Source organism: Eretmochelys imbricata, chromosome 17 (genome assembly GCF_965152235.1).
Source record: "Eretmochelys imbricata isolate rEreImb1 chromosome 17, rEreImb1.hap1, whole genome shotgun sequence".
In the NCBI taxonomy this organism is placed as follows: Eukaryota; Metazoa; Chordata; order Testudines; family Cheloniidae; genus Eretmochelys; species Eretmochelys imbricata.
In genome coordinates this window covers 12,099,599-12,161,155 of record NC_135588.1, presented here as the reverse complement: position 1 = coordinate 12,161,155, position 61,557 = coordinate 12,099,599, and the positions used below count along the sequence as shown (strand labels likewise).

General features: G+C 40.8%; 3 protein-coding genes across 9 annotated transcripts; 2 read left to right on the top strand and 1 right to left on the bottom strand.

Moving 5' to 3' along the window:
- Positions 1–3,182: 3,182 nt before the first annotated feature.
- On the top strand, positions 3,183–9,029 carry MED31 (mediator complex subunit 31). The gene is made up of 4 exons (XM_077836467.1): positions 3,183–3,275; positions 5,392–5,469; positions 6,223–6,319; positions 7,575–9,029. Exons 1-4 carry the CDS (start codon positions 3,266–3,268, stop codon positions 7,765–7,767), a joined length of 378 nt encoding a protein of 125 aa, XP_077692593.1. The 5' UTR covers positions 3,183–3,265; the 3' UTR covers positions 7,768–9,029.
- A 1,672-nt stretch (positions 9,030–10,701) lies between these two features.
- On the bottom strand, positions 10,702–14,138 carry TXNDC17 (thioredoxin domain containing 17). Its single transcript, XM_077836468.1, has 4 exons — positions 13,946–14,138; positions 12,847–12,928; positions 12,143–12,218; positions 10,702–11,611 (listed from the first exon to the last, which is right to left on the bottom strand). The coding sequence occupies exons 1-4, from the start codon at positions 14,085–14,087 to the stop codon at positions 11,543–11,545; spliced, it is 369 nt and encodes a 122-aa protein (XP_077692594.1). The 5' UTR covers positions 14,088–14,138; the 3' UTR covers positions 10,702–11,542.
- A 66-nt stretch (positions 14,139–14,204) lies between these two features.
- KIAA0753 (KIAA0753 ortholog) lies at positions 14,205–51,011 on the top strand. 7 transcript variants are annotated; one of them, XM_077836458.1, is made up of 19 exons: positions 14,205–14,332; positions 15,711–15,859; positions 15,966–16,111; positions 16,737–17,334; positions 18,184–18,290; positions 18,578–18,640; positions 20,504–20,719; positions 22,969–23,179; positions 24,568–24,794; positions 26,571–26,740; positions 29,504–29,620; positions 34,321–34,410; positions 34,564–34,651; positions 35,074–35,157; positions 36,191–36,361; positions 37,456–37,537; positions 41,770–41,890; positions 42,077–42,304; positions 49,525–51,011. In XM_077836458.1, the coding sequence occupies exons 3-19, from the start codon at positions 16,022–16,024 to the stop codon at positions 49,640–49,642; spliced, it is 2,781 nt and encodes a 926-aa protein (XP_077692584.1). In that variant the 5' UTR covers positions 14,205–14,332; positions 15,711–15,859; positions 15,966–16,021; the 3' UTR covers positions 49,643–51,011. The 7 variants fall into 7 exon arrangements, with proteins under 7 accessions (XP_077692584.1, XP_077692586.1, XP_077692580.1 ...); XM_077836460.1 differs by having other exon boundaries at positions 15,963–16,111; positions 23,038–23,179; XM_077836454.1 differs by having other exon boundaries at positions 15,963–16,111.
- Positions 51,012–61,557: the final 10,546 nt, after the last annotated feature.

The window sequence follows — 61,557 nt, the reverse complement described above, 5'->3', positions numbered from 1 at the left end:
ATGGGACAGGAGATTTTGTTTATTTCTTTTCTTGAAGAATCCCATGTGCAAGGCTGTGGTTTTCAACTTTCCTCCAGATCCTCAGTTGGTGTACATCCGCCACTGACTTCAACAGTGCTACCTCACTTTACTGCAGTTGACGAGCTAACCCTATGAGTAAGCTTGATTATAACTTTCTTTTTATTTAATTTGTCACAGTCATGCACGCATCACAATCAGGTCAAGAAAGAATGATAAAAAGCAACTACATAGAGGACTGAGCCAGGCATGCTTTGAGATCCTTGGGTACGCCAGACTATAAAGAGGCAAAGTGTTATTAGTGTCCGATACTGCACCCTGGCTCTAAGAGGCCCTACTTGTGCAATGTGGAAAGGATGAGACATGAAGGGAGAAGAGAAAAAAGAGAGGTCTGACATAAGATCATAAGTTAAAAAAAAATTCTACCTGAACAGCCAGGTTACACAAAATACTTGTTGAACACAGAAAAATTTTACCCTCTTAAATTGGGTAGTCAGGAGACCAAGACTGATTTTAATTACAGAGTACTTGCTTTAATTCATAGGTAATAAATCACTTACAAGAATGATTAATTCCTCTGGCTTCTCTTCCATCCAGCATTGCAATGTCTCTGTGGTAACCGATTCCACATTTGGAAATGTCTCCTGTACCCACTTTATGGCTAAACTCATCATTTCTTTGGGGTCACTTATATTTAAATTGTCCATCTTCTGCAGAAATTGTGTTGCCATTATCTTGGCGGTTGCAAAGAACTGTGAAGAATATGGTCTCTAAAGACTTCCTACTTCCTTATCTAGGTAGCAGGTCACATGGTTAGTATTCATTTGGTAAATTAACAGAATTTTAACTCTTATAGTCAATTACATTAGTGGCAAAAAAAGGAAAAACTTATAATTTCTTAGGGAACACACTTCAAAAATGTAGACATAAAAAATTCTTATTTGTCCTTATAATTAAGCACTACAAAACAAATGTCTTATATAGCACTGTTTTTCAAAAAGCAAAAGCTCACAGTTTTTTGGCAAGCACCACCTGAAAACGAGTGCAAGTAAATGTCATCAATTGGAAAGGGAGCTTACTGATACAAAACTGAACTTTGAGTCCTTTGATTCTAGAGTTTGTGCTTTAGTTTTAGCAGCCCAGTGCAAACTTTAAAATTATAGGCAGCTATGAGTGAGCAAGGGATATGAGACTAGGTACAAACGGTAGGAAACATTTAACTGCTGTTTTGATTTTTGATTTATTTTTATGTATACAGCTGAATTTGTTATTAAAATACATTAGTATATCTATTCTTCCCCATAACCAATATTGTGGACTATGGACCCAATCCTGCTCCCTGCTGTTGATTTCATTGGGAGCAGTATGAAGCCTTTTATCTCCAAAATTTGGGTTTTTAAAATTTTTTTCTGTGTTATTTTTCCCGTGTCATGTTCTACCTTTATTTTCTGTGCTGTTTCTGAAGAGAGATCATTTTCCCTTCTGGGTGCTGTAGTTTTGCCTACTTATTGGAAACTTGTTATTGCCGGCACCCAGTGCCGAGAGGCAAAACAACAGCAAGGTTCGTTGCCCGGTGTGAGTCACCCAATAATCACAACAGGGTGGAAAAGCAGGAAAGTTTATTTGCAGCTGCAAAAAGGTACAGGGAGAATAGAATCTCAAATCCTGCACACAGAGCAGGAAGTTACACAGGCTTTCATACATCCTTTCTTCAGCACACTTATCCAATAGCAAGCTGCCCTAAGTATCCATATAGCCAGCCAATCCAGTTACCAGCTAGTTCCCTTGTTTTTTGTATCATTTGTTAAACTATACATAAAGCTGCTTTATTCAGCATTGTTCTTCCATATCTGCCCTGTTTGGCCTTGTTTAGTTTCAGGCAGTCTGACTCTGGAACATATTGTTGCAGATCCTCAGCATAACTGCTGCGAGTGCCTCCAGGCGGGGGGGCCAAGGACACTTGGGCCTAGTGCGAGGGGGCTTCATCGACACTCGTGGTCTTCCATCCCCTCGAGTTACCTAGTGGCCATGCCCCAGTGTCCCCAACATCATGAATAAAAATTATCAACATTTTTTACAAAGGGTTTGTAATTTGAGGTTTTAAAACTAATATTAAGGAGTCCAGTGGAACCTTAAAGAGTACCAGATTTATTTGGGCATAAGCTTTCACGGGTAAAAAAACCCACTTGTTAACCATATACACAATTTGCTTTGAGATCTATGGATGAAAATCACTGTATATGAGATTGATTATTATCATCATCATCATAGTATTATATTAGAGAAGAGAAAGAATTGTTAGGGCATCTGATCTCACTCTTTCGCTGATACTGTAGCACATGTTCATATGATCCAATTTTAAAAGTCCAGAGCAATGAGGCTTTCACCACTTCCTCTGGGAGACTATTCCACAACCCAGTACATCTCACTGTCAGGAAGTGTTTCCTGATATTCAGTCTAAGTTATCCCTCTTAATTTCACCTAATCACTTTCAGTTGTTTCTCTGTGTACCACACTAAATAATTCTTCCTCTTGCTTGGTGTTTGCAAAGGTTAGTCTCTAAGGTGCCACAAGTACTCCTTTTCTTTTTGCGAATACAGACTAACACGGCTGTTACTCTGAAAGCTGTAGACAGTTATCATGTCCCATCTTAGTGTCTCATGCTGCAATGAGTTCCATCCCGGCTGTTCCTAACACATCCTGCATTGTGATGTCACAATGCGGTGTCCTTGATTGTGATGTCAGACACAATGCGGCACCTACACAACGTGGTATCATGTACAGCATGGCACCGTGGTGTCATGCACACCACAGCACTGCCATGGTGCAGGGTCATGCTCAGTGCAGCATTTCCCCAGTGTGAGGTCATGAACAGGGGGGCACCGTACCCCCCCATTCTGTGATGTCATTCACTTGGTGCACTGTGATGTCATCATCGACGCAGCATTCCTTGGCTTTTAGGTCATGAGCAGCCCAGCACGCCCCCCGGGTTGTGACGTCATCCACTTGGCGCACTGTGATGTCGTGATACCGCAGCCCTGCTCGGGAGCTGAGTTCTCCCGCACTCAGGACACAAAGGGCCAATCACTGCTCCCTTTCTTGGGCTAACTGGCGTATTCGTTACCCTAGCAACACCCCCACGCTCTGCCGGGCTTCCCAGAATGCACCAGTGCTGCCTTCCGTCCGGCAGGGGGCCGCCGCCATCTTGTGTTCGGGGTGTCTCGGCGCGTGAGCGGGGCCGCCAGCCATGGAGACAGGTGAGAGCCGGGGGCGGCTTCCTCCACTCCCGTGCCCTAGTCACCCCACCCCCAGCTAGGGGAGCCTCCCCTCGGCTCCTGGCCACCGAGCCTCCGGCTGGCGACCCTGCTCCTCTCCGCTTCGCTGGGAAGGAAGGGCTCGGAGCTGTGGCGGGGGGGGAGTGAACGCCCCCTTCTCACCAGCGCCTGCCCAGGAGCATCCGCGTCTCAATCCCACCCTCCCCCTGCTCTTTCCGCGAAGGGGAGCGCTCCTCGCCCCTCCGCATAGCACCCAGCAGGGCCTGGGTGTTATGAGCCCCCCTCTGTGCCCGCTCCTCTGCGGTGTTCCCCACCAAGGCCCCTCAGGGCTGCTGGGGAGGGACCCCTGGGCCTGGCCTTAGGAAGGAGTGCTCTCCAGCGAGGGGAGCAGGGAACAGAGTCCAGACACTGCGGGGAAGGGATGGGTATCTGCGGATTAGAGCTGGCATCTGTTCCCATCTCTTACTCAAGTCTGGGATCCTGTTCACCTGGGTTTTCTGCTGCTACTGCTTGTCTGACATTGGATTAGCATGGCTGAGTGGTTAAGGCGCTCGACTACAATCCTGAAACGGGGGGAGATCCGAGCTGTGCTGCCTTTCACACTGAAAGGCCACCAAGCTGTAAACAGGGTGTCTGATCCATTGGGTTGGGGCACTTAGAGGTGGTCGGACCTGATGCGGATCACATCACTCGCTTGCATACCATTGGCTGTGAAACTGATTGACGTGCCTTAACTGTGTCAGCCCCATGAGCCATTGGCTCAGGAGAACTTTGACACTTCTTTACCCTGGTTCCCCATTTTATGGGATACCCATCACCCAAAATCATGGAAAGGCTGATATGGGATACGGTCAGTAAAAAAGGATAGTCACATAACTCATGACTGTCAATATGGCTTAATTAAGTTTGTTAAACTTTTGGCAAATTTTATATCATGTTTTGATATGATCATAAATTTGATTGATAGAGAGAACTAATACATGTAGACTTCTGTAGGGCATTTGATTTAATCCTCATCTAACATGTAACCCTCCCCCCCCAAAATATACAAAGTGCATGCACCCATATTAATAATGGATTAAAAGCTTTTTAACTGATAAATCACAAAAAAAAAAAATTGTAAATGGGGAATTGTTTGGGGGGTGGGGGAATGAGTGGTTAGTGACGTCCTGCTGGGATATGTTCCTTGCAAATACTATTCAATTTCTTTGTGATCTGAGAGAAAATATAAAATTATTGCAGGTAAAATTTGCAGATGACAGATTGCTGGGGTAGTAAATAAAGACTGTGTTCAGTTTGGTGTTGGTACCTCAAAAAGGATGTTAAAAAATTGGAAAGGGTTCAGAAAAGGGCAATAAGAGTGATTCAAGACCTGAAAGACAAGTGAGCTGTAGCTCACAAAAGCTCATGCTCAAATAAATTGGTTAGTCTCTGAGGTGCCACTAGTACTCCTTTTCTTTTTGTGAATACAGACTAACACGCCTGCTACTCTGAAACACTTTATAGTGACAGACTAGGGAAGCTCAATCTATTTAATTTATGTAAGAGAAGATTAAGAGGTGATTTGATTGCAGTCTTTAAGTATCTACAGGGGGAAGATATTCCTGATAGTAATGACGTTTTGATGTAGCAGGAAAAGGGATAATGAGATCCAGTGATTGAAACTAGGGAAATCCAAACTAGAAATAAGATACACATTTTTAACAGTGAAGGTAATTGATTGTTGGTATAACTGACATAGGCATGTGGTAGATTTCCCAAGGCTGGATCTTTCTAAAAGGTAGCCTATTGAAGTTATGGGTTTGGTGCTATAATATTTACTGATGTGCCAAATATTGATTAATTTGACAAAGTATCTCAGGTTTGGAAAGAACTATCTTGCAAAATGAATCAATATTACGATTTGATTGGATGGATATATTGCTTTATCTCCTACTAACTCCAGATGGAGTGCTTCTGCCTATATGGCTCGGATTGAGAAACAAACCTTCCGTATTCTGTGTATAGCTCAGATCCTTATTAATGTTTTCCTCGCTTTCATTTGCATAGAATGCATGGGGTTTTTTTGTACTGACCTACTTTTCCCCCCCAACATCAGATGATACTGGAAATCGACTTCGGTTCCAACTGGAGTTGGAATTTGTTCAGTGTCTGGCAAACCCCAATTACCTAAACTGTAAGTATTTGAAGTGAAACATCAGGGACCTGAGTAACGAATATTAGTTACCAATATTTACTGTTTCTGGATTGCTAAATATTGAAAAAGGGTCTAATACAATAAGGGGGTTGGATCATTTAAGTTATTGATATATAAAAATTGCTCAGTCTGTAACACTTCTTGTTCGGACAAGCTTTATAGCAGGAATAGCTTTTTTTTTTTTAAGTAATAAGTTCTGTTTTGTGTAATTGTTTTCATTGATGAAACTCCTTGGATGCCAATATAAATTCCTAAATAAATAGCAGAAGCAGCTAAAGGGCATATTAAAATATTTTTAAGTTATTTAAAGGGACACCATCAATTTGAAGATTAGGCAATTAAAAACAAAAGAGAATTCAAGTAATTTTAAGGTGCTACCCCTATCCTTGCCCCTCAACCTTTTTGACAATTTTTATGATGTTACAAACACAATATCCTATTTTTAAAAGTCTGTTCTCTGTCTTGTTGCTCTGTGATAGACCTATACAAAAGGGGAAAGGTGACTAAGTTGCTATAAACATACTGAAAAAGGGAGGATTTTTCATCTCTCAATTATAGGACTCTTGAGAGTGATTTGTAACAGCAGTTGGTTTAAAACATTTTAAAAATAGAAGTGCTCTTTAATAATATAAACTAAGCCACAAAGAAAGAAGCTTTTGTATGTGCTTTTCTAAAGTTTTAAATATCATTTGCTTTCTTGCAAGTGCAGTTGATACTCTTGTTTTGTTTCAGTTCTTGCACAGAGAGGGTACTTCAAAGACAAATCTTTTGTAAATTATCTTAAATATTTACTTTACTGGAAAGAACCTGAATATGCCAAATACCTAAAGTAAGTGTTAAATTATTTTGTGTTCTGCATTGTAATAATGTAATACGGACCTTATATTGTGTGTTATATAACTGTGTACCAGTACTTGATTTGTTTCCAGTCTGCTGATTTGTATTACAAAGTTTGATACTTACACAGTCCAGGCCTCATGAGAAGACCTTGTATTTAATTACCTAGATAAGAGGGTGGCACTTAACCTTCCCTCAATTATGCAAGTAAATCGTGATTTGGCAGCCTGCACAGAAGCTTCACTGTTTGCTGATAGTAAATATTCTTGAACGCTCTGGTACTACAAAGCCTGAGTCAGGCACAGAAAGAACACTCAGAGTTATTTTGCAACACAGAAAAGAAATGTTATAAAGTACAGCATGGTTTTGAACACTTCTTAATTTTGCAGACTTGTTTCACATTTTGTGTAAGGAGTTTCTTTCTTTCTTCTGTTTTTCCACATGAGGTTCTGAAACTGATAACTATTACAGCTGATACACAGAAGCTTTAATGGAAATCTGTGACTGACCTCAGAAAAGTCACTCCAAGAGAAGGGTGAGGGGGGTATGGGTGTGTGTTTCTCAGATTGAAATTATCAGCAACATGATTGAGATCATCTGAGTACATTACTGTATATAAGAACATTTAAATAAGTGGATAATCTAGAGCAATGGTTCCCAGGCATGTTCCACCGCTTGTGCAGGAAAAGCCCCTGGCAGGCTGGCTGGTTTGTTTACCTGCCGTGTCCGCAGGTTCAGCCAATTGCGGCTCCCAGTGGCTGCGGTTCGCTGCTCCGGGCCAGTGGGAGCTGCTGGAAGCAATGGCCAGTACGTCCCTCGGCCCATGCTGCTTACAGCAGCTCCCACTGGCCTGGAGCAGCGAACCATGGCCACTGGGAGCCGCGATCATCCAAACCTGCGGATGTGTCAGGTAAACAAACCAGCCCGGCCCGCCAGGGGCTTTCCCTGCACAAGCGGCGGAACAAGATTGGGAACCACTGATCTAGAGAGCCTCACTTAGATTTTGGGGCTGCTTTCCTTCTCTAATATTGTCCAGGTTATCTTAAAGAATGCATTACCATAATTAATTATTTGAATTACAAGTAGCAGAGCTTCTCAAAACATGAATATCTTGCATATAAATATTGTAAAATAATAAACTGTAAGAATATGGGATTTTTAATACAGAAAGTGGCAGTATATTAAATCTAATCTGGGTAAACCCTGTAAAAGTTTGTATTAAAATATATTGTTTGTTTTTAATCTAGGTATCCTCAGTGTTTGCACATGTTAGAGCTGCTCCAATATGAACACTTCCGTAAAGAACTGGTAAATGCTCAGTGTGCTAAATTTATTGATGAGCAACAGATCCTTCACTGGCAGCATTATTCACGGAAAAGAATGCGTCTCCAGCAAACACTGGCAGAGCAGCAGCAACAGAACAATACTTCTGTAAAATGAGAGCGTTTGACACGGTGGCAACATTTACTTCATGTCAATACATGTATTTTTGCAAGGGAAAATTTGACTTATTTTTGTAGCTTTGGCATTAGTGATATACATAACCTCATGTGCTAATGTAGACAGAGAACGTTTTTGGTTTATCAAGTGACTGTTTTCCTATCAACAGGTAGTATCCACATTAACGTGATGTAGCTGATGTATACTTTGTTGAACCTTCAGTGATGGTTTTGTTTTTTTCCGAAGAAAGAGTACAGTCTTAAGATCACTTTTGGCCTTCATGCATGTATCTATTTTGAAAACTAAATGTGGTTATCTAAGGTCCCTGTTACCTTGGTATCTAACCATGGAGTTACTGAAAGAATTTGTAGTTGAAAAGCCTGTGTTTGAAGGCATATTCTCTGAACTGCAGCGCGTGGAGGACAGTGGCATGGTACAAGGTGACTCTACAAGCAGGGCTAAGAGTCCCCATATGATGCGGAGAGGTATTTCTGTCACAAGGGCAAGGTATGCACAATTGAAATGAGATCTGTTACAGAAAACCTTAATTGTGCACATAACCATATTGAAGCAGAGCTGTCCTATGGCTGATGCTGCACTTCTGTTTGTCTGTTAACAATTTGTTGTTTACTGCCCTTGCTGTAAATTTAATGCAGATTTGCTGATACCAAAATTTGAGGCATAAACCAAAGTGGTGAGAATAATAGAGGTTGCAGCTGATGAGGGGAGATTAGTACTAACAACTGAGAAGCCCTTCAGTGGGAAATAACCAGTGCAGACACAAAACAGGAGAGATAAACTGTGACAGTGGTACCCATTCAGTTATCTTGTCTCTTTAGCGTCAGCAAGCTTGACCAGTTGCTGCTAGGAAAGTTTAAAGAGAGTAAGTATATTTCAGGTAGTTGTAAATGTTTTTAAGGCTTGTATATGAAAGGTCATAGGTAGAGAAGTATTTATCTTTAATATGACTGTTTTTATTACAAGAAGGTGACAACCCTACAGACACCAATTAAAGCCTTAATAAAAAAGAAATAGGTTATTACACAGTTGTTTTAAGTTATCCCTAACTGTAGAAGAAAGGCAGGGATTATACTTTTTCTTCCTGGCCATTAATTGAAGTGAATGTCAGTTATAAAGAGTAAAGTTCTGACACTAGAAGTAGAAAGTGAAGTGGTTTTTATTTTTCATGGACTTTGATGTTACTTTTCAGCAAGACTGTGGCTGTTGTTGAAACTATATTTAATAAAAAATAACAAAGCTTTGTCCTGCCTGAAGTTTTAATGGGCTTATGCCCTGTAGAACTAATGTAGCTGTCTTCTAAAAGGGTTAAACTGAGATTGCCTTCTACAGTGGAAAATAGCCAATTTGTAAGCAGTTGGCCAGACTAATACTTATGCTTTTAGATAGAAAAAAGTAACTTGGATGTAACAAGCGCCTATAAGAGCACAGCAAATATTGCCAACCAGCTTTTGAATTAGGTATGTAAGCAGAAAGACAGTTGGAAATGTTTCTACAGTATGTGTGCAATATTGCATGTTCCTTCTGTTAAGGACTTCTAGAATAACTTAAGTTGACTTATGAAAAATCAAAACTGATACATCTGAATTTCATCCTCACATCTACAGTGCTTAATTCTACTTCATGTAGATCTCCCTTTATTCCACATAAGGGAGTATATTCTCCCTATTTAATCTTTCAAAAGATTGGTAAGGTTTAGAGACTGCTGTTGAAGTAGTGACCATACCCTCTAAAAACTGTTGGCCTTTAAGTTAATGTTTAAAATCTGTATACAGTCTGTATATCAGTCCTTCTCTGTGCACACCCTTGAGGAGTGAATGAGAAAGACAAACTTTTTAAAAGATGAGTCAACAGCTGTTAGTAGGCCATGCATCTGCAAAGCACACTATAGAGAGGTGACTGCATTACAGCAGTGAAATGTGAGACAAGAAGAGTAGAGAGAGATTACCATCTTGGCAATTGGTACTGAGTTAAGCATATCCCATTTAATTCTCTACCACATTTTACTTCTGGGGGAATTCTGCACCACTGCACAATTTTGCAAAAATTAATGGGTTTTGTACAGACTTTCCTTTTCCCACTCCACCGAAATGGGCTGCAATGTTGCTGGCTGCTACAAGGGGCCACTGAACCCAGAGCCCAGCTTGCACCTACTGAAGACACAGCCAGGGGGAGGGTTCCTAGCAGCTGCAGTTCCCCACATGCCATGAAGGAAAGAAGCAGTGGCACATAGGAAAATCCACCCAAGCCTGGGACTAAGCATCAGGCTGTGGATCCCTGGGCTCTGAGGGGTAGGCATTTGGGCAAAGGGGGGGCGGGGGGCATGTGGATGAGCTCTGAGTGCAGGTATCCAGGCTGGGTGGCCCCAGAGCTGGGCTCTTTAGGAGAGGGGATACAACTATCTCAGGTGGAGGGCCAAGGGCTAGGTTCTTGAGGATAGGGAATTCAGGTGTATTGTCCGGAGAGGCCCATGGCTGGGCTCTGGAAGGGAGGAGTTGTGGATGTCTGGCCCCTGAGCTAGGCTGGGCAGAGGGGGAAAGAGAAACAGGAACTGGGCTCTCACAGGAGTTTAACTCTCTGTTACTGGGGGGATTGTCTGTCTGTCTATTGTTAGACATACTTGCTGACAGGTGTTTTGAAATAAATTACCAGAATAATTGAAACTGGCATGATTATGTAGTGTTGTTTTTGACATAAAATTTTAAAATATTGTGTGCAGCTGTTTTTGGCACAGAATTACCCCAGGTGTAACATTTAGAGAATTTTAGTCAAAATTTACTTATTTTAGTACTGAACCTGTACCTAAATGAAACAGCTATGGCTAAGCTTCAAGTAAAATCTACTAAAGCGTGGAACTAGGACTATAACAGTTTTATATTGTGCCTCTTGCACATAAGTCAATAAATGGACAGTCTCTGGTGGTTCTTCCACTTTTAATTAAAATTTTCAGGTGGGGTAAGTGTTTTAAGTAACAGGACAGTTGAGGGAGGCTGGTACAGTGTCATTCTTGCTAGAGTAAAAAGACTTTCCAAAGGCTGGGTTTGCACTATTTCCCCCTGAGTAGCCTGCTATACATTCTGACTACATGCCTTTATAGAGAGAGAATAAGTCATTCCTATAAGTAGAGAATCAAAAGAGGACATTGTAATGTGGTATATAAGGTAAGTAGTAAAATAATATAGAATTTAACAAACAATCACATAGTGGGTTTTATAAAAAAACACACACGGAAAGTAGAAATAAGGGCAGACTAAGAAGAGGCCTTTTTACACCACAGTAGTGGATAGTGTTGAGCTACAACTATGGACCTTTACTTCTACAGGGTAGTTTAGTAAGCTAGTATTTTCTTGCAAGTAGCCTTCAATAAGTTAGATAGCCTTGCCCATCCTGTGGTTGAGTGAGCAACTACATCTTACAGACTCTGCTTGTTTCTTAAACACTTCAGTTCCTCTATTGATCAATATAGAGAACGTTCAGCCTGTTGAAAAGATTGCTAAAACACAATTTGTTGCAAGCAGGAGTTTAATTCAGCACAAGGGTCAATTGTTTTCTAGTGTTGCAAGATCCCTTCCCATGCTCTGTACCAGCAGTTTCATGGCATTTATTTTGGCCACTCAGCCAATGCACTTGACAGTTTAAAAAGTCTGAATGGAGATAAGGCAATACATGATGGCTTCTTTAAATGAAAATGACCAGCAGCTTGAAGATATGGGTATCTACTTTCTAGCTAAATGATTGACTAAAGAAGAGAGAAAACTTAATCTTCAGTAAACAACATGTGCACAAGCTCTCTGTTAAGACATTCTTCTTCTACCAATTTCTGAGGCTGAAAGAAAAAAAAGTGGTTTCAAGAAGAGAGTTCAAAGTGTCAAGTCTTTTACAGAGTTCCTTGCTCAGCATAATGGTATTTAACTCTATAAACTAGAGACTAATAAACTAGTTTTCTTTAATTTGTAGGGTTTTTTCCAGATGTCATACACAAATGAAAATGGTGTTCGAAACTGCTGCAGAAATTTATGATGTCCAGTTAAGATTAATTTATTCTACCCTCCCGCACCACCCCCCCAGCTTTCTTGCTCACCTTTTCCCAAATAGTAGTAAAACAACGTAAAGTACAAAGGTTAAGAATGCCAAATACTATGCTTTTGTGGTGGTTCCATTTTCGACACACAGCCTCCAATGGTTTGTGTCTTTAGAGTTTCCAGAATGCAATTGCCAGGCTATTGTAGGTTAGGAATAAATTTTCCTGAATACTTCAGTAGAGTAGTGGAGTGCAGGGCACCTGGTTCACTCTGCCAGGCTCAAGCTTGTTTTTCCATCTCACTTTAGCGTATACAAATTCAAATAAAATACTTACTGTTCCATATTTAAGTAGCGTTGGCACTCCAGTTAGTTTCAGATTCTTTCTAAACTCATTGTTGGGGTCTTTCCAGCTGTTTTGAAAGAGTTAGTTATGTTTATGCAAAAGTTCTACATTCTGTTTGGACGGTAAGATAGCTTTTACTATTTCATGCATAATCAGTACTATTGAAAGCCCAAGGGAAATCTGATTCTGTATTCTTAATGCATACAGCTACCACCAAAATAAGTAGAAATATAAATTGCAAGGAATTCTGGATCAAATCAGTATTAACTGCTGCAACATTAGCAGTGAGGTATTCTGCAACTTTCAGGTGGCTAATTCTCTGCATTCTAAATACCACTTGAAGTCCAAACTTTGGATTTAAAGTATTTTGTTTAACAAGCACAAAATGGCTGCATTTAGATTAGGAGGCTTAAATGTTCAGTTCAACTGTTACATTACTGTGATGAGGGATGACCCTAGGCATAAAGGTAACAAGCTTTTATAAGTCCTCTGGATGAGCATAAGGGTAGAGCATAAGAGACTAGACATTTGAGATGGATATGGCTTCCCACTGCCTGGACCAGCTCACAGAACAATTTGAACATATGACTTAAGATTTGTTTTATGGGTCAGTATGTACATATATTAGAACTAAAAAATTATTTCAACATAAATAGCACAAGAAGCCATTAAAACGTAACTTTTTTAGCACTTACTAGGCTCGGTCTCCTACTTGGCAGTAGATGAATACAGATCCATCAGGCAGGCTATTTAATTCACTCCGCACAACTGGTTCAGCTAAAGAATAGAGTTTTCTAGTTAAGTTTACATAACAGTATTAATATTTTACAGTTGTGGCATCTTATGCTGTCATCTCTGCTGCTCATTCTTCCAGATATTCCTGCTCATTTGTCTGCTTCATGCACTAGTCACTATGCTTTCCTCTACTCAGCCTCCTGCGTATGGTACAACTTACGTGGACTCACTCAGCACCTATTTAAGTTGCTTCTGAAGTCCTACTACTGCAGTATCACTCAGTGACCAGAGATGACTGAGGTATAAAATTGGCTAGTGTTTTCCCCAAGTCTTTGTCTCCTTGTCTGTATGACCTGGGAATATAAACTCCTCCAAGCAGCAACATACTTAGCTTAGTGAGTACTACCACACATACATACATCACCTGTACATGAATTCATGGGGATGTACGAGTCCATAATTGCCACCGAGCCAGGTCGGTTTTCTACTGCTAAGGACTCCTACTGGAAGTCACTATGTTGCAATGCCTTGGTATATTAGGGCTCAACTAACTGCTCATAAACTGGCATCTGGCCAGTTCAAGTGCCAAGGTAGGCGGCCTGAAGTAGCTCACGCTGCAGGGCAAGTTTGCTAACTAAACTCCCATTCACGGGTATGATGTAATGTCAGCGGCAGAGATTCACCATTCAAGTCGAAGATTTGACAAGGGTGTGTGTAACACTGCTGGTAGTAATAACTGGTGGCTGGGGACCAGAGTTGGGGCACTGATCGGAGGCAGGCACAGGAGAGAAAGAGAGAAGCAGTGTTTTGAATCCCCCCTCCCCAAGGCAACAACTACAGATCGCCTTAGGAGACCACATCGAGTGAGAAACAGAAAAAGAGGGTCAGCCACCCCCAGGCAGAGTTATTCCATACAGCTGCCAGATACCCGTGGGGGGCGAGGGCGCGGAGCAGGTGCCCCCTCCTCTACACCGGCTCGCTGTAGAGGAGGGGGCAGGACAGCGGGAGCCCCGCCCAGGCCCTAGAAAGCGGGGGGGGGGGGGTCCCCTCTGGGCTCACCAGTGACGCAGTCCGGGCACCAGCTCCTGCCCTGGGCATCCTTGTCGCCGCAGAACAAGGCGAAGACGGGCCGGCCGCGGCTCTGCTGCGCCGCCTGTACGAACCCGCCATAGCCCCGCGCCGCCTTCTCCTCCCAGCCCATGGCCCCGCCGCAGCCCCAACGTCTGCTTCCGGCGCAGCAGCACGAAGCGCCAGCTCCCCGGGCGGGGCTTGAAGGGGACACGCCCCGCCTACGGCGGCCGTGAAAGGACACGCGCGGCTAGGATTGGCCACCCCGGCACCCGTACCTTTGCTTCCATTCCCGGCAGCCCCCGCGATAGCGGCGGCGGTTGTCATGGGGCGGGTTTGAACCGCAGCGCTTCGCCAAGTCCCCCGCCCCCCTCTGCGGTGGGTGTCCCCCCGCCCCACTGTGAGAAGCCTGGTCTGGTGCGCCCCGGGCCATCCCGCGCCTGGGCTCGGAGCGGGGCGGCAGGGAGCAAGGGGAGCCCCTGGGTGGCCTCGCTGGCCAACGCCCCGGGACGTCCGCTCCCGCCCTCCCCGCTTTCCTTTCAGGGCTGCGGGTCCCCGGACTCTGTTTCCCCCCTGGCTCCCACAGCACCAGGGCCCCATATCCTCGCCTTTGCTCTGGGGCAGGGCTCCGGCCCCTCAGCGCCGCCCCCCCCGGCCCCCGACGCGCCGTGCGCTCTCACCCCCTTCGCATGGCTGCTCCCCCACTACCAGGATCGCGCCCGGCCGCCCCGAGACTGCGGCCTGCAGCGCCCAGTGGGTCCCGCCCTTCCACAGCTGAGGTGTGGGCCCTAAAGGCGGGACGCTTCCGAGCACCTGTGGGCCTTCCGGAGTTGTGAGTGGGAGGGGGGCTTGGCAAATCCTAGTTGGGAGGCTCTCCAAGGTGCGAAAGGGCCCCGCGTTGGGAGTGGGTGGAAGGAGGCAGAGAACAATCAGGAGACACTCGAATAGGAAATAGGGACTAGGAGGAGTTGAAATTTAGGAGCTGGACTAGATGACCTCTCCAGCCCAGGATTGCTGTGAAATGGAGCAGGGTGGAATTGTACAGGGCTTTGAAATAGAGAAGGAGGGAAATTGAAGTTGATTCAGAAGTCTCTGTCTTTACCTAGTTTGGTTATAAATGGTAGTAGAGGTAGAGTGGAATTAACTGTTACAGGCAAGGGAGGAATATTTGTTTTCATGTGATAAATGGAGGAATATAAAGATTCAGGTGAGCACAGTAACCCTGGCAGCAGCTGCAGAGGAACTGGCACTTGCTCCAACCGTGGGCAGCACGGTTGGGAGAAATAGAGAAGAAGTAATGTCCAGAGGAGCTGGGGAACAGAGTGAGGCAGTCTGTGATTTAAACTGGAGAGAAAGCAGCAAAGTCATTATACCTGATTTTGAAATTGTTTGAATTTAGGGGCCCCTCAGGAGCCCTCGGCTCTCGCTGAAATTAATTGCTGGTGAGTTTATATATCAGGGCTTCCTGAGCCATTATTTTTATTTTATTTCCCTTTCCACTGAAGAAATGTAAGAGATCCAGATGTGTGCTCTCCATTGGTCTACCTCCTTCTGACGACAATATATTCTGTACTTTATGCCATTTCTCTCTTGTGGTTAATGATTTGGGGCAAGTTTGAGAAAACAAAGGTTCTTTTTTCCACCCACCTCTTTTCAGTAGACCACAGTTTCCTTGTGCTAGTAATAAGAGCTGCAAAAGTTCTTCCTTAACCCTGTATTCTCCTTATGGCTGGTAACGTGAGCATTCCCTTCACAGTCTGTAATGCTGCTTTACAGCCAGCTGCTTCAGCGTGTGAAAGAAGAATGTAAGCTGTATCTAGTGCATCAGAAAATGTGAATATATCCACCACTTTGCTTCCAGCCTGTACCACTACAAAGAGCATGTTCTCAAAATTACTTCCACAAGTGAGTGTTTTGCCTGTTAAGCTATTACATTTGTTAGGCCTTGTCTTATTTTTAAACACAAAACCCCACACCCAAACATCTTGTCTACTTGTTATAATTTTAGCAGAGGCCAGTTTACAGTTGACTGTGGATTTTTAGAATCCTTATATTCTATTCAATGTGATGGGACCAAGCAAACCAGACACGTTGTATGATCCATTTGCATCCAATATCCAAGCAGAAAAGAATGAAGTGAGGACTCTCCAGACACAGGTATTATTTGACTTCTGCAGTGATGACTTCTCAGGGTTGGGTTTGCCATCCTGTTTTATAATATGATAAACTTAACCTACTTCCTGACGCTGGTTCTGTGCACAGCTGTAGTGTCAAGTTTGCCTGCCTTCTTTCATGTGTCACCAGCATCCATTGGCATGATATTTATTCTTCTTTTGTAAAGTGCTTTGAAATCTGCAGATGAAAATGTATAAATGTAAATATCTGTCTTCACCCCTTCCTTCTCACTTGTAAGTACTGCCTGTGATTATTTTGCTTTTATAATGTTTTAAATATTTATTATGACATGGTCCTGTGCCAAAGCTCTTTGGGCTAGATTTTTAAAGGTTTCTTGTTATTTCAGTTGGAACTGGGCACCTAAATGCTTTTGAAAACCTCACTAGGCATTTATTAGACACCTAAAGGTGCAGCTAACCTTTAAATATCTGGACCTTTGTTTGAGTGGGAAGGATGCTTTAGGACTAAAATAGCTATCACCTGCGTGGTGATATGATAAATTGTAATGTGAAGGGAATTACATTTGTCCTTCTTATTTTATGTTCGAGGTGCATCATTTGTGCAATATGCTATATAATGTGGACTTTTTATTTAATCTGTGGAACAGCTCCAGTTCAATAGGAACGTTCCTGCAGCTCCAGAGAACTTGGCTGTCAGATTCTCCAGCCCTCGTCCAATTATAATAGAAAAGCTGAAGCCACCTGATGGTCAGAGAGATCTAGGTAGTGGTGATGACACCAATTTAAGAAGTTCTGTCACATTTTCAGTCATATCTGAAGAGAAACTAAAACTGGCCATCCAGTTAGCTAAAAGGGATGTAAAACGAAGACACCTGGAAGAACAAGTGAAAGAAGCTGAAAATAAATCAATGTCCCCCCAGACATCGGAGCAGTGTAAGAGTGTAGTATCTGAAAATCCTGCAGAGAGGAGTGCATCAAAGTCTCGGACATGCTTGAAATATCATCAGCAACTTGGTCAACCCTCCAAAATGGAGATTACCAATTCCGGTGCAAAAGTGTATCTCTATACTCCAAATCAGGGCAAGTTAAAGCCACCTGTTTCAGATTCTCCGCCCACCCATGATCCAGGACCAGGGCCCAAGCCAAGACTGAAAAAAATTGAAGATAAAAGTACACAGGAAGTCAGACGACTGCAAAAAGAACTGAGATGTTGCATCCAGAAAATTGAAGAAATGGCTAAAAAAGGTGAAAGACACAATAATTATTTTTTATGTAGCGTTACTATATCTTGTTTCTCTGTTCTTCTCTCCAATTTTAGGCTTGGACTTGAATTTGTGTTTGTTCCTTTGTGTGTGTGTGTGTGTGTGTGTGTGTGCGCACATGCATATTTTTTTAAAGCTTTTTTTTTTTTTTTTTTTTTTTTTATTAAGACAAAATTAAATGGATGATCCATTCAGGGTATTAATAAGGTGGTATGGAGCCTTTCACCTTTATAACATGGGTTCAAATCCAAGCCATGTTGATAGTAAACTCTTTTAATGGCTTGTGTGAAATGCATTGGTGATGCTGTTAGTCCTGTTCCTATTGGATAGATCTTCAGATTACAAAAAACAGTATCACAGCTAGAACCATTGTTAGCAGTTACAGGAAAGAGACCAATGGCTGTCAGAACTCTTGCTTGTTAGAAGACACATGGGAGGTGGAGTGGTTAATTTTTTTTAGTTTTGACACTATATTGACTTGTTTGTAATATTTAGCAAGAGGTTTAAAGAGTTATAACTTTCTGTACATTCCTGCCACAACTTTATGATTTGATTTGGGAGATCATAATGGAGCTGGCAAGATTTACCTGATCAATAGTGGATAAGAATATGTAAAAACATCCTAAAATGATACAGAATGTGTAGATAAAATAGTTTCTGTATTAGTTCAAGATAATGCCTTGTCAAGGTAAAGGTGCACTGTGAATTGGTCCTGCATGAAGGAAGCTCCCTTGCTAGGTAATCACGCATTTAGCTTAAATCAGGATTTCCTCAGATTAACTGGGTTGTCAAGACCTATAACTCTGCATTTTGCAAAAATAACACTTTTTAGAGAGATGTGAAGAAATTTTGGATCCTGATGAAGAGCGACGAGTTCGCATTAGGAGGCAGGAGCAAGCTGCACGGTCTGCTCGGATGCTGTATGTCCTCCAGCAACAGGTAGGAACAGATCATTTTTTAAAAGGGTGTATATAAAATATGATGTATTTTGTATGCAATAGAACTGGCCTGAAACAAAAGCCTTTGAACTTCAGGGAAGTTCTAATCTGGATCTGAATTTCATGGCTGAGCCCTATCATTATAATAGGATGAACCAAAATGCCCTCGAAACACCTCTTAATTGGAAAGTTGGAATCTGAACCTAGACTTTACAACACAGGCCTGTCTTTAATCTATACGTACACACAGCTGGTTCTGACTGTGATTTTTGTTTTCTGAAAAAACAGGTAAAAGAAATTCAGGAAGACTTGGAGAAGCTGAGTCCTCATAAAATCAAACACACAAAGAAGGTAAGATGTATTGAACTTGGTTTGAATCTTTCTGAAAACAAGTTTTTGGGATCTTGAATGAACTTTTGGTTAATTCAGTTTCTAGGTATCCATTACAAAGGCTCCTTAAGTACAACATTATTGGAGAAGTATTCTGAGACTTTAAATGTTCCCATCAATCCTCCGTCTTGGATTTATATCTATAACTCAGCTGCTTTAGTTCAGGCTAGCATAGTATTTGGTATATTGACTGTATAACTTTGATTAATAAAAACTAAAGGCAGATGATGTAATTAATGCAAGTCAACATGGATTTTTGGAAAATATGTCCTGTCAAACTAACTTTCATATAATATATATAATTTTTTTTTTTTTTTTTTTTTTTTTTTTTGAGATTACAAGCTTGGTTGTAAAGGTAATAGTGTTGACCTAATATACTTAGACTTCTGTAAAGTGTTTGACTTGTTGCCACATGACATTTTAGATTAAAAAAACTAAAATGATATAAAATTAACATAGTGATATGCAGAATTGTTTTAGCCATGTTGGTTCCAGGATATTAGAGAGACAAGGTGGGTGAGGTAATATCTTTTATTGGAACTCGATGTAAGTTCGAAAGCTTGTCTCTCTCTCCAACAGAGGTTGGTCCAATAAAAGATATTACCTCACCCATCTTGTCTGTCTAATAAAATTAACATGGTAGACATTAAATGAATTAAAAACTGGCTGACAGTTCTAAAAATGTAACTGTAAACCAGGAATCATTCTTGAATGGATGTTTCCAGTAGGGTCCTGCAGGGATCAGTTCCTGGCCCTATGCTATTAATATCTTTATCAGTGACCTAGAAGAAAACGTAAAATAATCACTGATAAAGTTTGGAGATGACACAAAAAATTAATAATAATGAGGACAGGTCACTGATTCAGAGCAATCTGGATTGCTTGGTAAACTGGGAGCAAACAAACTATATGCATTTTAATACAGCTAAATGTAAATGTACACATCTATGAACAAAGAATATAGGCCAAACTTACAGGATGGGGAACTTTATCCTGAGAAGCAGTGATTCTGGAAAAGATTTGGGTGTGTCAGTGGATAATCAGCTGAACATGAGCTCCCAGTGTGATATTGTGGCCAAAAGAACTAATGTGATCCTAGGATGCATAGCCAGAGGAACCTGGAGTTGGAGTAGAGAGGTTATTTTACTTCTACATTTGGCCCTGGGGGACTGCTGCTGGAATACTGTGTCCAGTTTTGGTGCCCACAATTCAAGAAAGTTCAGAGAAGAGCCAGAAGAATGATTAAAGGATTAGAAAACATGCCTTTACAGTGATAGACTCAAGGAGCACAATCTATTTAGTTTAACAAAGAGAAGGTTAAGGGCTGACTGATTACAGTGTATCAGGATATGCATGGGGAACAAATATTTAATAATGCGCTCTTCAGTCTAGCAGAGAAATTCAACGGCTGAAAGTTGAAAATTCAGACTGGAAATAAGACATACATTTTTAACGGTGGGAGTTATTAACCACTGGGACAGTTTACCAAGGATAATGGTGGAGTCTCTGTCACTGACAATTTTTAAATCAAAATTGATATGTTTTAGGAATTATTTTGGGGAGGTTCTATGGCGTGTGTTATACAGGAAGTCAGACTAGATGATCATAGTGGTCCCTTCTAGCCTTAGAATCTATTAATCTTTTTTGCACTGCCTAAGCAGCTGCCAAATTTCATCACAAGGATTGATACGTCTCCATCACAATTAACTGAGGGCAAAATATAGTTACTTAAATGATCAATGAAATTCTTCTACGATTTTCTGAATAACATCACTTGAAAAGTGCTGAATATTTAATCACACATGTCTTTCCTTTGTGCCACAGTCTCGAGCGATGTCCAGAGTGGCAGCTGCCCACAGAGGAGCCATTCGTGCCTTGCAGGTGTTTGCCACACAATTTACTGATCAATCAGAGCAGCAGGTTCCTGCTCATTACAAGGAGTTGGGCAATCTCATTCGACAACTATCTCTCTGTTCTGCCAAATTAGAAATGGATTCTTCTGTTCCTGACATCATCATAGACATTCTGCTACAAATTGAGGTGTGGAAAGTGCTTAATTTTTCTTCGAAGCTGATGTAGAAGAGGCTGGATGAAATATTTAAGTTCTGGGTGCAAACTATATCACGGGGAGGGGGGGGAATAAAATATTACCAGTAAAAATATGGCTTAATAAGTGCATGTTGCAGTTGCCAGGGTTTGTGGCTATATGGCTTTCAGATGCTGCTGTAATGGTGGTAATATAAGAACCTAGTTTGAAGATAAAGATATAGCTGCAAAATTTACTTCAGCACTATGTTCCATAACCACTTTGGTTGGAGATATTTCTGCCATGTATATGAATATCAAGTAGAAATTCACTAGGAGTGTGTACGGTGGGAAAAGAGCAGCTCTAAATGTTTTAAATACTCGTATTGTATCAACTGGAATAAATAAGTTCTCAGAATCAGCCTTATGGTTGTAACCTTTAACCCCAAGTGATTTTTTTTTTTTTTTAAACTGATCAAGATTCTGTGGGCCACGTAAAAAAGTGGATTATTTGTTGTTGCTTATTTTAGGTGTTGGACTGACACTGCAGCCGTGAGAAGATATTTTCAAAAAATCTAACCACCTTAATGTATTATAATGATTACAATGGCTGTAATTTTATTTAAAGTGCTATAGACTGCCTATAGAAAGCAGTGATAGTCGTTGTTGCTTCAGGAGGGGAAAAAACAGTGGGCTACTTATGACATCATGCTAGAAAGTCTTTCTTCCTTCCCTCTGGAAGGAAGGTGAAGGCTTTTAATCTGTTGCCCATGAGTCCACTTTTTAAGAGCGATTTTTAAATCAACTTAACTATAGGGAGATTATTTGTTAGGTAGATTCTAGATGAATATCAAATTGTCTGTGTGAAGGGCCAATTTCAGGCCCTAAATGCATTTAGCAAGGACATACATTTCAAGTCTCGTTCTGGCAAAAATAATCTATACCAGAAGTGTAGTGGCCTGGTTATGGGGAATGCATGTTAAAACCACGTCTCCTGATGCCAAGCCTCATCCTGGAATGCCCCTCTGTGGCTTCAGCACAGAAGACTTATGAAGCATGAATTGTAGGTTCTGAGAAAACCAAGAATAAGGCACAAAAGTTTTATCCTGTGATTCCCCTCACAATCATGGATATTTGTTTTTTGCCCATGTTGGATTTGAGGCCAGAGAAGTCTCATTGATACTACCATTTCAGTGCTTATTACAGATGAGTTATGCAAGCAAGAGATATGGTAAGCTAGGAATATACTGTTTATCTATTACTCTATCTGAGTACTTGTACGGCTCCATCACTGTAGTATCTGAACACCAGTAATGTGTCTGTAAATGTCACAGATACTTAACCTGTTGGAGGCTACCTTGTTTATTGATCAGATAAGAAGGATTTTATAACGTTCGAACATTTTGGAATGATTTCTGGACACTCGAAATAAGAACTGATGATGTCCACCAAAATGGTCAGAGCTGCTTGTTAGGTCAGGTAGTTTTCTTGCTTACCTCCTATCAGAAGCTTTTCAGAGTCCTTCTCAGGTTTGAAGACCCCACTTGGTTGATCTAGCTTCTGAAGGTGATTGGGCACAGTCTGAAAATGGACTTCAATAAAATAACGAATTCAGTGTTAGTGAAAGGTGCTGGCTTGACCTCCCAGGGGACTTTGTTCTCTCTTCTTTAGCAACAAGATGGGTATAACATGGCAGCAGAAGTGCAAGCTTCCCCTGTACTATTCTCCCAAATGGCCCTAAAGGTCTGCCTGTAGTAGCAACAGTAATTCAGTCTCCGTGGCCCATTCAGTACTTGCCAACAAAGGTGTCAGTTAATGCCATTTGTGATGGTTTGTTTTTGTGATATGAACTGGTGTCCACGTACTGACCATCAAAAATCGAGTAGTTGTGCTAGGATTATGTATCTGGGCACATTTTATAACAGCAGCTTTTAGGACTTGTCTGCTTTTTAAAATCTGATAAAATACTTTTCTTTTCACAGTGGAGCTCTAATATCTGTTGTGAAAACTAGTTTATATTCTTCAAATGTTTATTACATTTAAATGCTCTTTGAGAGCTTACTTTAGTCAATAAAAAATAACGATGTAAATGATACAGGCATTTTTACGTACGATTGTTACACTAATTATAATGACAAAGCTTTTTGAGTGATAATTTAAAAAAAAAAATCAGTACCCTTGAGCTTTGGATCTCATCAGTCTGCCACATTAACAAACCAAGTTTAATGAGAGATTAACTTAAATGAAAAAAAAAATTGTGGCAGGACTTGGATTCTCTGCTGGAGAAGAAACGATCACCCAGAAAAGTGAAGAAATGTCTCTCGGCATCTCAGGGTAAATCTCCAGTGAGCAGTGAGATGTTTCCAACCAGAGAGCAGATTGCATCTTCAAAGAAAGAGAAGAAACCACCCATCTCAAAGGTGCGACTTGGACAAGAACAGAAAAAACCTTCGGTAGCTAGGAAACTCCTGACTGGTATGTGTTCTGAATACTTAATTAAAATGATTTCATTGGTTAATGTATAAGCAGCATAGCGATCAGCAATGATGTGTCATAATACATTTTTTATGTCTGAGGTGCAGAATGGCCCATTCATGGTACAAGAGTGTTGTCTTGCTCATCGTATGTTTGCTAGAACCCTGCAGCTTTGGTACACAATTCCTTCAGTGCTTCACATGAAATGACAACTTGTTGCCATAAGAGGGTCCTCCAGCTTCATGTACCAACTTAAACCTCATTATTTAACTTTCTTTTAAACATGTCTTCGTCATGCTGTTACCTTTTTCTTTTGGAGCACAGTTACATTTTCATCTAAAGAGACCCTCAAAAGTCTATATTGCAGCATATAGCTAGGTGGTTCTTTATTAGTTGATTGTAATGATGTATATAAAATACATCTAACTATCTACATAGCTAATTATGAAATACATTCTAGTGGAATATAGGATTACCCACTGTTGGGGAATCTGCACCACAGATGCAGCAATGTCGGTACACAGTTGGATTGAATGAAAGGTGGTGTCAAAGCTTTAGCTCAGAATTTCCTTAGTTTTGTGCAGGTTCTTGGGTTTTTTGCCTTTTTCTCAAAAGCACAAAAACCTATCTCTTAATTCTAAACTGTTTTCCCCTCGCACAGTAATTTTATCCTTTTCCTTCCTCCAAGTTTCAACGCATAGAGAAGAAGCATTGGCTTATGGGTAGAACAGAGGACTGGCAATCTGAAGTTCTGGGATTTATTTCTGTCTTTGCCTCTGGTTTGCTGTGTGACCTTGGGCTAATCATTTAACCTCTCTGTATACAGGCTTAATAACACTTTCTTTCTATATTGTGAGGTTTCATTAAAACAGTTTGATACATCCTGAAAGCAGTCCAAAGTATAACATTAGTATCATAATGTGTAGTGTCTTCCTCAAAGGGTTGTTTCTTAGAGTAGCATATGCTAACTTCCTTTCCTTTCTTACTGAGAGTATAATCTGTGCGATGATCCTGTTTTTCATGAACTTAACTAGGGACATGCTCTCTCTTTATCTACTGAATTTCATGTCTCCTGCTGCTAGTAGTGTTTGTTGTCGTCTCTTTCTAGTCCTCAGGTGGCCTTGAATATAGGCATATAAACTGCTTTCAAGCATATAACTGCTTACTGAAGCAGAGCAGAGACTCAGCTTGTGTATTATTTGGCAAAGGAAACGTTTGGCGTTTACCAGTATGGTGGTGGTTGTTTGTTTGTAGTGCAGTCGTGCCTAGGAGTCCCAGTCATGGACCGGGACTCCATTGTGCTAGTCTCTGTACAAACACAGGACAGAAAGATAGTCCCTGCTCCAAAGAGCTTCCAATCTAAGGTTTATTTTTAACTATTTATGTAGATGAAGATCAACATGTTGCAAATATTCCATTGGCACAGAAGCTAAGCAGTCATGCTGATTTATCAGATCAAGAATTCCAGCAAGAGCATGACTCTCACACCTCAGACAGAGATGCAGTTTTAAAAACAAGTCAGGATGCATTGATGAGAGCTGGAGCTGTGAAAAAAGTCCCTGTGCTTGAAAGTGGACCTTTGAAGAAGAAAGGTGTATTATTACCTGCCAAACAGGTACAAGTATGACACTTAAAATGTACTCTTTCCTCTTCTCTTATGGGAGCTTTAACTTAATGTAAGGCACTGTTAAATCAACATGAAACCAAGTAACTTTCAAAAACTAAGTTAAAAGCGGTTTCAGACTCTATATCTGCCTCTTGGTGTCCCTGCCAGATTTTCTCTCTTTATAACCACATGTTCCTGTTTTTAAAAATAGTTTTCTCTATCCTCTGTTCCATGGTTCTTTCACAATGCACATAGAAAAAGCTAACTGACTGTCAGAAATGTGAAACTGACTATCTACAAAGTATTACGAAATGCTTTTAGTAAATGCATTGGGGAAAACAGAGAATTCTGTTTCATGTTGGCAATAGTAGTAGGTAGCACATTTTCAGACAGAAGCATGGTTGTCTTTTTTTCAGTCAGTGGTGTCCCTTTAGCATCCTTAATAAATGTAGTTGATATGGAGGAAAGGGAAGGGCTTTAACATTGCCCTTGAGACAGGTACATTCAATTAAAACTAATTAAAGTCAACTGCTTTCAGCTGCACTATTGTAAAGTTCCATTCATTTCAGGGGGAATGGAGAACACTTGGTATGTTTCATGGGGAAGCTGGTTGGAGTCACTGGGAGGCTTTCTGTTGATTTCTGTGGCCATTGGATTAGGTCCTAAATGCTCTCCCTCACTCCAAACACTGAAAAAATGACCTTATTACTCCATGGGACCTGAATGGCCACCCCTGAGTCTGAGTGTTCTGTATTTCCTTGCTTCTTGGTTAGTTCTGCTCTTGTGATCACTTAAAAAAACATATCCCTAAAAAAGCAGTATTACCACCAGTTGGAAATAAATTGCATAACTGGAAATAACATATAACAATTCTGCAGAAAATTAGTGTGCAAGTAAGTGTTTGTACAGTATGCTGTTTTTCATCTTGGACTTAAAGTTGAAATATTTCATCCCATGACATTAATGATGTATTTATTAAAATAATTATTTGTAATTATATAACCACTTGTGTTTTAGTAAATGCCATTTGCAACCAGCAGATGGCCTCCTTGGTGCAAGAAAACTCATTCATTCTTTTTGCATGTTACTGGCATGTCCTTCTTTAAAAATCTTCTGAAATGCCCAAAAATTGAAAATAGATATTTTTGGATGCATTTATGGATGGATTTTTTTCTCACTCACCTCAGCCTGGAAAATCAGGAGATTTGGTGTAATTATATATATTTGTTTGTGCAATATTAATATCAGTAAGGCCTGTGAACAGCTAGGTTAAGTATTTTAATAATCCATAACATGACTCAGTCCATGTGTTTCAACGAGATGTCAGGATAGTTCATACCTGTGAGTGAAAAGAGGCTTTCAGAATTTACCCGCTGTAGAACAATTGTCTAGTTTCTTAGCGTAAAAAGTAAATATAAATTTAGCAGTTGTGCCACTCCCTTCTGCAGAAGTCCTAATAAATCTCTAAATAGCTCTGCTCATGAGCAGGCCCAGTACTACAAATATACCAAATGTAAAAAGCTCTTACTCACGTAAAAAGCCCTTACTCATACTGCCACTGAAACAATCGGATTGTTTGCATGAGTAAGGGATTCAGGATTAGCCCCACGCTCTATTTGGGTGCAGTCATACTCTCATTAAAGTCAGTATTAAAACCTCCATTGGCTCCAGCTCTGTAGAATCAATCCCTTAGACCTGACCCTAAGACAAGAAATTCTGATCCACAGTGTGGAATATGTATTTTTTAAACTCTGAACGTCTTTTGAATGTTAACATGTCTTAAAGGGAATCCGTAAGCTTCCAAGATCAAGACCTGTGCAGCCTCAGGCAAAGCATGCCCGGTTTCAAGAGACCACTGTAGCTTTCAGGCTAAAAGAGAGCAAACCACTTGTTAAGGAGAGTAGAATAACTTGGGTACCTCCAAATCCTACATCCCCATCTGCTTCACCTAAACGGTACGTTAACATTCAAGCGGGACAGGCTTTTTATGTTTGTAATGCACAACTATATTGTAATGACAGCTAAATATTGACAAATTTTATAAGTGTTTGTATACAGATACTAGAAGTCTAAATACTAAAATGGCTGAATTTCAGTGCCTGGTATTAAATGAGGATATTGACACAATAGGCATCACAGAAACTTGCTGGAACAATGTTAATCAATGGGACATGGAAATAGCAGGGTACTAAATATATAGGAATAACAGATTAGGTTGTGCTGGTGGGGGAATGGCACTATATGTGAAAGAAAGCATAGAGTCAAATATAGTAAAAAATCTTAAAATGAATCAAACTGTACCATAGAATCTCTATGAATAGGAAATTCCATGCTCAAACAAGAGTATAGCAGTAGGAATATACTGTCGACTACCTGTCCAGGATGGTGATTGTGAAATAGAGGGGCTACAAAAACAGAAAATCAGTAATAATGGGGTATTTCAGATATGTCTATATGGAATGGGTACATGTCACCTCAGGACGGCATGGAAATAATTTCTAGACACCATTTAATGGCTGCTTCTTGTAGGTTCCAGGACTGGCTGCTCCAAGGGGAGAGTCAATTCTGGATTTAATCCTAAATGGAGTACAGGATCTGGTCCACAAGGTGAATATAACTGGACTGCTCAGTAATAGTGACCATAATGTAATTTAAATGTAACATCCTTGTGGGGGGATATATCCAAGAAACCTACCACAGTAACATTTAACTTCAAAAGGGGAAGTACACAAAGATGAGGAAGCTAGTTAAATGGGAATTAAAAAGAACAGTCATGGATGAAATGCCTGCAAGCTTCATGGAAACTATTTAAAAACACCATAATAGAGGCTCAAACTAATTGTATATCCCAAATAAAACAAAACAGTAAGTGGTCCAAAAAAATGCCCCCACGGCTAAATAATAAAGTAAAAGAGGCAGCTAGACGCAAAAAGACATTCTTTACAATTTGGAAGTCAAATCTTAGTGAAGAAGATAGCAAGGAGCATAAACTGCCAAGTCAAATGTAAAAATATAATTAGGAAAGTCAAAAAAGAATTTGAAGAGCAAATAGCCAAAGGCACACAAACTAAGAGTAAAAATTTAAGTACGTCAGAAGCAGGAAGCCTGCCAAGCAGTCAGGGGGCCACTGAATGACTGAACTGCTAAAGAAACACACAAGACAAGACCATTGTGAAGAAGCTAAATGAATTCTTGGTATTAGTCTTCACCGCAGAGGATCTGAGCCGTTCTTTTTAGGTGACAGATCTAAGGAACAGTCCCAGATTGAGATGTCGGTAGAGGATATTTTGGAATAAATTGATTAATTAAACAGTAATAAGACACCAGGACCAGATGATATTCTTCCAAGAGTTCTGAAGGCACTCAGATACGAAATTGTAGAACTACTAACAGTGGTATGTAACCTATCACTTAAATCAGCCTTTCTATCAGAAGACTGGAGGATAGCTAATGTAATGACATTTTTTTAAAAAAAGGTCCAAAGGCCATCCTTGTAATTGTAGGTCGGTAAATCTAACTTCAGTATCAGGCAGATTGATTGAAACTATGGTAAAGAACAGAATTATCAGATACATAGATGAACACAATGTGTTGGGAGGGGTGGGGGGCGGGGGAGAGTCCAAAACAGCTTTTGTAAAGGGAAATCATGCTTCACCAATCTACTAGAATTTTATGAAGGGGGTCAAGAAACATGTGGACAAGAGTGATCCAGTGGATATAGTATACTTGGACTTTCATAAAGCTTTTGACAAGGTTCCTCACCAAAGAGTCTTAAGCAGACTAAGCAGTCATGAGATAAGAGGGAAGGTCCTCTCATGGATCAATAATTGATTACAAGATAGGAAGCAACCTGTGACTGCCAGAAGCAGGGACTGGACAACAAGGAATGGATCACTCGATAATAGCCCTGTTCTTTTCATTCCCTCTGAAGCATCTGGCACCGGCCCCTGTTGGAAGACAGGATACTGGGCTGGATGGACCATTGGTCTGACCCAATATGGCCATTCTCATGTTCTTACACATTACAGATTAACAAGCAATGTTTGTTGATTCATTGCAGGATGCAGGAATAAATGCGTGAATAATTGATTTGATATAGAATTTTTTTTTTGAATGCATGTTTTAAATAGTCGTTATATTTTTAATTGATATAAATTTATTTGAGGTTTAATTCAGAATGTGATAACAAAATGAATATGAGATAAACTTTTGAAAAAGTAGATCCTAAGATGGCAGGGCAAGTTCTGTTACAACTTAAATGTGGTTCTTTGAATTTATTTCCCTTCTCCACTATTTAAAAAGTGTTAGCTAGACTCCTGTAAACAAGTGATAGCTCCAACACGTTAAAGTAACTAGGACCCTGATCCTGCAGTGGGTTCCATGTGGGCGTAATTCTGCTTCTGCATGGAGCCCATTGCAGGCCCTATGTTGACAAAAGGGAGGAAATTCAAGGTTAATGTTACCAGAATTCTCATGTTAATGTCCATTTTTTTTAACTCCAGTCCGGTCTTGTAAACACTTTCACACATGCTTAAGTTTGAGAGCACGCCTACACCCCTTCACTTCAGTGGGGTTACTGAAGTGAGTAAAGTGAAATGTGTGCAAGTTCTTGCAGGACTGAGGCCTAACTGAGTCAGTTTTTGGTATAATAATTTTGCCTGCTATGAACAGAAGTGGGAAAGGGATCTCAGTCAAATATATATATTCCTCCTTTACAGTGCTCCTTGGGGATACATGAATGCTAGTCCCAAAGCTTCCAGCAGAGAACAGTCAGCTTTGCAAAAAGAGGGAACTGAAGAAGGAAGATTGAGTGCCATTGAAAAAGAAGCTGTCAGGTTGGCCTGGATATCTTTATCCAGAAACGCAAACAATAATATATTATTTTTCTAAATCTCTCTTTTTCTTTTCACTTTACGGAATTAATTGCATTTTTAGGGTAAAACAGTTAACACTTTTTAGTCAGGCCAAAACTGAATTAAGGCCACTTCGTACAAAGGGCTAAACCACACCACTTTTTTAAACTGTCCTATGAAACCAGGGAGTCATCTTCTTGTGAGGAAATGGGAGGAGCCTCTCTGCTCTCTTTCTCCTGCCACCCCAGGAAGGAATCAAGTTAGGCTTGCAGCTCACTCCCTACCTGACTGATTGTAGGTAAAGGGTCTTACACTCTCATTTGTTCTCCTTTGAGCCCCTCCTGGCTGTCAGGAGACTTTTCTTTTTTTTTTCCTTCCTCTTCTCCCACAGGGTAGAGGGAACCTGGTAATTCCTACACAGCACCTCCAGTAGTTGCCCCACTCTGAGGACTGCTCTACAGTTAGCACTAGGCTCACTTTCCCTGAGTACAGGGATACAGAGATAAGCGATGTTGTGTTAAATGGAATATATGTGCCAAAAATGTTAACATAACTCAGTCATTGCCCACCATTAAACAGTGTTAAATAAGGTCCAGAGTTTGGCGAACAGAGACCTCAGCTTGCTTAGTACCATGGCACAAACACCATTAATCATGTTTTTAATCTGTTCTTAAATATAAAGAAAAGAAGGAAAAATAGTTAAAGCATTTGAAATGTAAAATAGTAAGTAAAGTTTTCACTTTAACAACATTTCTTGTTCCCTTTCCTTATCGCTGGAGAGATTTTAAAAGGAAAAGGGCCCCCTTGTTTGACAGTCTCTTTGATGATATCAAAGATGGTAATAACTGTACTTTTGGGGAAAACAGAAGACACTAATTGAGATGGGCTGGAGCTCCTGTTAAAGTTTGATCCTGTATCTTCCCAGTTGGTGTTTGGGTTTCATCGGGAGCTACATTTACCGGGGGATCCACATGTGGCAATTGATGCACCAGTGGTCGATTTAGCTAAATCAACCGCAGATCGCTTTCTCGTTGACTCCTGTACTCCACTGGATCAAGAAGAGTAGGGGGAGTCGATGGGAGAGTGTCTCCCGTCAATATCGTGTAGTGTGAACCCCGTGATAAGTAGATCTAAGCTACGTCGACTTGAGTTACGCTATTCACGTAACTCAAATTGCCTAGCTTGGATCGACTTTTCCTTGTAGTGTAGACAAGGCCTTGGTCTCTATCTCTGGCCCTGTCTGATCAGGACATCACTTGGGATTAGGACAAAGAGAGTCTGTGGTGATCCAAGAGATGGTGGGTGGCAGCCATAATGGCGAAGCTTGCTTCAGTAGCCTCAATCTGTTCTTCCATCTTTTCCCCAAAAAGGGAGGGATGCGTTGAATAGCCTGTCCAGTCATTATTTCATTGGCCAATTAGGCCTAATATTTGACACACCAATACTGATTCATTAATTTCCAGATTCACATTTTCTTGCTTACCAAGCATGATCTTAACACAGTCCTTGAGTTACCTCAGTAGGCCTTCTTGTTTGGATTTATTCAGTTTTTCTGTCTCTTTTGTACCTTTTCCCATCAACATTTGTTGTTATAGATTATTGTGACATCTTATGAACTTTCACATACTTTTTACAGTTGAGCTCACAATTAGGGTAAATTTATAGACCTAATTATCAGAACATAACGCTCTCTTTATGAAACAATTCCATCTAGGGTTGGAAGCTTGTTCATAAAATCAGTTACAAAGTTTAAGCATAAAAAAAAAAGAAAAGAAAAAGGTGCTTGGTTATAATTTAAGGTTTGCAAATTCCTTATCCCAAAATTGGGATAATCTTACTTGAGCAGATATTACAAAGATTACAATTTAACCTTTCAGATATTAACCAAGCTTAAGAATTTACAGCTCATTTCATTTGTAGCTAAAAGAAAACTTAGAACTGCTGCAATTATGTGTTTGTAAGATGTTTAGAAACAAGCCATCTCTTCTCTTCTTTGGCTGTAGGCCCAGAATGGGTAAGTATGGCAAAACTCCCCCCTCTTTTGCCACTTACACAATTAAAGCTGTTCATTTATACAAACCATGAAAATTTTATGCACTAGTGGTTAAGCTTGCTTACACGGTGGGCGGGAAGTTCAGCCCTGAGGGAGTTCTTACCCAGGTGTGTTGCCTCCTTTATAAAAAAAGCAACAAAATTATGTTGTTTTGGAGCCGCTTTTGCATTCCTGCAACGCTTGCAACACACAAAGGCGTTAAATTCACAGGCATTTTTAGTCTGACAGACGTTGCCCACCTGTTTTACTATTAATATTTGTGAGGACAACATTGCTGTTGTGGCAGCTTAACCCGTTCTGGGAGTCTAACTTACAACACTAGCACAGTGCTGTCTTACATGCAGAGAACAACAACAAAAATCAGTGACAAAAAGAAAACCACCATAAAACTGAAGAAAAAAAGGAAAAACACTTCAAAAACAAAACAGGTGGAAAAACATAAAACAACAACAAAAATCACAGTTTGGTGTTGTAGCAGCCCTTGGCTCTGTTGGTTTGAGATTATATTCATAGTCAATGCAATAGCAGTCCTGAATTAAGCTAGCATTTTGTGAATAAGAGGATTATCTAAAATGTTGTTTCAGTAAATGTCTTCTATAGCAATTTAACCTTCAACAATTTAAAACACTTAATTTTACCTCTTTTTTGCTTTCTCTTAAAAATACCTTTTCATTAAATCAGCAAAATTATTACCAATCACACAAACTGCAAACCTCATGTCATAACCATACAGCTAAGGGTAGCCTAGAATTCCTCCTTACCTGTACGGGGTTAAGAAGCTCAAATAACCTGGTTGGCGCCTGACCTAAAGGACCAATGGGGAAAGAAGATACTTTCAAATCTGAGGGGGGAGGCTTTGTGTGTGCTTTTTGTTTTTGTGTGTTCTCTGGGGAAGCAGAGAAGCATCAGGTCAGAAAACTCCTCCTCCTAAAATCATCTTAAAATGAGTCTCAGTATCGCAAAAAGAGTAAGTAAATAAGGCAAGGCCCCACCTACATCCCAAGGAAAAACTTAGTGTGGACATCCAAAGTTTTTCCTTGGGATGTAGTGGGGGCCTTGCCTTATTTACTTACTCTTTTTGCGATACTGAGACTCATTTTAAGATGATTTTAGGAGACGGAGTTTTCTGACCTGATGCTTCTCTGCTTCTCCAGAGAACACACAAAAACAAAGAGCATAAACAAAGCCTCTCTCTTCTCCCCCCTGCCCCGATTTGAAAGTATCTTCTTTCCCCATTGGTCCTTTTGGTCAGGTGGCAACCAGTTTATTTGAGCTTCTTAACCCCTTACAGATCAGGAGGAATTCTAGGCTACCCTTAGCTGTATGGTTATGACACCTCAGAATAAAAGAATAAAAAGAAACCAAAAGCATTTGTTAAAAAGATTATTGAACAATTAAAAACTTAAAAAAGAGCTTAATTGTTTTAAAGCTAAAATATTAATAGTTTGCTTTTCATGCTTACCTCAAAGAAGCGCAACACGTTAAAGAATTTAAAAAAACCTTTTGTTTTAAACTAACTTTGAAATTGCTTGTTTGCCAAGATGCAAGTTTCGGAGCATGTATTAACCCTTGAGGCCCCACATTGCAGCGCCAAAAATGTTGTATTAGATGGAATATATGGGCCAAAGGTGTTTTTAATATAACCCAGTCACAGTCCAACATTAAACAGTGTTTAAAAAAGGTCTGGGGTTTGGTACACAGAGACCGCAGCTTGCTTCGTATCATGGCGCAAACACCATTAAACATCCTTTAAACTTTAAATAAGCATGGAAGAAATCCAGACTGGGTTTTGCAATAACATACCAACTAGGCTAAAGTAATCTTGAATATGTGAATGTAGCCCACCACAATAAGGAAATTAAGGTCAAGATTTTCAAATATGCCTAATGATTTTTTTTGGTTGCCCAATATGAGACACCTTAAAGGATTTTCAGGGGGCTGGTATGCAGCACTTTCTGACATTAAGGCTGCTTTTAAGGGGAGTCAACTTTAGCATTCAACAGTTGAGGCACCTAAAATCACTTATCCCTTTTGAAAATCTTGGCCTAAGGATAAAAATTTCTAATCTGTTCTTAACATACCTAGTTGGTAGTAGATATGTCAGAATCTTCTGTACCATGTCTACTATAATATTTAATGAGTAGAGTGTGTTAGGAAAGCTGAGGAATTACAGGGTCAAAAGAAGGCCCATCATTGTGTATCTGAAAGTAATAATAATACCTCCCACTTTCATGCCATCGTGTTCCACAAATATGAATTGATTAAGGCTCTTAACACTCCTCTGGGGTACATAAATGTTGTTGTTCATCTTTTAGGGTGGACCAGCGCCACAACCGGGGTAATACACTGTCAATGTTAGAGCAGGGTTTAGAATCCAGGTTTCTCAACTTCCACATCTGTGCTGTATCCACTAGACAACTCTGCCTCTGAAACGAAGTTTCACTTAAAGATGTTCTGGGAGACAGAACAAAGATTTTCCTTGCCTTAAATTTAACATATTTAACTTCTCATTGTTGATTCTTTGTGGAGGTTTTCATTTACCTTGAATTTACATCATTTCATTAGCTAGTCTATGCAAACATACGTTTTATTTTCTTAACTTCTCTGTCTTGCTATTTCATATCTGAAGACTAGCTTGGCTTGATGCAGAAACTTCAAGAAGAACGAAGGAACTAATGGAATTCAGTAGAGAAGAAATGGAGAAAATACAAAAATTGAGGTAATTATCCAGTTTAAAAGTGTGATGCACAGAAGCAGATTTGGAAGCAGATCTCTCACGGGGCCCTGTTTTCTTAAGGTGGGTTTATGTTCTTTTGTCACATCAGATTTTCACTAAAATGCATCATCACTTTTTTTTTGTTTGTTTAAATAGGTCAGAAGGTGCTTCTCCTACACAGCTGGCAGACAAGGTGGAGAAAGCAGTTTGGGAGCGTTTGGAACCTCTCTTGGATAAAGCTCAGGTAATGCAATCAAAGCTTATGCTGACATTTTGAAGAGTCTCTCTTAGATTTATAAAACATTTGTAATGGGGAAAGCAAAGGTTGCCTTAATTTGATTAGCGAAAAACGTCCAAAATTTTTCACCCAATTCAAACAATTTTAGACATTCATTTGCAGAATATTTTTCTTCTCAGTGTGGTCCTTGACTGGAATAAATTTGCCATATCTGCAGTAAATTAATGTTTTTCCTGTTATCTTGTGGCCAAGCAGATAAACTGGAACATAGTTTTGAATAACTATGAGCATTCCATGTTCAATATTACTGGTGTTGCTCAGAGTATATTAGGAATTCATGTTATAGCTTTCCTTAATAACATAATGAATTTGTGCTAATACAGTATAAAAAGTATTTTATAAACATTAACCTATTTCTGTTTCATTAGAAGGTCAATCTTTCTTTGGAAACAAACACTCGTTTGAAGGATTCTTCATTTATAAACAAACTGTCATCCCAGGCTGCTGAAAAAGTATGTTCTGTTTGGATATAATGGAGTAAAACTGTTCAAAATGCATGATGATGATTTCTCTTGTACGTGACGTGAAAAGGATAGGACATTAGATTTGATTTCCTAAACTGTAGCTTATGTCAGTGGAAACTAAATAGAATGACCTCTTTAATTAGGATGTTGATTATAGAAACGTTTTTGTTGGTTGACGAGCTATCGTGTTTTAAATATATAAAGTGTGAATTCATTAAACATGGAGAAAATAGATATTAAGTATTTTTTAAAAAAGCAAAATCATTTTCAGAAAATTAGTATATAAGGCTATTATAGACATCCTTACTATGTATAGTATTTGATCCAAAATATTTCACACTCTAAGGAAATGTTAGAAAAAGTAATTGAAATATAGAAAGGTATAGCTAGGAAAATAGTCCTGTTAGAGCAAAGTTATCCAGCTAAATGGTCAAGCTAAGAAGACATAATTGAGATTTACTTTGGCTCTGATCCTACAAACACACACGAGTAAAGTTAAGCATGTCTGTAAGTGTTTGCATGATTGTGTTTTAGTTCAAGTTCTGTGAATTCCTACGGGATTCCTGAATTTGGGGAGTGAGTGGATCAACTGTCCTAAATTTGAGGGCCTGATCCTTCAGCATGCTGAGCTCCCTCAACTCCCATTGGCTTGCGTGATACCCTTTTTATAGGGTCCTGTACACGCTGAATTAATTTTACTAGCTTGGCTTACTTATGTGTGAAAGAAAAGTATTAAGAATGTAATTAGATTTGCATTAAAGGAAGCACTTGAAAGAAATGACAGCCCATTTATCAAAGCTAATAACTGCTTTTAGAAATTTTAATTATAGACATACATTTGAACCACACACAAAGCCAGTTCAAATGTATATCTATAATTAAAGTGTGGTGTGTGTGTGTGTGTGTGTGTAATATATATATATATATATATATATATATATATATATATATATATATATATATATATATATATATATATATATATATATATATGTATGTTTTGGGGGTTTTGTATCTGTAGGCAGCATCCAATGCAGATATGCTGAGTGAGAAGTTATTGGATGATCTTTTGGAAGATACAGCTCAGGAACTCTGGAATATGGAGCAACACAAGAAGATGCAAGCTGAGGCTGTAGCCATGCATGACAGTCCTAGTCTGGAAACAATGCTGCAAAGAATGGAAGAAATCGAAGTAAGCATGTGTCTAAGTGTTAGTTGTTTGCAACATTGTCACCTTGTGTATCTGTCCATACCTTACAACCTGAGCCGGTACATTGTTTTTTTTAAGCAAGGTCTTACTGGGGCAGAACTTGGATGGAAGGCCTTGAAGACGTGTCTACATGTAGCAGAAAGTAGAACCGTTGATTCTATATGTGACACTTTCCCTCTGAGTCAGTACTGGACCAGTGATCATGGAATAAGAGTAAGGATAGTCCAGTGATTAAGGAGCTAACTTTGGAGTTGGAAGACATGAGTTTCCTGCGTCATCACACTTCCTATGTTTCTGTGCCTCAGTTCCTCATCTGTACAGTGAGGATAATAATTCAGTAATTGTGAGGTCTCAGATACAACGGATACAGGCACTATCTAACTACATAAGAGAGAGAAAGTTCAAGAATGGTGCTAATGGTGCCCCCTGAGGTGTCTCCTTTAGAATGAGATGACTTATTGAAGTCAATGGAACAACTCTTCTGAGTAACTGCTCACCAGTGAGAGTAAGGGTTTACAAGATGTTCCATAGTGTGTAAGCTAAACTGCTGTATCTCCAACTTATGGTCAATTTCACATAGCAAAGAAAGTAGAAATGAGCCTGGAACCAGAAGCTACTCAAAGCAATTGAAGAAGAATATCTGTAAATATAGCTACATTAAAAATACAGCTATATTACAAGTAAAGGTAAGGGGATTTATAGACTGGGCATAGGCCCTGATCCTGCAAACACTTATGCACTTGGTAAAATTTAGTGCAGTGAGTAGCCCCATTGATTTCAGTGGGACTATTCATTGTATTAAATGTTTGTAGGATCTGAGACATAGGATGTACAATCTGCAATCAATCTGCCATACTGGCAGTGTGCTTTTTGAGACTTACAGTGCTGTACTTCAATCATGATATTTTCATAAAGATTATTTTTTCTGTCTCTATTATATTTAGGAATGGTAGTGGGGGTGGAAGATTTATATCATGATCAAAATGAGTCATTGTTTGCTTCTCCATCAAGCTATCACCAGCACGGTTGAACTGATTAAATATCTGTTGGTTGATTTAATTTTGTAAATTTTTAAGAGATACCAAGATGCAGTTCGCAGGAGATTTAATCAGATTGTCTATGCTGATTCAGAGTTCTGGGCACAGGAAGAGAAAAGTGGTAAGTGTTGGCTTTTTTTTTTTCTTTTCTTTTTTTAATAAAATTTCTTCTTGCTGCAGTCTCTGTCTTGAGATGTTAACATCTCCTAAACAAAATTAGTAGATTAGATTTGATAATATTAATCAAATAGCACCCATTTGGACTTAAGTATGTTACAAACACTATATCAAAAGGAATGTTTACAAACTGTTGCTTTAAAAATTAATATCTAAAAGCAGGAGAGGCTTACTGAGAAGCTTGCAAGTTAAAGTACCAGTCCTACAATTCGATTGATTTGAATAGATCTGATTTAAGTCACTGAAGCAGCATTTGGATGCAAGAGTCTGCCTGTATGATCCAGTTGCAGGACTAGGGCCTGAGTCTTAACAGGGGATATTTGATGTTGATTTAAGTGAAGTTTGGTTCCTTCTTTCTTCCAGTTATTGTTTGACAAAAATGTAATTGATCTTCTTTTTTTTTCTTAGTAGCACCGATATTCTTTCCCTTTCTTCTTCTGAGTGTGGGTGAAACTTGCAATTTGCCATGCACAAAATCTTAGGAAATGGGTTCCTCCAGTCCTCCCCCAACTCAGCAATAGCAACCACCACCTATGGGCTACAATAGCATGGGTTTTGTCTCAGGTCCTGGCCCTAACACTCTCTTCTTCATTCCAGCCTAATTTGAATGAGAACAGAGCCCATCTCTCCAGTGTGTAAAAGGTGTGGAGATCCCCATTATGTGATGGTTTCTCCAAGCACTCTTTCCCAACCCCTCCTACACCATGTACTATTGTGCTGACATGGCACGGAAGATAGGACTTTACCCTGTTATAGCACAGGGATCGGCAACCTTTGGCATGCGGCCCGCCAGGGTAAGGCCCCTGGCGGGCCGGGCCAGTTTGTTTACCTGCCACATCTGCATTGGCCTGGAGTGGTGAACCGCGGCCGGTGGGAGCTGCAATCGGCTGAACCTGCTAACGTGGCAGGTAAACAAACTGGCGCGGCCCTGGCGGGCCGCATGCCAAAGGTTGCCCATCCCTGTTATAGCCCATATCAGTTAAGCTAGGTGGGCGGGGACGAGGAGGAGGTGGCAGTGTGGGGATCAAGATAAGTCTGGTTAGCACTGCTCCATTATGGAGTCGTGATAATGACTTCATAACTGAGGTACTCTTTCCATTCTAAACCTTGGTTTTGACCTCCTTGTAATTTACCAGAAATTCAGTCGGCCTAAAACGTCTCATATTCAGTCCCAAACCAGAGAGAATGTTGTATTTAAATGTTGGTTCTCAACATTTTTGTATGTTCTGTGACCTCATCCCTTCTTTGTAAATGTCAGCCTTGCAGTTTTTCCATTGGATCTCTCCAAAAATAAGATATAGTGGATTTACTGACCACCTTCAACTTTATTTCTCTCTGTCTTTGCTGACTTCTGCTTGCTTATTTCTAATTATTTTCACTTCTTTTCTATTGATCCATGTGTAACTGAGTCTACCTCCCTTTTCTGAAGCTTAATTGGTGGATTTTCTTTTATTCTTTTGGCCTCCTTTTTCATACACCATTGCCAGAAAGGACAAGGAAAAAATGAAAATAACATATAGATTCAAGTAAACACACAAGGTTTTTTTAAAAAGAATTAAAAACACAAACCTGGATAAATCACTTTTTCCTCTCTTCTTTCCCCTTTGCTAATCTGTTTCAGAATTCTCGATTCACACATTTCAAGGTCAGAAGGGACCATTATGATCATCTAGTCTCATCTCATGCATAACACAGGCCAAAGAACCTCACCCAATAATTTCTCTCCCATGACTTCTGTGTGAGCTATAGCACTTCACATCGAAAGAGATCCAGTCTTGATTTAAAGACTTCAAGTGATGGAGAATGAGTTGTCGGCACTCTTTTATCAAGTGATGTTTTCTGTGATCCTCCAAGAAGGCAACCTGTCAAATGTTCAAGTTCACATTTCAGCTCAAATGTTCTTAGTCATACTCCAGAAGGATCTAGTTTGCCTTCTGAAAGCATGCTTAACTTCTGAATGCGCCAACACTTGACTTTATTGTTTCAGTAGTTTCAAACATTGGGGAGAAAGAATGAGGATCCTGACCCAGGCCATATATTATGCAACATGCTCTTTGAGTGGATAAACTTTATCTTGAACTTCTCTGAAGCCACCCACTTCGTGAACAAATACAGTTCCTGGCTCTGATTTGGATTAGTTAAAGCCAGTTGGATTCTGACAGGGAAAGGAGTCCAATTCTGAGAGGGCTACACACAAGCTAGAGTTGTTTAGAATGATTTGTAGAATAACGGTTCTGTTAGATCCATGTGTAACACCTCTTCATCTTCAGACTGAGCAATTACTAGAGCTACTTCATTAAACCCCTTTTGACACCTCTCGAAGACCCATCTGTTGCCACTGTGATTGAGAAATCAATTTCAAAGCCTGTATATCCCCCTGTGCTTTAGAGATCAAAGCCAAAACTGGAGCGAGAGAGAATCCAGTTCCCTCTATATAACCTAGCAATAATCCTTCTCACTCCACTCCAGCATATAAAAGATTATTTCTAGTAGTAGAAAAGTTCAGAGTTCACAGGCTGAGACATTATCTGTAAAACACAGCAAAACACTCTCTCACTTGATTTATCTAATGAGTTTTCCCTAGGAAAGAACAAATGAATATTTATTATCATATTGGCTCTTTTCTTCCCTCTTTTATTTTATTTTATTTTATTTTAAATGAAGCAATTTAAATGGCGCAGATTCCATAGATCTGTCAGGTATATGTCATGTCCATGCCTCAGTGAACAAGACGATGCATTGGTTGCCAGTGTAGGTTTTCTGTCCACGCAAAGAACACTGTTAAATTTAATCATTAAGTGTACAGGTTTTTTGCCCCATTCCTCCTTTCACGTAAATCAAATGATGGAAAAGTTATAAAAACAATGGAGTTAGATTTGTTTAGGAAAAAGGCGAATTTTCAGTTCTTGTCCATAGATCTGTGGTTAGACCCTGAACTCCCTGAATTGCTACGTTTTCTTTACATCAGAGTATTCTGCCCAATGTGCGGCTATCATGAGTTCTTAATCTTGCTTTTAAAAAAAATCACCTCGAAGATTTTAATTCAAATTCACAAATATTTTCCTCCTTACTTTTCAGTAATAGAGAGTAAAGAAAAATAATATAATTGCCCAGATTGATATTGTACAGTAGAACCTCAGAGTTGTGAAAACCTTGGGAATGGATATTGTTTGTAATTCTAAACAAAACGTTATGGTTGTTCTTTCAAAAGTTTACAACTGAGCATTTACTTAATACAGCCTTGAAACTTTACTATGCAGAAGAAAAATGCTGCTTTCATTTATTTTTTTCAGTAGTTTAACACAGCACTGTGCTGTATTTGCTCTTTTTTTGGGTGGTGGGGGGGTCTCTGCTGCCTGATTGTGTACTTCCAGTTCCAAATGAGGTGTATAGTTGACTGGTCAGTTCGTAACTCTGAGGTTTTACTGTATCTCTTCATATCAGAAGAGCTTTTTAACTGGATGAAGAGAGAACCTGAGGGATGTTAGCAGGAAGCTGTTTGCTAAACAAAGTCAGCTTTCCAGACAACCTCTCCTACTATTTCCCACACACCTTGATCCTGTTGTAGCCCCACTTGCCTCAGCCAAGTGGCAATAGGAAGGAATTTGGTCTGTGATTTCTCTCCCCGCTTTAGTCTCAATATAGGGCCAGGTCTTCAGCTGATGTAAATCTGTGGAGCTATGCCAATTTACACCAGCTAAGCACCTGACCATATAGAGGTTGATCGTGCACCAGTGAAAACAATGGGAGATTTGCCCTTGAATTTTCTGGGGAGGAGGCTTGGGCCCATACTGACTTCATGGGAGCAATGCCATTTTACACCAGGTGAGGATCTGGGCTCAGTTGTTTTAGTTTTATTTCCCTTTTCCTTTTACTGACAATCTCAATAGATTGGTTGCCATAGTAATGTAATGTTTCCTATCACCTCTTTAGAAATACTCAATGAGTTGTACTAAAAGTGACATATTCTAAAGTGCTTGCATTTGAAACATTTGGTTCTTTTGAAAGTACCCCCTTAAATTTGTAGCTTAGAGGCTCATCACTGGTAACATTTTTCTTCATTTCTCCAAAGGACTTAACTTTGGAAGGGAGCTATGCTTAGAGTGGGGACTTCTCTATATTGTTGGATTTTGGCTCCCAAAGAAACACATTTTAATGTTGTTTTCTTCCTTCTAGAAAGAGAAAGTGCATCAACAGAGAAAAGGCCTGTGTCTCCTCACCCACTCCAAATAACCAAATTGATAGGACACAAAGAGTCACAAGTGGATATTGTATTCGAAAGACCTTTCAGTGGAAAGTGAGTAGAGAATTTGGTCATGAACTAAAATGCTCATGTGCTTTTACTGTGGATATATAATACGTTTTCCATTAAGAGTAAATGCCCGAGTGAGTATTATTTAAAGAGGCTTTGTGGCTTTAGGTCATGTGGAAAAGGACATTAAAACCAAGAAGTTCTGGTTTATTGACTGTTTTGTGCTTCCAGTGCTATTGAAGATGATGGGGAGGTGGAAGAGAAATTGGAGACTGGAAATGACGTTTGGCAGCCCTTGACTCGCAGTATATCTCAGCAGAAGGAGCACTGCATTTTTCTCTCTGTTCCAAAGCACATGCTCCAGGACATCCTTGATTATAACAATAGATATGAGCAGCACCTGAAACTTATTTCTCATGAGGCAGTAGGGCACTTCAATCCATGGCACATTGCTGAGAGGTATGCGAACTATTGTTGTGTTTGATTTTGTGAAGTAAATGTGTCCATTCCAGACCTGTCTGTCTTTTCTTTCTTAGAAACACATGGGAGAAATGGATGGTTTAAATTCCTAATTGAAAGCCAGAAAGCTTAAGACAGTAGCTACTGGGTTGTTTCTCAATGATCCTTGATGCTTGTGGACCTTTTAAAGTGTTCACAGAAAACTAAAGGGAGTGATAGCAGAATATCTTGGAAGAGCAATTATTTTTCATGTCTTTCTATAGCAGGGGCGGGCAAACTTTTTTTGGCCTGAGGGCCACATTGGGTCTCGGAAATTGTATGGAGGGCCAGTTAGGGGAGTCTGTGCCTCCAGCCCGCCCCTGTTCTCTAACGGCCCTCCACTGCCCCATCCAACCCCGCCTCTTTCCTGACTGCCCCCCCCTCCCTCCCCGTTCCCCGCCCTCTGTCCACCCCGACCCCATCCATACCCCTGCCCTCTATCCAACCCCCCCTGCTCCCTGCCCTCTTACCACGCTGGCTGGCGGCGCTACGGTTGCACCGGTGTGTAGTAAACTGCTCTCTGTAACTGCTACCAGTAGCACATTCCTTCACAGAGCAGTTTAATACACTGCACTGGCAGCATGGCGCACTGAGGCTACAGGGGAGGGGGAACAGCGGGGGAGGAGCCGGGGACTAATCTCCCGGGCCAGGAGCTCAGGGGCCGGGTGGGAGGGCCGTAGTTTGCCCATCTCTGTTCTATAGCATACAGTGGTACCACAGAGCCAGCTCTGTCATCTGTGTGAAATATAGTTTGGTTTAGACTATCAACAGGTGTCTAAGTCAGAGGGGTGTGGAATTCTCAGTTTCTACTCCACATCGTTTTGTGAAAATCTGCTCTTATTGCTGTAGAAAACTGTATGTGGAAGTTTACACCTTCTGCTTTCCTTATCCACTTCTGTCTTTATGCAAGTTCCAGTGGTAAGGCTGGAGAACCTGCTCTGGAGAGCCTTGATCCATTCAACTGAGACTATTTAACAACATGATTGTCTTTTGCCATTTGATTAAAAAGAAAACATTGCCCGGCTAACTGTAAAAGAACAGCCAGGCCAATAATGGGTGGAAGGAATGAACAAGCTTTTTATAAATTTTATTAATAAAAAGTCAATCAAGGTATTCAAAGTAGCAGGGAACACATTGGCAACCTTTAATTTTCACAAAGCAGGGGCTGGATGTTGCTGTTTTTGGAATAACAACAGAAATACTTTAAAATGGCAGCTGGCCTTGTTGTAAATTTCACTGAACAGGAGATTTGAAAAAGGAAATATTTTTCAGAGTACAGAGCGAGGTATATAAATAGTGTATGGCATAGCTGGGTCACCACTTAGTCCTCTGCAATGCAAACAAGAGAGGTAAAGCAATAAATGTCTATTTGCTGCTCATTCCTTAGCAAAGAAAAAATGTTTGTTTATTTTTTCCCAGTCTGCTAAACGAGGAGGGAGGTGAGGCTGAAAGATTACAATATAAATAAAAAATAGCCATCTCACCAGCAAAGTTTGAATAAGCATTTTTGGTTTGCTAAGTAACAGGTGCAGCAAGTAAACAATGTTATCTGTTATCATTTCCCAAGCGTGGCTCAATGAATGTCCAGCAAAAAGTTCTGCCATTTCTCCCCAGAATTTATTTTCAGTATTTGAATAGCATCATTCAGAAATTAACTACCAAGAAGTCTTGGTGTTGTGGTTAGGGTACTACTCCAGCAAAGCGCGTAAACATGGGATTAACTTTCTAAGCATGTGTGTAGTCTCTATGGCCCTGATCCTACAGACACTTAAGCAAATGCTTCATATTATCTCTACTAGTCCCATTGAAATCAATGGGCTTACTGTAGTAAAATTAAGCATCAACACCGGTGTCTGCCGGATCAGTGCCTTTGATTTTAATAGGACCACTCACGTGCTTAAAGTTCAGATATGCTTCTGTGCTTTGCTGGAGTGGGGCCTATGTGAGCAAGAGCTGAATGACCTTGGACTGGTCACTATAACCCGAGGAAGGTTAGAATAGACCACTAAAACATCCCTGGGCATGTTTCAGCACTATCCATATAAACTCCAATACAGTGTTCATAATTGGCATTGGTGTGAACCTCAGCAGCTCAAACACTGGCCCCCCTTCATGATTGCCAAAAGGACAAAATGGAAATGAGCCCTTCCTTCTTGCAGCTGAATTGCAGCTCTTCTTATGTATGATATGATACATATGATTTGAAATCAAACTAAAAATGTAATCCAATTCACAGCACTGTTTGGTGAATGTTTTACCATCAGAGGGCCCTATAAAACTTGTCAACCATTACATGTATCAGTAAACATTTAGAAGAAACCGCCTTGCTCTGTATTAGAGACACAGGAAAGTTAATTTTCCTGGTATTGTTGCAGCAAGCATAAGACTCTGAGAAGGAGAAATTTTTAACAGGCCAGCAAAGACCTCAACTTCTCAAATGCTGAAACACTATGAAGTCTTCTGTTGCCCTGAGTTAAAACCTCTGATCCCACTGCTTCCCTGTAAACATCCTTGCTTTCAGAAGGGCCTGATCCAATGACCATTAAAATCAGTGGGAGTCTTTCCATTGACTTCAATGGGTTTTGCATTGGGTCCTGAATACGTTAAATCTTTCTGTACAAAGCAGAATTTATAGATTCATAGATACTAAGGTCAGAAGGGACCATTATGATCATCTAGTCCGACCTTCTGCACAACGCAGGCCACAGAATCTCACCCACCCACTCCTGCGAAAAACCTTTCACCTATGACTGAGCTATTGAAGTCCTCAAATCGTGGTTTAAAGACTTCAAGAGGCAGAGAATCCTCCAGCAAGTGACCTGTGCCCCATGCTACAGAGGAAGGCGAAAAACCTCCAGGGTCTCTTCCAATCTGCCCTGGAGGAAAATTCCTTCCTGACCCCAAATATGACGATCAGCTAAACCCTGAGCATATGGGCAAGATTCACCAGCCAGATACTACAGAAAATTCTTTCTTGGGTAACTCAGATCCCACCCCATCTAACATCCCATCACAGGCTATTAGGCCTATTTAGCATGAATATTTAAAGATCAATTAATTACCAAAACCATGTTATCCCATCATACCATCTCCTCCATAAACTTATCGAGTTAAATCTTAAAGCCAGATAGATCTTTTGCCCCCACTGCTTCCCTTGGAAGGCTATTCCAAAACTTCACTCCTCTGATGGTTAGAAACCGTAGTCTAATTTCAAGTCTAAACTTCCCAATGACCAGTTTATATCCATTTGTTCTTGTGTCCACATTGGTACTGATCTTAAATAATTCCTCTCCCTCTCCGGTATTTATCCCTCTGATATATTTATAGAGAGCAATCATATCTCCCCTAAACCTTCTTTTAGTTAGGCTAAACAAGCGAAGCTCCTTGAGTCTCCTTTCATAAGACAAGTTTTCCATTCCTCGGATCATCCTAGTAGCCCTTCTCTGTACCTGTTCCAGTTTGAATTCATCCTTCTTAAACATGGGAGACCAGAATTGCACACAGTATTCCAGGTGAGGTCTCACCAGTGTCTTGTATAATGGTACTAAAACCTCCTTATCTCTACTGGAAATACCTCTCCTGATGCATCCCAAGACCGCATTAGCTTTTTTCACAGCCATACCACATTGGCGGCTCATAGTCATCCTATGATCAACCAATATTCCAAGGTCCTTCTCCTCCTCCGTTACTTCTAATTGATGCATCCCCAGCTTATAACTAAAATTCTTGTTATTAATCCCTAAATGCATGACCTTACGCTTCTCACTATTAAATTTCATCCTATTACTATTACTCCAGTTTACGAGGTCATCCAGATCCTCCTGTATGATGTCCCGGTCCTTCTCTAAATTGGCAATACCTCCCAGCTTTGTATCATCTGCAAACTTTATTAGCACGCTCCCACTTTTTGTGCCGAGGTCAGTAATAAAAAGATTAAATAAGATTGGTCCCAAAACTGATCCTTGAGGAACTCCACTGGTAACCTCCCTCCAGCCTGACAGTTCACCTTTCAGTAGGACCCGTTGTAGTCCCCCTTTAACCAATTCCTTATCCACCTTTCAATTTTCATATTGATCCCCATCTTTTCCAATTTAACTAATATAATTCCCCATGTGGCATGGTATCAAACATCTTACTGAAATCTAGGTAAATTAGATCTTTTAGACTGCATTTCCTTTGTCTAAAAAATCTGTTACTTTCTCAAAGAAGGAGATCAGGTTGGTTTGGCACGATCTACCTTTTGTAAAACCAGGTTGTATTTTGTTCCATTTCCCATTGACTTGAATGTCCTTTACTTTCTCCTTCAAAATTTTTTCCAAGACTTTGCATGCTACAGATGTCAAACTAACAGGCCCGTAGTTACCCAGATCACTTTTTTTCCCTTTCTTAAAAATAGGAACTATGTTAGCAATTCTCCAATCATACAGTACAACCCCTGACTTTACAGATTCATTAAAAATTCTTGCTAAGGGACTTGCAATTTCGGGTGCCAATTCCTTTAATATTCTTGGATGAAGATTATCTGGGCCCCCCGATTTAGTCCCATTAAGCTGTTTGAGTTTCGCTTCTACCTCAGATATGGTAATATCTACCTCCATATCCTCATTCCCATTTGTCATGCTACCATTATCCCTAAGATCCTCTTTAGCCTTATTAAAGACTGAGGCAAAGTATTTGTTTAGATATTGAGCCATGCCTAGATTATCCTTGACCTCCACTCCATCCTCAGTGTTTAGCGGTCCCACTTCTTCTTTCTTTGTTTTCTTCTTATTTATATGGCTATAGAACCTTTTACTATTTGTTTTAATTCCCTTTGCAAGGTCCAACTCTACTTGACTTTTAGCCTGTCTCATTTTATCCCTACATGTTCTGACCTCAATAAGGTAGCTTTCCTTGCTGATCCTTCCCATCTTCTACTCCCTGTATGCTTTCTGCTTTTTCTTAATTACCTCTCTGAGATGCTTGGTCTACAACTCCTGCCTATGAATTTTTTCCCCTTTCTTGGGATGCAGGCTTCTGATAGCTTCTGTAGCTTTGATTTAAAGTAATCCCAGGCCTCCTCTACCTTTTAGATCCATAAATTCTTCAGTCCAATCCACTTCCCTAACTAATTTCCTTAATTTTTGAAAGTCAGCCCTTTTGAAATCAAAAACCCTAGTTGCAGATTTATTTTAGTTAATCCTTCCGTTCAGTTTGAACTGAATTAGCTCATGATCACTTGAACCAAGATTATCCCCTACAACTATTTCTTCTATAAGGTCCTCACTACTCACCAAAACCAAATCTAAAATGGCATCCCCTCTAGTCGGTTCAGCAACTACTTGATGAAGGAATTCATCAGCTATCGCATCTAGGAAAATCTGAGCCCTATTATTATTATTAGCACTCGTCCTCCAGTCTATATTTGGGAAGTTAGTCTCCCATGATCATGCAGTTTCCATTAATATTTACTTTATTAAAAACATTAAAGAGGGCTCTATCCATACCCAAATTAGATCCCAGCAGTCTATAGCACACCCCAAGCACTATCCCAGGGGAGGCTCTAATAGTTTTCTTCCCCAATGTAATTTTTGCCCAGACGGACTCTGTCTGATCCGTTCCATCGCTTCTTATTTCTTTACATTCTACCTCATCATTGATATACAATGCTACTCCACCACCTTTACCTTTATTTCAGTCTTTCCTAAACAGCACATACCCTTGAATACCCATACTCCAGTCATGACTATTAATCCACCATGTTTCTGTTATCCCTAGAATATCTGGTTTCACTTCCTGCACCTGTAGCTCTAGTTCCTCCATTTTGTTACCTAGGCTCCGCGCATTGGTGTACAAACATCTTAATTTTTGCTGTTTGGCCTCGCTCGCATTCTGTATCCTATTAGGCACGGTCATTCTACAGCCAGTATAACCTATTAGACTGGTGTCCACACTGCCCTTCCTCCTTATATACATTTTCCTACCCATGGCTGTATCCTTTCTTACTTAGTTTTCTTCCCTCTCAATGCTAAAATCCGGCGTGGAGATTACCTGGACATCTCCCCCAAACACCTAGTTTAAAGCTCTCTTAATCAATTGTGCCAGCCTCCATCCTAGAAGTCTATTTCCTTCGCTACTCAGATGAAGTCCATCCCGAGAGAACTGTCCTCTGTCCATGAATGCCTCCCAGTGGACATACATCCCAAAGCCCTCCTTATAGCACCACTGCCTAAGCCATCTGTTGATAGTCATAATCTTGTCACACCTTTGTTGCCCTTCTCTAGCAACAGGCAGAATCCCACTAAAGATTACCTGAGCCTCAATTTCCTTAAGCGTCTTCCCCAGCCTAGCATAGTCTCCCTTAATACTTTCCAGCGAGAATCTAGCCGTATCATTTGTTCCCACATGAAGGATAATTAGGGGATTCTTTCCTGCTCCCTTTAGGATCCTTTTCAACCTCAGGTCTACATCCCATATCTTAGCACCTGGAAGACAGCATACCCTTCTATGCTCTGGATCAGCTCTGGTTACAGGCCTGTCTATTCTCAGTAAAGAGTCCCCGATCACAGAGACCTGCCTTTTCCTGGTGACGGTGCTATTCTCCAGTCTATCCCCAGTTCCCTGCAAGTTCTTTCCATTCCTATTCTCCTTTGTAATCCTGTTCAACTCATCCTGTATCCTCCTGGGGCTCATATTTGGTGTAGTCTCCATTGACTCTTCCCCTTTTCCTATAGGACTAGTCGCTCTTTTCTTCCTTGCCCTTCCACCTTCAGTGACTGCCTGCTGAGCCCCTTCTTCATTTTCCAACTCTGCAAACCTGTTCTTGAGCTCTGTTTCTCCTTCACTAGCCTGTTTGCATCTAACATTTTTAAAAAGGAAAAAAATATACCAGTTAACAGAAGGTTGGTCACATTCCCCAATCCTCCGTGGCCACCATATATTCACCCCTCTTATCAGAAAGCTGATAGATGCAAAAATTTCAGATGCTCCACAAAACTTAGGCATAAACAGGATGGTTCTGTAGTACAAGAGTTTTCCCCATAGTAAATATATATAATAATGTGAAAAGAAATACAAACATTTCTCTTTTGAGATCAGAGCTTTGATATAAATGGATGAAATGATTGGTGCATATTTGGGTTTGTTTGTACAAACCCCAGGATTCTATCCTTGGCTTTTAAACTTGCTTTTCTCTCCTTTAGCCTTGCAGAAGAACTGACCGAAGAAGCCTTACGTGATGTGGCAGCAGAACTGCAGGATGTATGTGAGGATTATGCAGAAGCCGTGTTCACTTCTGAGTTCTTGCAGCCCACAGAGTAAACACTTTTAAATCTGTGCCATCAGCTAATGGAATGTCAAATCCCAGCCTACCGAGCATATTGGGTGCTTAGGTTTTCTTCAGCATCTTTGTTCTTACTGAACACGTGGAAGAAACTGCTCAATGTGTGGATGAAATTCGGAAGGGATTCATCTTGTGGTTTTTAAAAACCATAATACAGATGCTTTCCTTTTCAGATTTCAGTGTAATAAAAGTGCTGAAAAAGTGTTTGACTATAACAGAAGTAAACACTTAACAGTAAAGTTTACATATGTGTGCAGAGCCATTATCAATCCTTCTCTATATCTGTGATTAGTGTTTCACTCTTTTGTGTGTGATCTAGTGGTACGAGCAAAGCACTGGGAGTTGAGAGTTCTGGATTCCATCCCCAGATCTGTTAATGATTTGGGCAAGTCACTTAACCACTCTGTGCCTTACTTTCCTCCTTTGTAATGCTTCTTACTTACCTCACTGGGGTGTTGTGGGGCTTAATCAATAAATTATTGTTCAGAATGCACTTTGAGCTCCTCTGAAAGGTGCGCTGGAAATACGAAGTATTATTTCATATGCGTCTGAAACCCAAATTGAAAATGCTGATGCAAAAGAGTAAATGCTGTTTGATTTGCCTTCAGTGTTTCCAGTATCACACAAGAAAGATACTGTTTATTTTGTCTGATCAACTGCATTAACATTCTTCACAGTCTTGTTAGCTGTGTTTTGGACTAGATGCAGTAATCCAGAGGGGTGATCCTTATGTCACAGCATTAAGTGGGTATTTTGAACAATAGCTAGAAGTGGCTTGCTCTATTTGCAAGAAAGCTTGTACTGCTGTACTATTGCAACCCCCTTATGGCTGTAACATTGTTTTCTGAATGTTTTACAGCACTATGCATATTTGCATTACGATTTAACAGTCCAGACAAACAAGACTTTTTTTTCTTTTTTTAGAAAAAAGTTACTGGCACAGGTTTTCTCCCCCCTCCCCTTTTTTTTTTTCAATACTAGCCTAAAACAATACCATTCTTCTAGCACCAGCTCCATTTAAAGACCTAATCCTGCATTCTTTACTCACTTAAAATGCCCATTAAAGTCCATAAGACTTATGGGTGAACAAGGAATGCAGGATTCAGCCCCAAAATTGTGACATCAAACCATCTAGGGCATTCTAACGTCTTTCTTACTTTTCAGAGATGTTCTTAGTTTTTTGGGAGTATGGTGTGTATGATATGTACCTGAATACTCTAGACTCAGTAGCAGGTTAGGGATGGAATGGGAGACTTGTGAAATGTCATTGATTTTATTGATTTGTGTTGAGACGGTATTGCACAGAATTGTCTTATTGCACAATAAAAATAAATAGAATAACCGACATCCCTGGTTCTTTTATATTGGCCTCATTTGTTAGTTTCAAATAATCAGTGTCCTAGGTTGAGTTTTGCTAATATATGTCTGGAGGACAAACAAGAAAAAATGGTATATGATAAAACTTGTGGGCCAAAACATGAGTCCATTCCTTAAATTAGCATTCACATTTCTTTTTACACATTATTTACTGTGACAAATTCCTTTTGTGCAATAATGTTTAACCCATTATAGCATCATTTTCAGTATATCGAAGTTTTTATTTTCTGTAAGTCAAAACAATTTTTGTAAAAATAAATCAAACAAAAACCCAACCCCCAAATTGTTTTTATTAAAGTTTGTAATTTGTGTTTTGTGATTTGTTTTGATAACATTTATTTATATCAATGTACGCTTTATTTGGTGGATTCCGTGTGGTTTTTTAATTTAAAACAAAATACATCAAACTGGTACCTTTTTCAAAATGTATAGAGAGATTTATTTTAAAAAATTCTGGGTTCATTAAAACAGCAATGTATATGTACAACAGTATTTTCAAATATTTGAATTGTTTTCAAATAAACTATATTGATTTTTGAGGATTTTTTTTAAATTTAGAATAATTTGGATCTAAATCCCATGTTTATTATAAATAATCAATAAGACCTGTTTGCATTCCCTGCTAAGAAAATGCTCTTCATTTCTGCCATCCTAATCTTTACAGTCAGAAAAAGAGATGCTAATAGAGGGCTGAATCATCCCCTTATGGCCTTATACCACATATAGGAACAGCATTATTACACTACCTCTAGAGCAGCTTGGTCAGGAGATTGTGCCTCCAAGACCAGTCTCCCCCTGTTCCAGAGAAGGAGTCAAGTAGTGCTAGGTCTATATCTGTCATAACATCTAGGTGCCTTGGGGATGTGGGGCCAAGCCACCTGCACATGGACGCTGCTTCTCCTCTCACACTGCTATCTGTGAGGTGGGTTGCCAGCAGAGGGATTTGAGAGAGTAGCTTGTGCCATCATTATGGCTGGGCCACGATTTGGCCCTTACTAACTTGATGCAGTCTGTCCAAACGTAGCTTCATTTTCTCACTGCACAAACTCCCACTAGGCTTTGTGCCACTAACTCCATCTTTAATTCGATGATGCTTCATTGAGCTCTGATCCTGGATTAAGAGTGCTGCCTTCAACCTGGGACCCACACAGGAGTAAGGCCTTGAAAGGTAGCATCCTCCTGCCTTTCCTCATACAAGAACTGAGGGATGTTACTCTCCATATGATTTTTTATTAATATAGTACCGTGCATGCTAAACAAGATATAGACTCGAGGCCTCTGCTGAGAAACACTTAATCTAAGCCCCTCAACCTGTAGCCACTCTGCATGAGGAAATCCCATTGATGTAAGTGGGTCCTAAATGGTTCCCAGTTCTGCAAAGACTTATGCATGTGCTTCACTTTGTACCTGGTGAGTAGCCCTATTGTTGTCCAGGGGACTATACATGCTACCTTTAAAGCTAAGCATGTGCGTAAGTCAGCAGGGGCAGGGCTAGAGACAGAATGCAGGCAAAAGCAAGTGGCAGAGCGGTGGCATTAAGGATATGTGAGAACAGTGCTATTTAAAAAATAAATGTCTCAGCACAGGCCTCCCCCGCCAGGGAATTTAGGTAGAAGGAACAGGACTCAGGAAAGGGTTAATGAAAGGAAGAGGGTCTTAATTAGAACAGCCGGCGACACCTGGCAATGAGAGGGGCGAGTGTGTGGTCTTAATTGGGATTGCTGTGGTACACCTGAGGGGGGGTGTGTGAGGGCAGGCCTGTACCAAGGAAACCCTCAGGGCTACGAAAGAGTGAGAGCACCAGCCCCGAAGCAGAGAGGCCTGAAGGCGAGGGAGTCCCAAGGCCAGCCCCGAAGCAGAGAGGCCTGAAGGCGAGGGAGTCCCAAGGCCAGCCCCGAAGCAGAGAGGCCTGAAGGCGAGGGAGTCCCAAGGCCAGCCCCGAAGCAGAGAGGCCCAGGTGGTAGGTGGCTGAAGCTCTGGGCTTAGTGGGAAGCCTGTGGGAGGCTGGGAAGCCTACACAACCTGAGGTGACAGGAGGAAAACCTGGAACAGAGCCTGAAAATGAGCCAGCACGGAGCTGAGACGTGCCGTGAGGAGCCTGAAATAAGGGACTAAGAGACTGGAACAGCACTGGGGTGGGGAGTCAGTCAGAGCGGGAAATATCTGCGCTAGTATTGACTGAGTGGTCTGTGTCGCAGGGATCCCCGGGAGAGGGCCAGGAAGGAGGGCCCCACGTCAGTGCGACTGTGGTGGTTGATTTATCCATTTTGGATGTAGGAGTTTGATACCCTGAAGCAGGGGAACCACAGTGTGTGACCTGCCTGGAGGCCTACATTGTCAGAAGAGGAAGGGGACTCCTGGACATCCAGCAGGAGCAACCCAGAGGTAGAAACGCTGCTTCGTCACGCCTGGGTGGTAGGGGGTTCCCTCACCAGTGGGTTGCCCCTTGACACATATTTGTTGTTTAGTTACTATGTGGTTGAGGGAGGACTCAGATTTACAGGCCCTGTCAGAGAAATGGGAACATCAGAGGAGCAACTTGAAGGGAGAGAGGGGCGGTATGGCAGTAGGTTTGCCATCTCTGAGGTACAAAACAAACCCAAGATGTCCAGGATGATCCCGAGTCCATAAAACTGGACAGCTTGCAGTGTGTCCTGAGCCCTCTTAGAGATTGCCTGGGACAGTTATCTCAAAAGAAGGGACAATCCTGGGAAAACCTGGACAGGGGGCAGCCCTAGGCAGAGGGGCGAGAGGGGGAGTTTGCTAGCTGTCATATGGCTTGAAGTGAGCAAAGGGGCTACTCCTGAGAAACCTGGAAAGAGGCCCCCAAAGATGTTACTACTCATTTGTGTTCTCTAAGTGGCTCCTCCACCCCTTGTGAAAATAAATACAATTCACTCTGTAAATATTTATCTGTAGAAATTAAATCAGTGGGCTTCTGGGAGTGAGGTCGCAACTGTGTGTGTTCTGCCCGTGCTTCCCACAGATGCTGGGTCCAGTTCTGTTTCCATTAAAGTCAATAAGAGCATTGCCTTGATGGCTGTGGGAGCAAGATTGGATTCATTGATCTGTCACTATATTACTCCAGGATCATGTCTTTTTGGACAGCCCACTTCTCTTTCTTTTGCTCCTTTTGATTGCTTTCCTTGAAGTAGTTACTGAATAGTTACATAAATGTTCCTCCCACAAAACCAGCCTTCCTCCCTGCAACCAGTCCTGAGGACTAGATTCCACTTACATTCTAAAATAATGATCTGTTCTGAGAGTATGGGGCTAAAGAAGCAAGTGTGGGGGGGCTGAGATCAGAGGATCTCATTGTTTCCTTGTGCTCCCCTGTTTGTCTGTATCCATCTGTTATCTTACATTCTAAACTCTTTGGGGCTGGGGCTTTTTGTCTTTGTACAGTGCCTAGCACAATAGGACCCTGATTCAGGAGTGGGGCTCTTCTGCACTATGGCAGCACTGTAATAAGGAGCCACCAGCCATCAGGAAGGCTGGCCCATGTTTATCTGTCTTATTTAGCTGGAACTCCTGGGCAAGAGTTGACTCTAAAATTTTAAAACATTAAATTTGAAATGGCAAGTTCTGCTATATATATGTCACAGTTTCAGGGTAACTGCACTTGTATCTCCCCTCCTCCCTCTCAGCTGCCCCGTTGCGTTTTGGCTAACACAGGTCCAGACCTTCAAGGGACTAACTGCGGGTCTGATTTACCCCGTACACTTTTAAAGCCATAATATCACTCCTCAAAAGTAAAGAATATGAAATATCTGACAATACACCTGTTGGGATTCCCTCCGAGACCTCTTTCCACTTGGCTTTCCAAGAACGCAACTTGTCTTCAGGCTTGGCCACTCAGGTATCTTTATTTGGCATACAGCAGTGCTACCCTGAGCTGATCAGACTTTTACACGGGGGGTGAGGAGTGGATGCAGGGTACAACACCGCTCCAAAGTTATACAAAAACCCTTTCCCTTTAAATACATTACACATTTTATTGCATTTACTATACATTGCATTACACATTTTTGGACTGGTTTTGCAGGAGCCAATCCCCGTGCAGCATATGCTGACCACGCGCTGTCCATGATTCGACTTCCTCTTTACCTCATCTTTCCTTTCTTATTTATCCCTTGTTTATCTAGTTCATTGTAAATATTTCCCTGTGTATTCTCCCTTATCTTAGCTGGCTCAGCCATTCTGTCGTCTTAGCTTGCTGATCTGTTCACTTACCGTATTTAGCACAAACATTTTGTTTTCAACCTAATGATTTATTTCCTCCCCTAATCCTCTCTTCCAAAAAATGAGGCCACGCTCTAGGTGTTAATTACTCACGTCAGGCCCAGGCCTCACCTACCTTCCCCTGCTTTTTATATTAGCATTTGTTTCATTTGCATTATATTTCTGTCTTTCTGTGCTGTCTTTTTCAAGTTTATTACCCAGCAGTGCATTTTCAAGAGCACAGTGGGGGGTTCTCATCTGAACCACTATTAATATTAGGCTTAAAGCATGAACCAGGTGGTGTAAGCTCACCTCCTCTGATACAGCCCACCATCGTATTTCTACTGCCTGAACAATATTATCATCAATTGCTTGTTGCTTAGCTGTTAGTTGGGCAATGGGCACCAATTGCTCCCTCTTTTCAGGCCAGGCCACAACTACAGCCGGAACCCCTGAGCTTTTCTGTGTAGAAATCTGTGCTGTAGGTAGAGCGAAGGCATCTACACCAGAAACTTTAACTCCAATTTCACACCTGCAGAGCATTTGATGGGGGTTTCACAACATGAGGCTTAACTATAGTCTGAGGAGTCCCAGTATCTCTCCAGTCAATGAATGTCTCCTCACTGACTACCACTGGCTGCTCCCACTGGAGTTCTGCTGGATCTGCACCCAGCATGGTGCAGCCGGACATGTGGGCAGTGTTTTGGGGGAACATATTACACCGTCGGCAGGCTGGCTGTGTGACTCCCTCTATGAGGTTGAGGTGCAGCTGATCTTTCCAGCACCGCACTGGGACTGAGTGGGCAAAGTGGCCCTGCTGGTCACGTATGGAACTCCACTTTGCCCCACCTGTCCTGGGGTTTCTTGGAGGTGGCTTCCCTTGCCCCTGGGCACGGGTCTGTGCTTGGGCCCAGTCCCTTTCCCCTGACCCTTTTCCTTCCCTAATAGGTTTTCTATCAAACCCAACCAACCAACCATCTACATAGTGATCTGCCAATTTCCCAGCCATAACAACATCTCTAGGATCTTTGTATATTAACTGTGATTGTAGGTCAGGGTGGCAGAGTTTATAGAATTTTATTCTAAACTCAGGTTGCCAACAGTCCTTTATTACAAGGGACGTCCCTTAATTTTCACCTCTGTACAACAAGATTGGGAGTTGCTGAGTGCTGTGAAAAGCAACAAGAAATACCCCTGGTGAATGTAGGTGAGTACGGCTTAGTATTATTATTACTGACGATGATGATGATATTGGAAGGAGGGGTGCAATGGGGGTACTAAGAAAATAGTCTCTTGTTTTTGAAATACAGTGTTGGCAACCCTATTCTAAACCCACTAATTTGTAGGCCTCATTGCCTGTGGTAACTTCCCAACCAGTTCTCCATTTTCTTTTGTAACCCCTAATTTGAGTTGAAACCTCAGCATAGGTCATGTCCCCATTTTTTCTGAACTCCCCAAAACCTTGCCTTATACACTTCAGGATCGGTTTAAACTTTTGCACCAAAGCTCGTTTGCAGTGCCCATAATCTCTATAGTTCTCTGTCCGTTAGAGTAAAAAATGTCTAAGGCTTTTGTCCCTGACAGCAGTGGGGCCAGACACCAGACCATATCCTCCTGCCCCACTTTGTTCAGTTCACACCTCATTTCAAAAGCTTTTAGAAACACACGCATGTCATCCATCTCCTTAAAGTGAAGAAATAATTTGGAGTCTATGTCACCTATTTGGACAGGTATATGGAGTCTGGATCGGCTTTCTGGATTAAGGTTTTGCTGGCACAGATTCCCCATCTTGAACTGATGTTGATGATCCTTATACTTCTTTTCTTTCTTGTGCTGGCTCTCCTGGTCTGCAGGCAGCTGGGTTTCTACATGCAGCCTGTCCCTTTCCAGCGGTATCCACTTTTGGTGTACCTGTAGACCTGTCCGCAATCTCTGTTGCAGTGATGTATTTGGTCTGGACAGAGCATGGATGTTGCCTTTGTCAGCATCTTCCCTGCTTCTCTCTAGGGCATTGGCTCTAAGATTTCCCTCACCTGCTGGACTTTCCCTCAGAACCTGGACCATCAGTTCTCTCCTGGTCATCAGAATACAAGTTGACTAGCTGTGTCTTTGTCCACTCCTCAATGTGCAGCTGCCATTCTCTGCATAGCTCAACTAGCTGACTTCCCATCAACTGTTTATAACTCATTTTCTCCTGTCTCTCATTTCACTATTCCTTTCCCGAAAACGCTATGAGTGTAGAATTAAATTTTTATTTTTATAATTTTGACCAATAATATAGATGTTTTAAAACTTTTTTTTACTTTTATCCATTTAAATTTTCCCATTTGGAGGAAATTAAGAGGGAGCAGTCAGACAACAGTGGAAATCAGGCAGTAATTATTTAATGACAGTAGATGTGGCGATTCAAAAAGGGAAAGCTTTATAACTGTTAAAACACACATTGTCAACATCACATGTAAAATATATAAGGTAAATATCCTTAAATCAAACTCTAATAAGTTCTCAAGCAGCATTTTTCTGACTTTGCCTCTCTGTGCATTTGGGTTATGATCAGCAGAAATATATTTTTGTCAGTTTGTGTGCCGACAGTGAAATTGCTAGTTACTGACATTTTGTAATAAAACTCTAATGCTTCCAAGCCTAACAATGAGATTTTTCTCTGTGCTTTTCCCCCCTTACGTTACTTGCTTTCACTGCTGTTAGCACTTACGGCAATTCACACTGTCACAGATCCCACGCACGCTGCCACTGTATATGTCACAGTTTCAGGGTAACTGCACCTTTATTCTCCTGTGCTCTGCCAAGGGCATCCCCTTAGGCTCCCAGCTCCTAATAACACATACACTTAATACAAGAAGGTCTTTCAAGGATATTGTAGGAAATTGCCATATTAGTCACTATATATATAGTATGTGGTGCTCAAAGTTCATGGTCTTCTCAAGTTGATTTCAGTGCAGATAGTTTCTGCCTGGCTGTTGGCAGGAAGATGGTTGCTGCTAAGGAATAAATAATAAACTTAGGCACCTCCACAGTCACAGAGAATTTGACCCTTCAAGGGGTATTTCTGAAGCAATTTGTTAACTTTTTAATATATTGTTTTTTTGCATACTTATTCCCCTGATTCAGTAAGATACTTAAGCATGTCCATAGCTCCAAGCACATGTATAGTCCTGGGAGTACTGATGTACTTGTGGTTGGGCACATGTTTAAGTATCTTGCTGGGACTTAATTTACCTGGTCAATCTTTCATATGCAACACTGGAATTTTTCTTTAACAGTGAAGTTTCAAATGTAACATGTCTATGTTTTTTGTTTTGCTTTTTTAAAAATCCAGTCTTGAAAAGGCAGCTGTCTCTATTTTTGAATGGATCTATAAGATTCCATATTCTCTTAATTCTTTCTGCATTTATGACTATTTGTATCTGTTTCTGCTAGTTCTAGGTGCTGTACAAACACAAGAGATGGGACAGCCCCAGCCCTGAAAAGCTTACAAGCTAAAACCAATGTGTTCAAGAATAAGTAAGCCAAGGACTATCCTTGCTAGGATGTTTTTTGTGGGGTTTTTTAGCGTGACTGTCTATGATTTGCAGAAGGTATCAGGGTGTATAAACTCCTATCTAGAGGCTGGCAGGGAGAGGGTTAACTCTCCCCAAGGACTAGAAGGATCACAGCTGCATGCCCTTACTAAAGGAATGGAGCTATCAGTCCATGGGAGATCAGGCTGGGCCCAGCTGGAGTTAATTTATCCCTTTTAAAAGCTTAGTGTGCAGTGGGAGCTAGACTTTTTTTTGTGGAAGAACGTAATCTGGGGGTAAAGCTGCCTTTGTGAATTACCAGTGTGTGGACTTTAAAAAGCCATCCATGGATTGACTTTGTTTGAAGACCTGGGGCCCTTTTTGAATTTTCAGTTTAAACCTTTGTCAATGAGAGCCATTGCTTTCACTTGTTTGTTTTGGCTGAGATCTGGGAAAGCTGCTTGCTCGCCTGACCTGATACAGAAAACTGGGCATGTGCCAGTTACAGCATACAGTTCTCAGCACAGGGATTGTTCATAGATATAGCTCACATTCGCTATTCGTGAAGCAGCACTCTGCGACAAGGGCTAGCCCACCAATGGGTGTCCTCGAGTAGTGCGTCTCCAGGTGAGGGAAAGGCTTGACTAAAAAATGTTTGCAAAATAAATTAAGGGGCACTGTATGTAAGTGAAGAGACTACAAAAGAAGTGTAATCCAGTGTCAAACCTTCTACAGCCAGCCTATTAGCAGAAAGGGAAGCAGGTCTCTGGGTTTGTGTAATAACTTAGATTAATTTTTCATTAATGACTCTCTGTAAAGCTGATGCTCTGGGAATAACAATCACTGCTAAATATCTGTTGTTAAGGGCCTGATCCTGAGACGTGCTGAGCACCTGTAACTTTGCTGGAGTAGAGTGTGGGGTGACACTGTGAAAGCTGTCTGTTAGATTTTTGGATTCCCATTAACTTCAGTGGAGATCAAGCATTCAAATCCCCTCAGCACCTTTGAACATCTTGGCCTTGAACACTTTATTCTCCATTTCAAAATAGTCTTTTGTTGTTGTACAGTAACTCCATAGGCTGGTTTCTAGTCAACAGTAGAGCTTGCTACATTGAAGTTGTTTCCAGCTATAAATCTAAGATTCTTTATATGCTTGACAAGACTTCAGGAAGGAGATGTTGTATCTTATAAAAAAAATTCTGCATAAAGGCTTATTCTGGTGTATAGTAACTGGTCAGAATTGCTTTATTCTGGTCCTCCTGTCTTCTAGATTCTAGTGATTGTCTGGCTGAAGAGCATGACTCATGTTTATTCAAGCTGTGTGTGTCTGAGTTAGGAAGCTGGAGTTAGGCTAGGGAATAGTTGCTGCAATAGTCAATGCAGGGGTTCTCAACCAGGGATACGCAGAGGTCTTCCAGGGGTACATCAACTTCTAGATATTTGCCTAGTTTTACAACAGGCTACATAAAAAGCACTAGCAAAGTCAGTACAAACTAAAACTTTCATATAATTGCTTCTTTATACTGCTCTATATATTATACACTGCAATGCAAGAACAATATTTATATTCCAATTCATTTATTTTATAGTTCTATAGTAAAAATGAGAGAGCAATTTTCCAGTAATAGTGTGACACTTTTTTGTATTTTTATGTCTGATTTGTAAGCAAGTACCGGTAGTTTTAAGTGAGGTGACACTTGGGGGTACGCAAGACAAATCAGACTCCTGAATATAGTCTAGAAAGGTTGAGAACCACTGGTCTATGGCTCATCTGCTTGGGAATGAGAAGTAGCATTCCCTTCTATGCCATTCCTGCTGTCTCCTTGGAGAGGAGGGTATTATGCAGCTTGGGACAGAAGAGCCAACAGTGGCATGTCTCCTTTGGGGACCATGCCGCCTAGGCGGAGGGGGAAGGCTGGGGAGTGCAGCAGAAGATGCCAGGAGATAGAGGCTGGAGCTCCATCTCCCCATGGGATTTGGAGGATGTATTTTCCACCTGCCTTCCTGCCCACAGCCCCCCGCCTTTGCAAGCGGACACCAAGGAATATTGATCAAAAACTTCAGAAAACATCTCCTAGAGTTTCCCAATCCTCCCTTCTCCTGCCTCAGGAAGCTGAAGTATGGCCCTTGCCATCTCCTCAGTGATACTGAACAGGGATCTGGCATGTCAAGAGTAGCCACAGTAGGATGTTTCCTCAGTGTGGAATAGCTGAGCTGAGTGCCAGGCTCCCAGGAGTATTCTGTCAGTGAGAACATAATCCAGTGCCTCTTTAATAAGTGGAGTCAATTCTCTTTCATAAACCTTGGATGACTAAAGCATCAACCCCTATGCTCGGGGAGCATTCAGATGCTGGCTGCATCCTCTGAGTAATCTGCGCAGGCTCTAATGAGGAAATTGAAACTTGCTGCTTGAAGGAGGGAGAACTTTGCCAGACTTAGCCCAAAGAAAGTAGGCAGGTTTGGGCTGATGGTTGTTGAGATCTCCAGCTCCAAGTAAAAGGATTGTGATTGGACAGCAAATGAATACATGGTTTCAGATGGATTCTTAACCCGTTCCTGCTATGGTAGCTCTGCTCACAGGCTGCCCTTGGAATAGGGGAAACTTTGTGTGTTGTTTTGTGTACCTTTGTTGCCCCATTGTGCTAGGCACTGTACAAACACCTAGAAAGAGACAGACTCTTTTCCCAAACTGCTCACAGCCTAAATAGAAAAAGGAGACACTGGGATATCTACGGATGGGGAAACTGAGGCAGAGATTAAAGTGTCCTTGGGCAAGG

Coding starts and splice junctions, on each gene's coding strand:
- MED31 (XM_077836467.1), top strand. Junction 5,470..6,222: donor AAACCCCAATTACCTAAACT/GTAAGTATTTGA, acceptor GTTTTGTTTCAG/TTCTTGCACAGAGAGGGTAC. Junction 6,320..7,574: donor GAATATGCCAAATACCTAAA/GTAAGTGTTAAA, acceptor TTTTTAATCTAG/GTATCCTCAGTGTTTGCACA.
- TXNDC17 (XM_077836468.1), bottom strand. CDS start 14,087: ATGGGCTGGGAGGAGAAGGCGGCGCGGGGCTATGGCGGGTTCGTACAG. Junction 12,219..12,846: donor CAAGTAGGAGACCGAGCCTA/GTAAGTGCTAAA, acceptor CTTTCAAAACAG/CTGGAAAGACCCCAACAATG. Junction 11,612..12,142: donor CGCTACTTAAATATGGAACA/GTAAGTATTTTA, acceptor TTTTTCTTTCAG/CCTCAGAAATTGGTAGAAGA.
- KIAA0753 (XM_077836458.1), top strand. CDS start 16,022: ATGGGACCAAGCAAACCAGACACGTTGTATGATCCATTTGCATCCAAT. Junction 26,741..29,503: donor CCATCTGCTTCACCTAAACG/GTACGTTAACAT, acceptor CCTCCTTTACAG/TGCTCCTTGGGGATACATGA. Junction 41,891..42,076: donor GAAAGACCTTTCAGTGGAAA/GTGAGTAGAGAA, acceptor TTGTGCTTCCAG/TGCTATTGAAGATGATGGGG.